This window comes from Solanum stenotomum, chromosome 2 (genome assembly GCF_019186545.1).
Source record: "Solanum stenotomum isolate F172 chromosome 2, ASM1918654v1, whole genome shotgun sequence".
Classification (NCBI taxonomy): Eukaryota; Viridiplantae; Streptophyta; class Magnoliopsida; order Solanales; family Solanaceae; genus Solanum; species Solanum stenotomum.
This window is the reverse complement of record NC_064283.1, coordinates 68,652,634-68,711,617: the sequence shown is the minus strand read 5'-3', so window position 1 is coordinate 68,711,617 and position 58,984 is coordinate 68,652,634. Positions and strand designations below refer to the sequence as shown.

General features: G+C 34.7%; 5 protein-coding genes across 10 annotated transcripts in view; 2 read left to right on the top strand and 3 right to left on the bottom strand.

Annotated features, from left to right (window-relative positions):
* The window catches only part of LOC125854610 (uncharacterized), a 15,487-nt gene extending 11,947 nt beyond the window's left edge, over positions 1-3,540 (bottom strand). Inside the window, exons 1-3 of one of the 2 annotated variants that reach the window (XM_049534193.1) lie at positions 2,423-3,540; positions 2,197-2,296; positions 1,965-2,021 (exon numbers count right to left, since the gene is read on the bottom strand). In XM_049534193.1, coding sequence (XP_049390150.1) covers positions 1,965-2,021; positions 2,197-2,296; positions 2,423-2,769 — 504 coding nt within the window. In that variant the 5' untranslated portion in view covers positions 2,770-3,540. The remainder of the gene's footprint in view (positions 1-1,964; positions 2,022-2,196; positions 2,297-2,422) is intronic. The other variant, XM_049534194.1, reaches the window with a different exon arrangement.
* A 10,219-nt stretch (positions 3,541-13,759) lies between these two features.
* LOC125854598 (pre-mRNA-processing protein 40C) lies at positions 13,760-37,240 on the top strand. 4 transcript variants are annotated; one of them, XM_049534176.1, is made up of 17 exons: positions 13,760-13,902; positions 18,511-18,754; positions 18,838-18,990; positions 20,788-20,988; positions 21,175-21,808; positions 21,915-22,078; positions 22,989-23,026; positions 24,708-24,786; positions 25,548-26,018; positions 27,265-27,348; positions 30,017-30,157; positions 30,997-31,103; positions 32,406-32,529; positions 33,551-33,694; positions 34,908-35,054; positions 35,507-35,629; positions 36,875-37,240. In XM_049534176.1, the coding sequence occupies exons 2-17, from the start codon at positions 18,515-18,517 to the stop codon at positions 37,145-37,147; spliced, it is 3,123 nt and encodes a 1,040-aa protein (XP_049390133.1). In that variant the 5' UTR covers positions 13,760-13,902; positions 18,511-18,514; the 3' UTR covers positions 37,148-37,240. The 4 variants fall into 4 exon arrangements, with proteins under 4 accessions (XP_049390133.1, XP_049390135.1, XP_049390136.1 ...); XM_049534178.1 differs by having other exon boundaries at positions 18,508-18,754; XM_049534179.1 differs by having other exon boundaries at positions 13,764-13,902; positions 18,422-18,754; positions 21,181-21,808.
* Positions 37,241-37,988: 748 nt separating this feature from the next.
* Positions 37,989-40,246, bottom strand: LOC125854614 (uncharacterized). Its single transcript, XM_049534199.1, has 2 exons — positions 39,930-40,246; positions 37,989-38,452 (listed from the first exon to the last, which is right to left on the bottom strand). Exons 1-2 carry the CDS (start codon positions 40,203-40,205, stop codon positions 38,237-38,239), a joined length of 492 nt encoding a protein of 163 aa, XP_049390156.1. The 5' UTR covers positions 40,206-40,246; the 3' UTR covers positions 37,989-38,236.
* A 3,156-nt stretch (positions 40,247-43,402) lies between these two features.
* On the top strand, positions 43,403-52,267 carry LOC125854599 (katanin p80 WD40 repeat-containing subunit B1 homolog KTN80.4-like). 2 transcript variants are annotated; one of them, XM_049534181.1, is made up of 19 exons: positions 43,403-43,616; positions 43,710-43,835; positions 44,264-44,394; positions 44,739-44,856; positions 44,956-45,182; positions 45,716-45,818; positions 46,999-47,069; positions 47,201-47,275; positions 47,367-47,510; positions 47,610-47,838; positions 48,037-48,561; positions 49,360-49,419; positions 49,493-49,611; positions 50,500-50,664; positions 50,961-51,035; positions 51,123-51,235; positions 51,331-51,447; positions 51,539-51,607; positions 51,711-52,267. In XM_049534181.1, exons 2-19 carry the CDS (start codon positions 43,805-43,807, stop codon positions 51,769-51,771), a joined length of 2,433 nt encoding a protein of 810 aa, XP_049390138.1. In that variant the 5' UTR covers positions 43,403-43,616; positions 43,710-43,804; the 3' UTR covers positions 51,772-52,267. The 2 variants fall into 2 exon arrangements, with proteins under 2 accessions (XP_049390138.1, XP_049390137.1); XM_049534180.1 differs by having other exon boundaries at positions 51,708-52,267.
* A 592-nt stretch (positions 52,268-52,859) lies between these two features.
* On the bottom strand, positions 52,860-57,110 carry LOC125854607 (alpha-galactosidase 1-like). Its single transcript, XM_049534190.1, has 15 exons — positions 56,865-57,110; positions 56,050-56,108; positions 55,906-55,962; positions 55,651-55,685; positions 55,476-55,579; positions 55,322-55,397; positions 55,173-55,231; positions 55,022-55,087; positions 54,845-54,928; positions 54,580-54,644; positions 54,332-54,414; positions 54,127-54,217; positions 53,988-54,037; positions 53,757-53,897; positions 52,860-53,097 (listed from the first exon to the last, which is right to left on the bottom strand). Exons 1-15 carry the CDS (start codon positions 57,041-57,043, stop codon positions 53,005-53,007), a joined length of 1,242 nt encoding a protein of 413 aa, XP_049390147.1. The 5' UTR covers positions 57,044-57,110; the 3' UTR covers positions 52,860-53,004.
* Positions 57,111-58,984: the final 1,874 nt, after the last annotated feature.

Below are 58,984 nucleotides of genomic sequence, written 5' to 3'. Positions count from 1 at the left end.
TAAATGGATCACAAAACCAAAAGACAAGGCATGAGCATTTTTTCCCAAAAACACTGAAAACCTTAGTCATAAGCAAGACCGAAAGAACTTTCTTTGGTCCAGCAACAGTAGTATGATTATAATACTTAAGAAGTTCTTTTTGGTTAAATGATTGAGTTCTCTAACATTGAATCACACTCTACAAATACAGGGAGGAGGTCATTTCTTTTTCAAAATTGATCGAAGTAGGTGTTGTCAATAGCCATTGATTTCAGGTAATAAAGATTGCACCCTCTTCCTCTTTATTAACAAGTTTAGTTACCTTTCGAGAAAGAAAGTTAAATACTTAATAGTTGGGTGTGAGTGAGTAACTATACTGACTCAACAGTTAGATAAAATACCTCGACAAGGATATTTAACAGATGATAAGACACCTATCAAGTGGATTTCATTTTAGACAGAATTTATTCATTAACAGCCAGCACCAAGTAGGCGATGAAAATTTACAGTTGCAAAAACTCACTCCCAATTAATCTAAAAAGGGGCTGGAAAACCTATAAGAATATCTAATTCATCAGTTTTTAACAAGTTACACCAAAAGGCCAAATGAGTATAGGCATTTGTACTTAAGTTTTTCTACTGATTCAGGTTAGTCTTCAAATAACTCTCTTTTCTCTCCTTCCAAATCACCCAAAAAAAGGGCAAGCTAGTATGTTAATAATACATGCTCCTGCTTTGTTTTCACAGCTCGTTTCCTGTATAGATTTAAGAAAGCCTCCTTCAGTACTAGGCACCCAATATCACTCATCTTTTTAAACTATCAGCCCATCAACGTTCAGAAACAAACTCCATAGCAACAACCTGTGTAGCAACAGATGGCATGTACCTTCACCATAAATCTCACACTTATAGCACCTACTACACATTAAAATCTTATCTTCTACAGAGTCGATTGTGTCAAACAACCATCAAATGTAACAATCCAACAAAACCCAACCACCTTACGATGTGCTTTATTCCTCCAGATAATCATCCAAATAAATTGAGGAGATGTTTGATGAAGAGATAACCTTATACCATACTCTGTGCTTCAACGAACTTCCCATCCTTTTGGTGTTTCCACCTCAGTCTCCGTCCCTTCTGGTAGAACATTTGCGCCTTCCAGTTTCCAGGAAGCTGGACCATCTTCTCAACTTCCTGATCCTCACAATTCCATCTGAAAATCATCTCCTAGCATGATCTGTTTTGTACTATGCAATGCTAGCATTAGTTTTCCCGGTAAAACTGAACAGTTGTGGAAATTCAACTTTAAGGCGAATATGTCCTATCCATAATTCCATATAGCATGCCAGAACTTTAGTTGAAACAATTCCTCTTCCTCCCGCAGCATCTGCACATTCTTCCATAATACAACTCCATGTGAATATTACTGGTTACTGCACGAAGGATCAGCTTTACATATTTAACTGGGATCACCTGTTCCTAAAGTTCATTGGAACCTGGCAATATCTTCACAACCAGTAATACAATTGATGTTGCTTCGGACTATCAAACTTTTATCCATAACTGCCCTCCTTTGTCTTAGTTACTTTGTTCCATTTCGCTACATGGAAAGCCTTATCCTCTATCTTCTTCACATAAAAATTCTCTCCTAATACTATCAAACCGTCTCTTTGCTTAGCTGGACCAAAGATGTCAAATTTAGGTAGATAAGCTAGTACATGGTCAGAATAGTAAAATCACATTTGAAAGCATGCGCATTTCTTTAAACTACCATGACTAAAGAAGTTTCAAACATAAAAGTTACAGTCAACAGTTTCTAGAAACTCCCAGATTCAGAAATTGGATAAATAAATAACTCACTGTGTCTGATCAGTCTAGACTTTGAGGAATCAGATAAGCAAATCAAAGTAATTTGTAATACCATATGAGATAAAGGGAACGTAGGAAAAGGATAAAAGGAAGTAAAGTAGATGATGGCAAACCTTCCTATCTTTCACTTTCTTCCCCAAACTATAGTCTTCAGGTTTCCTTCGCTTTCTCTTACAAACAATAAATAAAGATGTAAGCAAGCCTTCTCATCAAGCATCAGCTATGACAAGAAATGCTTCAGACTAATAAAAGGAGTCATCAGAAATAGCTTCTAAAAAAGAGATGAAGGATAGAGATAGATACAGTCAAGTGATTGAGAGATATTAAACAGCCTAGGTAGCTCACCGTGATCCACCTACATCTCAGTGCAACATCACGGACATTTTTATCGCGGAGTGATGCTGCAATCTTAATGTATTTCATTATACGTGGTTCATTGGCATACCTATTATCCAAAAAATTTGAAGGTCAGATACATACTTAAGGGTATATATTTTTGTCACAAACATGGATTGACATAAAAAATCTCAGTATCGACATTCAGTCAGAAACCCAAAATAAATCTACTTACTTGATAAGTCCTTCCTCCAGTTTGTACAACTCCTCGACCGTCCATTCAACAGCGAGGCCCGTATCATGCTTGAGCCCTGGCACTGTATCTATAAGAAAAGAATCTGAACAACTTCCATACTGACTAGTTCTTGGACTATTGCTACTAGAGCTATTGGTTGTCATCATTGTTGGATTCCCTGAATACAACATCCCTCCTCCTACACCACTATTATTTACATCGAAATTCACTCCAAGATGACTGTAGTAATCACTCATCAACATCATCTGAGATGATGAGCTACCAATTGCCCCTGATTGAAATGATAAAGCTTGCTGATGAAACCCTGTATTAGAATCTGCAGCCATTACTTCACTAAAGCATTTAACTTTATTCAAGTACTTCCAAGAAAATTCACTTAACTCCTGAATCCACCCAGAGCTACATAACAATAGGAAAAAGCAGCAGCTTCAAAAACCCAAAATTCATTTGGGGTTCATCACTGTTCCAGGAGATTAAAAGGGGTTGCAATACACAAAACTATACAGCACCAAGACAGTTCACTAAACTCTTCAATCCACCAAGAGCTACACAACAACAGAAGAAAAAAAAAGTAAAACAGCAGTACAATCAGAGCTTCAGAAACCCAAACAAGAAAAAACCCAAAATCTATCTGGGGTCCATCACTGTTCCAGGAGAGCAAAATTATACAATACCAAAACAATTCACTTTACTCCTGAATCCACCCAGAGCTACACAACAATAGAAAAAAACCAAAAACAACAATTAAAACATCAAAAAGACTCAAACTTTATCTTGGGATTCATTGATTTTCCCCAGTAGAGTAAAAGGGGTTTGCAACAAAACACAAAATACAGTACCAAGACAATACATTTCACCAAGATTCCTTAACCAAGGTGAAAATCCCCTTCAATACTAAAACCCCACTTGGGAATTAGTTTATTAAATTACATTGCTTCACAAGATTACCCATGAAATGAAACTCGGATATTTGGTGAAAGAATAAAAACCCAACATCAAAGAATCAAGAAATAGTACTTCATGTATGTATTAGTGGAGGTACAGAGTGAGAGAAATGACAGAAAAAAAGAAAAAAAAGGAGAAATCTTGTTGAAGTTTTTTTCTTTATCTAGTCTTAGCTTTTTCTTTTATGCTAAAAAAAAATAATAATAAAAATAAATTGAAGATTTTGGACCAATGATTTTACGTATATTATAAAGTTGAGACCTAGGATTAGACCTTTTATCTATTATCAGGACAGGAAATAAAATGTCGACATACTTTAGGTCTAATCTGAAAAGAAAAAAAAAAACTAATTTACAACCAATCTGAAAAAAAATAAAAATTGCAGTTTTTGCAACAAAAAATTCTGAAAAATGAAAAAAGAAAAATATTTTAAAATATATTTAATAAATAAAAGAAAAAAAAACATTCTAAAAAAAATCGTGTAAGAATTAAGAATTTCTCTTCCAAATGGTATCAGAATATATGAAAGAACTTGGGAAACTACACTTATTCTCGAAATAGTGTTAGAGGTGGAGATGATATGATAGATATCAAATCAAATTTGTTGACAACATAGTTTCAATTTTATAGTATTTGATATATATTCGATAGTTATAAGAAGATATCAAAAATATCAAATATCGTATTGAAGTATATATATATATATATATATATATCCTAGTATTAATACGAAACGAATGTTTAGACCATGAAACTTTCATTATTCTATCGGTCTATCTTGATTAAAAATCAAAATGTCTTTTTTATGTAATTAATTAATAAGAAAATTGTTTATATTTTCTTTTGAATATATATATATATATATAAAAGGATAAGCTATTAGTTCAAAAAATTGAAGTCATAATTCTCTATTATATGTGTAAATATAGGTCGCAGTTGAAAAAACTATTATTATCAATTTATCATATCCTAAAATATCAAAATAAAATTTAAAAATACCAAATAGTACAAAATTAATTTAATATAGTAGTAGTACAATATTTTAAAAATCAAAATACCTAACTATAAAAACAAGACTAAAAAATTATATTTTACCTAAGAATCTTAGGCTAAGATAAAAAATTATTGAATAGAATTTTTTTTAGATTAAAGTGAAAAGGGCGTTATACAGAGAAAAATATTTTGTTTTCAAGATCTAATGAATAACTTTCATATTTACTCGACCTTTCATTGGCATGGAAGGGTAGTCTTAATTAATTCATCAACGAACGATAAATATCTAAAATTAAAATAATGAGAAAAAAAATCAACGAGGCGAGTGTTCATTTTCCTTAATCAACCTCCACAAAATTAAAGGAATGATAGTGTACATGAAAACAAAAGTGAGAGACAACAAGTGTATAATTAAAGGCAAACAAGTTGCAGGTAAGAGAAGACAAGAAATGCCCTCTTGTTCTGAAAAATAAAATGATTATGCATAAAATTTGATTTTTTGTTTCTTTTTTACGCGCATGTTTGATGTGAAAATCAGATAAATTATTAAGTCAACAAAAGGAGTCAAACTAGTACACTCGGAGTCCTATTAGAGGTGTTCAAGAAAAGATTTAGTCGGAATGTCTAAGAGAAATTCAGTGTCAACTTTCAGGTGTCTCTATATATGTCATACAATGATAACTATATCGAGTCTCAAATAAATTGTATAAAATTGTGTTTCATCATTAAAGCTCACATTACTGTATCGTGAGGGTTTATCATGAATATATAAATTTTATGTTGATTGACGGTCTATCATGATTCTCCACGTCAAAAGAAAATGAATTCAAATGAAGCTCCCTCTCAACTCAAAGCTTTGACAATGTCACAATGGCATGTACTTATACATAATATTTTTCTCACTTAATTAGGTTAACTAATATTATTTTATTTTATCTTATTAAATAATTTAATTGTTACTAGTTAATATAATTTAGTGAATTTCTACCAACAAATACTATGCTCAACGCTCAAGGTAAAATCTAATAGATTTTTTAATATAAATATACTTAGAGAAAAATAAAGGTTAGAATGCAAGAATACATCTATAATTATGAAATTCATAAGAAAAAAAAATCGGAATCTATATATTTATCTTGATATAATGAAATTTCTATAATAATAATAATAGTAATTATTATTATTATAATATAAATGATCAAATTTTAATAAAGTTATTTTTACTTTAGAATGGAGCAGAAGTTAGAGTCAAATAATTTAAATTATAAGATATTGTTCTAAAACACATAGATCATAAGGGCCCGTTTGGTTTGTTGAATAAGCTAATATAATAATGTACATGCATTAATATTTGTTTATTTGTTTTTGTTGTTTTCATAAACTCTTCATTAGTTATTATAGAACTAGATACAAAGGTCCGGACAAGTCCGGGCTCAATATATATTACTTAATTTATTTAAATTTTATAATTTTGTTGTCACTTTTTTTAATAATATTTTTCAAACGTAATTTTTAAATAATATATGTGACACATGTGATATTTTGAAAGTCCTAATTTATAAGCAGCTATAATAAATTTAAAATGACTAAATTATCTTCAAACTTAATAGATATTTTCGAAAAGCACACATCGATCGAGACGTGTGTGCCTATTCCCTCTTATATATTATTAGTACATATGTGTGATCACTTTTTTTGGTTGTTTTGTGTATCGGCCTTAATTTAAATTTGAAATAAGAACATAAAAATAAGTAATACATAAATAAAGTTATTAAAGGACAAAAATAACCCCTATATATATGGTAATAATAATTATATCTCAGTCCCAAATAAATTGAAGTCCACTATATAATTATTTTATATTAAAACTTAAAAATATATTTTAGAATAAAGGTATTAAGTTTGAATTCTTATAATAAATGAAAAAGTTCTAATAAACATTCCACTCTATAATAAACTCTATACAATACGAGTTTAAATTAATCAAGACAATATAATTATCTAGTACCAAAGAGTCGTATGATGTGAGATATACAGAGTAAAATAATTTTAGGATAAAATGTAGGATTATTTTATTTCACATTTGATTGGATGTATTAGACAATTCTTGAATTATTAATCCCACAATTTTAGCCATAGTAATGAAACAAGTTATCACATAACTTATCTTAAAGTAAGTAGTTTCTAAAAAACTTATCTCAAAATAACTCGTTCCCAACAAAACGACATACTATACCACATTTTTGCCTTGTGGGGTTTGAAGGTCTTTTTGGTTCTACTGTTGCTAGCTGGCTCTCCACCAATAAGATAAAAGAATAAGATGAGCAATGGGAAGTGTGCAAACAAAATAAAATAAAATAATTAGAAGATACTTTTTATATTTTGTTGTATTGTGGGTAAATCTTGAATTGCAGCAACACAAAGTGGGAGTCCCAATAAGCAGGTTGATCCAATAATTGTTGGCAATTTTTTTATTTTATTTTTTGCTCTTTGTGATTTTTTTCTATTTTTCACTTTTGTTGTTGTTTGAGGAATAAATAGTAATTTTACAATTATAGAGTAATGTAGCTAACATGTTCATGGGGAAACTAAATTAAAGTCGATTTGAATTAGCTTATTTTAAGTGTTTGTAAACTAAAATAGGTTTTAAGTAATTTTATAGTGTTTAAATAAAAATGTTAGGTTGTCGGGGCGTAGGCAAAGGAGTGCAAAGTTGTTAAAATGATTATTTATACATGTATTTTACTAAACTATCCCATATTATATGATGTAAAGTGATTTGAAAAATAAGTATTTAATACTGAGGGTAAAACTTGAAAAAACAAATTATAGTCTTTTCTTGATATGTCAAAAGTGATAAGTAAAAATGAAAATCTATTTTAGGAATAAGTGACAAGTAAACTGTAAAAGTGAACACACATGGTATTAATTATAACAATAATAGCTTATTTAATGTGATTTTATAGAAAAGTTATCTCCGATAAACTCTCAACTCAAAAAAGTAATTTAAAAAAAAACACAGATTTTAAAATACAAGAGTGAAACAAGCTAAGATGAAAATACTAAAAAAAAAAATAAAAAAAAATATCAATAGCACAAGAAAATCGTTTAAAAAATTATATATGTATACAACTATACATATGTTGAAGCTCTTTGCCTAAGAAACTATAAATATTTTTGAATTCTCTTATTTGAATTTTTTAATCTCACTATTAAATTCTTTAGACCGGTGAAACAATATAGTTATGCTATATAGCAAATTAATCATAAGACGTGTGGTGAAATAGTTAGAATTATTTAATTTTTAAATAGATATTTTGAATTCGGATCATGTAAAATAGAATATTCTCTAAATCTTTTTATCTTTTCGTTCAACATGAATTTAATTAATTGAACAAGTTGAGTTCAATAATGGAGAGGTGAATATAGAAAATATATACATTTCACATGATAAAGTTTATTTCTTTTTTAAATTTAAAAGGTAATATAAGTCTGACCACTTTTATAGTACAAAATTTCTTATATTTTAGTTTTTTTAAAAATTAACAAGTATGAATCCATTCAAATTAAGGTTATTCTTGTAATTTTGTAGTACTAAGTCAGGTTATTGTGCAACATGTTCTTTTCACCCATAATTCTTTACTTGTAGTCTGGACGGGCATTTGGCATTTGGCATTTGGTTCGGAATTGATAGTTAAAAGTAAATATCAAATACTAAATTTTTAAATTTCGATTTGATAGTTCGGTAATCAGTAAATCAAACTTCGATTTGGTGTGATATTCGATAATACCATATTGAATTTGTAGACGATTGTATTACAAAGTTAATATTATTGCTCCAATTATATCTATTTTTCTATGTAGATGCACGATATAATAGAAAATCAACGAGTAAGTAGACATCAAAAAAATTAAATTGATGCAATTAAAAGACATATGTATTTGGGTTGTTTATGTTTACTATTTAACTTTTTCTACGAACTTGTACTAATGAGTTATGAACTTGTTGATATACGACCTTCATTAAGTAAATAATTCGGTATTCGGGAAATACTGAATACCAAATGATTCTAATGTCTCATACCAAACCCAAATCCAAATACCGTAATTCTAAAATTTTACTCCTGAATACCATACCAAATATCAAATTACCAAAAAATTGATTTAATTCGGTAATTTGATTTTTAGTATTTTATGCCCGACCCTACCGGTAGTGGCATAATGCCATGGACATTAATATAATAACTTGTTTAGTGTGAGGTTATGTGCGCTTAGATTCTTTATTTTTATTTAATTAAGGTTTGAATCATTCAAATTTTCTTATTAAGTATATCTATTTATTTTTTTATTTTTTTTAAAAACTCATATATTAGCTTTTAATAGATTAAAAACATTCATACTTTATACAAAATATAATCTCATTAAAATGTTCACTTAAAATTTTAAGTAAATATAATACTTATCACTATTTTATTTGTTATTATTATCAAGCATCTCATAACTATCACGGACAATTACTATAAAAATCACTAAGCATCTATCAATACCAATCACCTCTATCATTAGTCAGAACTGTATAATCACATTATACAATTGTCCTCAAATCATTAAATCCAACCAACAACAACGATGTTATTTCTATAGTCTCCACCACAATCAACACCATTACTATTCCCACTTCATGCCACTACAGAACGAAAATTATTAGCATCGTCCATCAATCATGGACACCATTTCACAAGTATTAGTGAAGAAATTTCCTATTTATATGAGTAAAAATAAAAAGCATTTCATCCCCAAATTGATATTTATGTACTTATCGTAATTCTTTAAGTTATATTTCATATTGAGTGGACATGTAAAATTAGGACATATTTGGCTGTAAAAAGTAGTTATTATTTTTAAAATAACATTTTATTTTAATTAAAAATTAGTGTTTGCTTATTAAAATTTCAAATTCAACTTGAAATTGTATTCAAATGAAAATAATTTATAACTTATTTTTCAACTCACTTTTTATTTTTTTTAAACTGTATTCAAGTACATTCAAATATAAATATTGTTTTACAAAAAAATATAATCAAATCAAACTAATGCTTTCCACAAGAAGCAATATAATGGTGGGCTAATAGAATTACAAACTCACTTTGAAAATAAAACATATGGAGATTAATCTTTTTGGTAATTAGCACCCTTCTACTGCTCAATGGACTATTGGCCAATTTCAAAGATGGAAAATTCTTTATAGTATCAAAAATAATAGATAATAACATATTGTAAAATATTGATCCAAGTATTAATTGTATCTGACACAGATGAGTTCTTTCCAGATTTCTTTTATTACTTAAAAAATAATACACAATAACCTGTCTATAAAACAAAAAGTGACAAAAATACTATATTTTTTTAGATTTATGAAATTTAAGATGCAATAAAGCATTAGACCTTTCTTTCATAAAAGTTAAAACCAAAATGGCATCATTGCTTTAAAGGTGGGAAAAAACAAAAAAAAAAAAGCCTCTTAGCTAGGCTTGAACTCGCAATGATGTGATATAATGCCACAACTTTAACGTGTACACTTAAATAAGTTGTGATTATAAAGTATATCATTATATATAATCCTTTATTAGACTATTTATACATATATACATTTTTTTAAAAAGATTACTGGGTGCACATGTATCCTCACGCAATCAGGTGGGTCCGCTTCTGTCAGTGAGTGACTATAACTATTCACATACTACAAAATCAAAAGACGTTTGTCACGCTCCAAGCCTACACCCTGAGCGGGACTGGCACTGGAAGATCATTGATGGCCCCAAGCGAACCCTTGGCCTGGTTTACTTAACTCAGCGGAAGACTCAAACTCAACAAAGATAAGTTCATATAATAAACTGAAATGTTATAAAGGAACACTCAACTGGCCATTAAGGCAAACTCAAGTCTCAACATGGAATAATGACAATGAAAAGACTAAAGGACTAACATCTGACTGTCTATAAAGCCTCTAATAATAACTGAGATGGATGTTGGGACAAACCCCACAACATCCTAATGAGCTAAACTAGAAAACAATGAAATGGATCCTCCGTAATGCAAGGAGGCTCACCAACAGACTCTGAACTGCTCACTGGATCAACAATGCGCCGGAATGCCGATCCTAGTTACCTGTGTCTACATCATAAGACGAAGCAGGCCAACTGGCATCAATACATTGAATGTACGAGTATGCGAGTTGGAATGCTAAAACAACATAGGCTTAAAATGGAATCTGAAAGAAACACTTACCTTGACTCTTCTCAACTCATGAATACTTAACTGAACTCATTTCAATATAAAACAGTTTAAAACAAGTGCAATATAAAGAAAAGTTGTTTAAAAACATGATGTCAACTCTGTGTATATACAAGGATACAACATAACTCTGAAATGTATGTAAAAATACAATAACTGATGTATATAAAAATACAATAATTGTTGTGGGTGTTTCTCTAACCGACAACGATCACATAAGAGCTATAGTAATGATACAACAATCCACCTCACGCTGCCAGCGCATCCTATACTCGACCAAAGGTATATGACCTGAATTACTAAGTGGATCCACTAGTTTATTGTGAAAAGGGTTCATCCAAAAAGTATGACCCTTTTCTACCCATGGTGGCTACATGGTTTATGGGGGCTGTGAGTTGTCTGAACTCTCCCTCATATCGGTGCTCAATACTATTCCCAAAATATATTAGCTCTTTATGTTTTAAAAACATACTTCTTCTGTGATTTGAGATTAGTGCTCAAAAACTTAGCTCAAAGGTTTATCCTAGAAATCTCAGTTTCCCTGCTTGCTTCATTTAGAAAGCTATTACTCTTTTCTGAAAGCTAGCCCGAAGGCTCTTTGAAAATCTCAGTTTCCTCTCTTATTTAAAATGTGAAAACATTTTAAAATCTTTTTGGGAATACATAGTCCCCATATACTTCTTTGAAGAAAAGAACTTCAACTTTACTCTTTACTGAACTCAAACTTAAGTTTTAAAACAAAGTTCAAACATTTGTGAAAGACTTTTGTAAACTTTAAGAACTTATCTTAACTTGACTCCTGACTTCTCTTGACTTTGACCTTAACTGCTCTTGACTTGACTTTTAACTGATCCTTGAATTGAATTATGGATTCAAGGATTAAGATTTATGATTGGAAAGATCACATGATGTTTAGGAATGATTCTAGATAGTTAAACATGAAAAAAGATCAAAAATCAATATTTGAAGGTGGGTCCGCGACGCGGAGACATAATTTAATTTTGGTTCCGAAAACGTCTTTTGAGGCAGAACACCTCGTGTTAGCTCTGCGACGCGAAGCTGAAATTTTAATTCTGGGAACAGGTTGCGCGACGCGCCATGTTTAGATTTCGCCCTTCAAAATTTCCTCTTCGTTTTTCTTCCCCAATCCACCCAAACTCGATTCTTTTTCTTAAATCACTTTTAGATACAGATACCCAGCAATGTACCTAAAAACCTAACTCGAAACGACCCTATAATGCGACGTAACGAACTCAGAAACTTCCCAACTCAGTCAAATTCAAGAACAATATATGAACTCAAGAATAGGTTTCAAGATCATCAATATTCAAATGCTTTTAGGACGAATCCAAACTGAAATAAATATGTTTTGCACGTGGGAGACTGATCCCAACGTTTTGAAAGCCTCACATACCTGATAGAAGTAAATACTTGGCGAAACTCTAAGTTCTTTGATCGATCTTGATGAATTTGCCCTTTTCTCCTTCTTCTTTTCTCTCCTCCTTTCTCTTTAGCCCTAGCGTGAAATCCCAAGTTCTAAAACTGACTAAGTTCTGAATTGACCCATATTAAACTCCTAAAATCGGATTAAAATAACAGGGCAGTGAAAAGACTAAAATACCCCTTATATTTCCAAATTGGACATTTTCTTAATCCAACATCCCAACTTCTAAAAGGCATAACTTGCTCATACGAATTCGGAATCGCGCAAACTTGGCGGCGTTGGAAAGATCATTCCAAGAGCTTCCCAACCATATCTGAAACTACACCTAACTCATCCCGAGCTAGTAGTTATGGCCATCTGAAGTTGACCAAAAACTCAACTTTAACTTGCTTACAATTTTCCAAATTTCCTTATACTTTCCAAAAATAACTATTTCCAGATTTTTAAACTTCTTTCTAGTTGCGAGATGTTACAACGTTCTCTTACAAAGTGAAAAAAATTGATACCTTTACAAGAGTACAAAAGTAAATAAAATCAAAATACAAGATATTGAGAAATTTACTTTGTGATCAAATATTTTAATTCTAACATTAGGCCAAAACCTAGACAAATGAAAGCTAAACACAGTAAAATCCAATTCGATCAAACCCAAAATATGATAAGATTATATCAATAAACAAGATCAAATAAAAGTAGATAAAGTAATAAATACATAAAATTACAATTATATCAGACGACTACATTTGGAGAGGATATAGAATTATAAGACCCACACATACTAAATTTGATAGATAATTACTTTGAATTATACGTTTTTAGCAAGAAAAAGAACTGTATAAGCATATTCACGAAAGTTAGTTTGTATTTCGATTAACATTCCTTAGTTTTTGTAATAAGAATAAGGGAAAATAGAAACATAAAATAAAACAACATTTTTCTTTAACTTTGTTTGATTTGATTTGGTTTTAATTTTAAAATAAAAAGTGACATATTGTATTTGACACCGTTTAAAAAAATTAAATCAATCCAAATAAATATTAATTTACAGATTTTAAGTTCTCTTGAGTTTGCATGTAAATTAATATAGATACTTGAACCATGCCATATTTCAACTGAACATCTGAATACAATATCGAGTATTTTTTCATTAGATACTTTCGACTTAAATTGTAAAAAAAATTCTCCATGTATCCTTAAATGCTACATAAAATATATCACATTATTTAATTGTACACATCAACATCAATTACAATAAGCTTTAGGTTTACAGTTTGGGCTAACACATATAATCAAGGAGATAATATATTTTAGGTGATAAATTTATTTACGTAATAAACTCTTGAGAACACACACAATCTCTTCCTTTTCAAAATTCATAAGTCCAAAGTGTTTAATAGCAATACATTATCATATATAAACATTCATTTAACTTGAAGTCAATTAATATCTTTGTCTTTCAACTTTAGCAATGCACAAGTATGCACTCGTTTTTTCCTGATAATTGCTATATCTGCACAATCAAATTGAAGGACCTAAATGTCAATTGAAATCAAATCTATCGTAACATACTATAATTTAAGTGTCTAATTAAAATTTATCACAATTTCAACCTAATTTTTAAAAATTAAGTGTATATTCATGTTGCTTTGCCCCAATTCTTCTGCAAAAAGCCCTGATCCTTCACATTTCGTCTCCTCACTCGCACAGCGGGCCGTATCTCTGCATGCCATTTCTCCGTCAATTCAACCAATCGCTCAGTTCCTCTCACTCTCCGTGTTCACAGGTACCCTTTCTCGCTCTATGTTTTTGCTTATAGTTTTCTTTCTCTAAGCATTTCCGTGCCTGAGCTTGAACAGCAACAGATATGCATTCGTCATATGGCTGTAGTTTTTTTTTTTTTTTTTGGTGCAACTACTAGTATAACCCTAGCTATGGGACTTGAAATGGGTGTCGGTGAAATTGTGTAAAGCTCTTTAATTTGTAGTGTTTGTTAGGAGACTTGGTATGCCCTACCGAATGAGAACGATGTGTGAGATTTCGGTAACCCCGTTAATTTGGCAGTGTTGGAAAGAAATAAGCTCGAGTGAAACTGAATGGATATGTAGAACTTCAACTAGTTCGAGATGAGGTGTGGTTGATTAATTGATGAGCTTCGGTTAAAAAGCCTCAATTAGTACCCTTTCTCATTCTCTGTATCTTGCTCTTTGTTTCCACTTATAGTTCCGTCTCTAAATATCTTCGTGCTTGAGCTTGAATAGCAACAGATATGCATTCGTCATATGGCTGTATTTTTTTTTAAGTGTAACTAATAGTATAACCCTGGCTATGGGACTTGAAATGTGTGTTGGTGAAATTGTGTAAAGCTCTTTAATTTGTAGTGTTTGTTATTGGAAGTGTTGAAAGAAATATGCTCAAGTGAAACTGAATGGATGTGTAGGACTTCAACTAGTTCGAGATGAGGTGTGGTTGATTTATTGATGAGCTACGGTTAGAAAGGCTCAATTAGTACCCTTTCTCATTCTCTCTATCATGCTTTATGGTTCCTCTTGTAGTTTTTTCTCTCTATTCAGTGCCCAACATCTCCAAGCTTGAATTTGAATGGCAACATATATGCATTCGTCATATGCCCCTTGCTTTTTTTTTAGTATAACTACTATAACCCTAGCTATGGGACTTGAAATGGGTGTTGGTGAAATTGTGTAAAGCTCTTTAATTTGTAGTGTTTGTTAGGAGACCTGGTACCGAATGAGAATGATGTGTAAGATTTTGGAAACCCCCTTAATTTGCCAGTGTTGGAAAGAAATATGCTTGAGTGAAGTTGAATGGACATGTAGGACTCCAACTAGTTTGAGATGAGGGGTAGATTGATTGATTGATGAGCTACCGTAAAAAAGTCTCAATTAGTACCCTTTTCCTCACTCTCCCTACTTGCTCTATGTTTCCAATTATAGTTCTGTCTCTAAACATCTCCATGCTTGAGCTTGAATAGCAACAGATATGCATTCGTCATATGGCCATAGTTTTTTTTAGTATAAGTACTATAACCCTAGCTATGGGACTTGAAATAGGTGTTGGTGAAATTAGGTAAAGCTCTTTAATTCGTTGTGTTTGTTAGGCCTTGGTATGCCCTACCAAATGAGAATGATGTGAAAAGATTTTGGCAACCCCCTTAATTGCCAGTGTTGGAAGAAATAAGCTCGAATGAAACGGAATGGACCTGTAGGACTCCAACTAGTTCGAGATGAAGCGTAGTTGATTGATTGATGAGCTATGGTAAAAAAAGCTCAATTAGTTTCTTCTCATATCCACATAAAAGATTTAAGTTCACTTACTTAGCACTGTTAATGTAACATGACAGTAGTAATTGATTTGCTTGAGCTGAGGGTCTTCCCGAAATAGCCTCTCTACCTCAGAGAGGTAGTGGTAAGGCCTGCGTACACTCTACCCTTCCCAGACCTCATTTTGTGGGATTTCATTAGGTTTGTTGTTGTTGTATAATATAAGAATAAACTGGAATAGAGCGGAAGGACTCATGTTGCCGACCTGAACTAATTTGGTGTCGAGGAATAAAATCTTTTGTATGGAAATTTATATTTAAATTCACAGCATATTTTGAATTGATGTAGAGAAAAAAGAGGGATTGAAGAATTAAATATCAGATGTGGAGGTTTTTTTTGTATTTCACTTGCTTAGTACTGTTAATTTCTATGCCGTTTAACTGGACTAAAACGGCGCCCTAACCACATCTCTTTTTGTTATATGTTACATGCTTTATGTTGCATGTCTAAGCCATATTCCTTTATGGATCTCAAAGCTATATGTATGCTATTAATGAAAGCGATACAAGTAATTTCAAATTGTTCAGTAATGGAACAAAATGATCCCCAATACACCTATGGTGTGACCTAGTTGTCAATAAAGTGGGTGCAAACCTGGGAGACCATGGTTCAAGTCTCAATAGAGACAAACACCGCTATTGATTTCTTCCCATTTGCCTAAGCTTCCGTCGACAGAGTTACCAATACTTGTGTTGGTGGAGGTAACATCTACGTGATATAATAGTCGATGTGCATGCAAGCTAACCCGGACATCATCATTATGAAATATGGGTCCAAATAGAAGGAATTGACATAGAGAACTGGTACAGTTGACCTCATCTAGTGCAAAGTTGAGGCTCAGTTATTTTTTTGGTGAATTAATTAAATTATATTAGAACATCAAGGAGATGCAATGGTTACAACTAAGATCAAAGTTGCTTCAAACATGAAAATAACATGAAGCTAACTGTGCAAAAACCTGTAAAGCAGCCAAAAAGATAAACCCCCTTAAACTCTACTGTGCTAGAGTGAGGGAGCTAACAAAATCCAAAAAAATTATCCATAGTTTTTACAGGGGAGAGAAGGTGCCAATTATAAAGCCGAACTAAACACCTAATCTTAATGGTTCTTAAGGGATTGATATTCCATCAAAGCATTTGCAGTTTGGGGCTCAGTTAATTGATCGACTCGTATGCATATAATATACAATAACAACATCATACCCAATGAAATTCCACAAGTGAGGTCTAGGGAGGGTAGAGTCTACACAAACCTTACCCCTACCTCATAGAGGTAGAGAGGCTGTTTTCGGAGGACCCTCGGCTCAAGTACAACAAATCAAAGTGGGTATGAAATGGAAAAAGACAGTGAAAAAAAACCTAACAACTAATAATATGCATATAATATAAAGATAATATTAGACACAGAACATTATAATTGATAAATTGAATTTGAGAGAAAGGAAAAAGAGGGGGTGGGGGGGAGGGAGGAAGTAAACTTCTGACTCTAAACAACAAAGTTAAACTTTTGTTATGCTTGTGCAGAAAATAGTGAAATGAAACCCTTGAGAAAATATTTTCCCACTCTGCTAAGTGAAATTTCTTTCCCTCCTTCCCTTCCTAAAAGAGAATTCTCATTGTATTCTCCAATTTGTAATAACTCTTGCAGGCATACAAAAGAGAAATGTAAAATATGTGGTAATGTGGAAATTTGAGGGGATCAACTTAAGTTGTGTAGGATTCCGAAACTGCAATCTTAAACTATGTACATGTGAAATATGTACCCTAAATGTTGTACATTGTGGGGTCGTTTGGTAGGATGTATTACAGAAAATAATACATGTATTAGCTTTGATATAACTAATCCCTTGTTTGGTATACTTTTTTAACATATGTATATTTAATACAAGTATTAGTTTGTATTAGTTATACTTCCTAGTTGGTATTATCCTATGTATAACTAATACACATCAAGCCATGTTACTGGTGGGAGGTGACATGTATCCTGTGGAATTAGTCGAGGTGCGCAAAAGCTGTCCAGGACACCATGGTCATAAAAAAAAATCTTAGCTTAACTAATCCCTACATTACTAATTCTTGGATTTCTAAGACACTCTCTTCAGTACTATTCTCATACACACTAGCAAACAACCCCCATGTGATGTAAGATGTTTGTGCCTACATTAAAAAAGGATTTTTTTCCTTTGATCAATTTTAACCAGATTTAGAAATGTAGATGGAAACACGTCAGGAAGAATGTTTATTTTGTCCGCACGAAGATAAGTTGATCAAGATGAATAAAGAAAGTTCAAAATTAGTTGCAAAACATAATTACATGTAATTTTTCTTCTTTTATTTTGGCTATGACTGCCTCCCTCCTTCTCTAATTGTCTCTTCGAACTGTAACTAGTGTTTCCCTTTTACACAGAATGTTTACCCATATACTTTTCACTTGTATGATTGATAGCGGAATCCTGTCAAAAAAAAGTTGATTATGACAAGCATTTCATCTTCACAATTGTCAATAGTTACCATTAAATTGAGTAAAAGATAATGAGATATTGTTGAGTCGTATGTCAATGGGAATCCCTTTGTTCCCATTTTAATTTATGTTTTTTCACTTTTCAAGGGTCAATTTGGCCAATATTCTGTGTGAGTCACATCTAATTTTTCTTTGAGAATATGCTTTTAGAGACTTGTAAACTTCATGGAAACTATTATAAGTCGCATACTGTTGCATTTCAAAATGTTTTGTGAAATAGTATGAATCAGTTTAACTCTGGGAAATCGAAAGTAACCATCACCCTGCAGCAGAGAGAATGTCTTCTTAAGTGGATTTGTATTTACTTTGTTGTTGCATTCCATTATTATAGAAGACCTTCTTAATCTTTTCCTGGAACTTCTCTCTCTCTTAAATTTGAAATAAAACATTTTCTTTTTATACCAAAAAACTACAAGTACATAAATTTGAAATAAAATATGACAGGCCAACCAAATAGATGAAAGCAAAATAATTATCTCAAAGAAGCAGCACTAGAGGATCACTGTTTTTATTTCTTCAAGTAATTTTAGCAGTGAAATGGCATCCCCAGCTTGGCTCCCCCAGGAAACGCAGTCTTCAAGCTCACAGACATCTGTTATGAGTTCAGCCACTGGAGAACCAACTACAAGCTCTTCAACTCCAAATGCAGATTCAACTCAGGAAGCTGCCCAAGGGAAATTTATCTCCCCTCCTGGATATAGTGTTTGTCGGGCTTCTTTCTCTTATATGAATGCTAATGTCCCTTCTGGAAGCTCTCAACAGTTATCTTCAAGTCCTGTTAGTCAATCTTTGCATTTTATGTTTTTGGAGATACAGTGGTTCATCTGGAGAGACTTCGAGTGACTTGGCTTTTGTTGCAGGTCATTCCATCAACTTCTGCAGGTTCTTCAGCATTGCTCCAACCTCCCATTCCTGGCCAGTCTGCAAATGTTGGCTCTTCATTTTCATACAACATTTCACAAACTGATAACAATTTCTCCAGTGGCCTACAGTTCTCGTCTAGCACCTTGAGGGTTAGTTTCCTTTGATTGATGAAAGTAATATTACATCATACATTTTGGCTGACATGTATTAATAGAATGGGTTACATGTATTCAGTGTTTACTTTGGGGATGTTTCCACATCTAGATGTCATACGAAGACTACTGTTTTCTATTGCGTAGCCGTGCCAATTATAGTGGCCAGTTTATGTAACATATGGTATATTAGATCAGGTAAATGTACAATGGGAAAACTAACATTGGATCTGCTCGTGAGAAGCCTGAAGCTGAAGTGGAATCTTTCACCCTGTAGGTTTGCAATTATCAGAGTTGAAGTAAGTGAAGTTGGCTAAAATCATAGTGTGTAGGATTGTGAAGAACATGCTGTGCACTTTAGGATGTGTAGTCTAAGTCCATACAGGAGAACAATATTTGGAAGGTATGCTAGGGCTGGAACAGTGGCAAATACTGGATAGGAGGTCTTTTCCTTTTTTTTTTTAAAAAGGGAAATGAGTAACTGACATGTTTTAGGAATTTCTCCTAGACACCCTTTGCATTGTACCTGGGGTTTCATTTGGTTAGAATTGCATCCTACAATTCAGGAAGAACATAACTGTTGTCTACGGTGGTCAGTTTGGAAGAAAAGGAATGGTAGATGTTTTGAAAATAGATCCAATTCCATTCACAAGGTCAAATGGAATTGTATAGAGGCCCTTCAAAGTTGGGAAGAAGTTGGGGTTCTGGCAAGAAGCAGATGTAGATGGAGAATCATACCGGCCAGCATATGGTGGACAATCTGGAAGGAGAGAAATTCTAGGTGTTTTGAGAACATAGCAAATAGTATAGAACAAATCAAATTGAATTGTATCTTGATTCTTATGTTTTTGGTGTAATCAGATTCGGTCTAATGATCCTGTATCTATTATTGATGTGTTAGATTCATTATAGATATGGGATCATAGCATCTGGATTTACTTGTAAATATGGCCCTAGTACAGCCCATGCATTGATCTGTTTCTATCAATAGACACAAAGTTACCAGTTTCAAAAAAAAAATGGAATTGTATAGTATCCTTACTTTTTTGGTGTAAACAGTTGTGTATAGTTGATACAGACCAGATTGTAGATTTGATAGGAAGCTTGTAACTGACACTTTTGGTGGTGACCAGCAAGCCCTTAATGCTGAAGAATACAATCTTACCAGTTTCAAAAAAATATATCAAATTACATAGAAACTTTACAAGGACATTTGCAGATTTCTAATCTACTTAAAAGGTACCTATTGGTTTTGCATTTTAATTTGTACATCGCTTAAGAAGATAAGAGTTAACAAATCCAAAATGCTAGAAGTCCTTGTTTGCTTTATGCTTTTACCGTTCTGGTGCTATAATTTAGTAAGTTCATTTCTGTAATATATCCTATGAAGCTATGTCTATAGGTGTGATTTAGCTTTTAAAGCAGTTGGCAGCTCTGTTCAATCAACTCTAAAGACAATATGTTGCTTTCTTTCGGAATGCCCTTTGTGTTGTGTTCTATGAAGGGCTGCTTTGAAATATCTGTTACTCTTTGCTCCCTTCATCCGCTACTGTTGGCAAGTGTGAGGGCTGCACTGTTCTATTTGGAATATTGCTTTGTTGAAGTCTTAATCTTGTTTAGGAAGTCTGAGTCATCATTTGTGGTGATTGACCTTTGCACTAATTATGAAAATTGTATTCATGGATTTTCTTAGGATTCTCCCTTGTCTTTGAGAGAGTGCTATTTTTTTTAAAAAAAAGTTCTCTTTTTGCTGGCGTTGGTGCGTGTCTGACAAGACCTATCTGTTTGTGGCAGCCTGCTGCTCCTGATCATTCTGTGGATGTAAAGAATGCATCTCCTGCAGCATCATTACAGCCTCCTCTTCCTCTGGTGTCCACAAGGTTGAGCTCATTCATGCCTGGAACTGCAGCAGCTGCAGGCCCCTTGATAAGTGGTTCAAACTTGTCTTTCAATGGAGGTCCTCAGATGATGCAGACAGATCAAACAATGAAACCTGTATGTGTTACACTGTGTCTCTTGAAGTTTAAAGCATTACTTATGCCTGTTGAAGACTGGTCTAATATATATAAACTGAATGCAGAGCATTTTCTATTTTGAGCAATTGAAACAATTGATCATGACTTCATTTATTTCAAAAAAAACAATTGATCATGACTTCATAACTGATTGGTCTTATTCTAGTTGCAGAATAGACGGGTAGATGTTGCACAGGAAACAGGAGGAATGACTTCTGCAACTTTTGTTATGCATTCTGTTTCACAGGCTGTTCATATGAGTTCTGGTTCTTCGACAGCTGCATTTCCAACTTCTCATATGGGCTCTCCAAATATAATTAGAATGCCCCACGCACCTCAATTTCAGGTTCCAGCAGGAGTTCCTAGAAGTCCTGTTACTCCTGGTCTTGGTCCAGCTATACCTTCATCTTCCAATCTTACTGCTACAGCCTCACCCGGAGGTCCTTCTCTACCCTTGAGACCCAATGCGTCTCCTGTTCATGTTCTGGCCAATCCATCTGTTCAGCAACAAACATATTCTCCCTATTTTTCTCCAACTCCTATTGCTCCATCTCACCAGGGACCTTGGTTGCAGCCCCCACCAGTCACTACCATGCTAAGACCACCATTTCCATCATATCCTGCAGGTTTTGCTGTTCCCTTTCCTTTGTCAGCTACTGGTGCACCACTCTCTTCAGTGACATTGCCTGATACTAGACCTCCTGGTGTTGCCCCAGTGGCAGCTCCACCTGGAGTGCCGACTACTGCTAGCCAGTCAACCCATGCTTCAGGGTTGCAGCCAGAGTTACCTCCTGGAGTTGGTATGCATATAGTCCTTGTTAAGAAAATTCTTTTCTTTCAATATGCTTGCTATTTTTCCATTTTTTAGTTCACAGCATATGACATTATTTTTTTCCTCCCCTTCAGACAGCGGTGAGCATGTAAATGATGCTGACACAAAACAAGGAGCTTCAACTAGTGAACAACTGGAGACCTGGACTGCTCACCGGACTGAAACTGGAGCCATATACTACTATAATTCTTTGACAGGAGAATCTACTTACGAAAAACCTGCTGGGTTCAGGGGAGAGGTAGGTATATCACTTCTCTGTCTTTGAGCTTTAAGCAGTTGCATAATTTATAGGTGTCGTCTTCATTTCAATATGGGTAATGGCAATCTAGTACTGCAATTCTCACAAGATAATAGGTCAGGGCTATGTCTAAATGCTTTCACTAGCACACAGTACTTCATTTTTAATTTTTTATTGAAGAGCCCGCAGCTCTTCTAGATCTTCTCTGTCTCATGAACAGGTGACCTACTTCTTGTCCTTATCTTTTGCACATGAAGCACTAACTAACACATGAAATTTTCCTCTTCCTCAAATTCTGACCCCTAAGAATTACCCCCTCGCTGCTAGCCAGCTTAAGACACGCCTTCCTAGGTAACCCAGGAATCCATACCGAGAGATGAGGAAAGTTCGCCTCCTCCCCAGTTAGTAGCTTATCATAATAAGACTTTACAATGAAGACACCACTATTACCCTCCACCTACCTCCAATCATCAAGGTTTAACTGTGAGATATTTTTTTTGTGGGGCAACTTCATCAAACTCTGGAACTCTGCAATCTCTTAGTCTTGCAAGTTCCTCCTAAACCTCAAATTTTAATGAACTTCTCCATCCACAGTTTATTGACTTCTTTGGTGATGACTATCGTAGTTTAGAGTAAGCAAGAGTTGGAACTTTTGCTGAGATGATCATTTTTTGGCTTGGATATGGTTAATTTGGCTACAGGGTTGTGCTAGAAATTTTAATTGCATTTTGTATAGTAACATTGCTAGCAAAATTTAACTACAATGATCTGTCTGTGACATAGTTTGCCACTATTTCCCCCCTCTATCTATTAAAGCTTATTGTCTTCATTATTCACACACTTTACTTATCCATGCATGTCAATTATCTTTCATAGCACATGACAATGATGTTTTCCCCTTCTGGTGCAGCCTGGCAAAGTAGCTGCACAGCCAACTCCTGTTTCATGGTAAATTTTGATAGTATAATAACTTTTTGACTTGTACTATTGTATTTTGTGCTTCTAAATAAATTCATTATATTATATTAAATGAAGTAGCATGGTGAGTGAAGATTCATATAGTATAGCTGACCACAACTTGTTTGGGACTGAGGGTAGTTGTTTATTCATGTGAATGCACCCTCAGATCTAGTGGCTTATTTTACATGGCCTGACTGCTTACGTAAATATTTGCATACATGTGGTGTTCTTCAAGTGCACAAGCAAAAATGGTGATCTATTGGAGCACACATATTGATAATATAAATATTTTACCAGAAGTTTATATGCTAATGCTGGGAGGTTCATTGAATTGTCCCTTTTTAATTTGTTTATGTTGGTGAACACTTTTGAGCTTGGTCGATAATACTGGATCCATAGCCTTTGTAGCCTATAGAAAAAGACTACCCATTAACTGTAAATGAATGATAGTGGATAATATACATACAAGAATCTGTTCATGAGCTCAATGTACCATTGTGTTCCAGAGAAAATGTGCTACTTCTTGCATTCTCAGATTTTTAGGTTCCATGATTTATGAGGTTCTGTTCATGATGCTTCTCCTTTGTTTCTTTCCCATGCCATACATAAAGTACGCATTCTAGTTCAGCGGAGACAAAAAACACTAGGCGATTCTTCCCATCTTTCATAGCTTTGGTGGACAAAGTTACCTGATACCTATTGTTGGTGGGAGGTGGCAGGTATCCTTTGGAATTAGTCGAGGTTCGTGAAAGCTGGTCTGGATACCACGCTCATAAAAAAAGAAGTAAGCATTCTAGTTTCAGAATGAACATTTTAACTTGAAATCCAATGGAATAAAATTAAAATAAAGGACCATTCAGCCTGGATACGACTATGCAAAGAAAATGCTCAGCAGAAAGACAATCTTATCAAAATCAAAGAATGTTCAGCAAAAGGGTAAAATACAAGCCTCTTAGAACAACTAGTTATAACTGACTTTTATCCTTGTTATTCAAAGCACAATGTTAAGCTTCATAGTTCTGTAAGATCCCTGAGCAAGTCTTAATCAAGTGTACCTCTTGAACTGAGATTTGGCTTTTATCTGTTCTTCTCTTAGATCGACGCCAGTAATTAGCTGATACGTCAAACTTCATTACTTGCCTTTGTAATTATGTGAACAACAATATGCAAGAGAGATATCCCTTTATAATTGGATATAAAGTTAGTTTCTTCATCTACTCAATACTGGTATGGGTGTCTCTACAGAGGTTAGAAGGATGGATTACATTGAGTTGAATTCTCTCCGAGTCTCTGTCATAGAACTGATTAACAGTGGCACTGTCAAGAAGATTTGGTTGATAGTGTAGCCTAGGTTCTCGTGAAGGGGTCAGAAAATTTTGGATATGACATCTGTAAGGAGTATACTTCTCTTGGGTCATTCATGCCTGCCTGGTGTCAGAATACTACCTTGCTCTTGTCAGAGTAGAGTTGCTCCTTAGGAGCTTCAACGCTCATGTTTCATTGTGTAAATCTATTGCATGATAAGTTTATGTCGGTTTGTGTTGGATGGAAGCTTCTCTTCAAGCAAATGTTGGTTGATCTGTGTTGGTTCTTATTTGCAAGCGTCTTTAATACTGAAGGAAGCTTTACCAGCTCAACTAACTATTCTAACTTCTTCATTTACAATCAGGGAAAGGTTGGCTGGTACAGATTGGGCATTGGTTGCTACTAATGATGGACAAAAATACTACTACAACACAAAAACAAAGGTACGGTCAATCAGCTTATTCTTTTTCCTATAAAAATCTTTTGTTTTATTAGAGGTTTACACTCATTCATTTGTTTCATTTGTCATGCATTTTTATTTTTTTTTGCGTAGAATGGTCTGAGGTCTAAATTAGTCTATCAAATCATGTTAAGTGTTCTTTTTTCCCTTACCAGAAGTATTATCTATAACATTATCTTTGCAAACATAGTCTTAGATAAAATCTATTTGTTTGTTTCAAATAAATTCAAACCATGTATTTCTTACTTCAAATGATATAAGAAAGTAGCCCCTGCGCTTTGATGTAATGGTAAAAGCACATGATGTGTGGATTGGCTGCACATCACAAGTTTAAACCCTGCAATAATAGCCTTGTATTTAAGTGCAGAGGGGTAGAGGGATGGACATGGATTTCTCTGTTATAAAAGAGCTTTTGAAGGGATGAAGAATGACTATTTATATTTGAGGAATGACCTCCCATTCCTAGTTTATTTTTGGTGCACTAATGAAGGTTCAGTTTGTAGGGATTGGCTGTCGCACATAGAAAATCGTATTATGTTATAGATTTTCTGATATACTGCGAGATTTCCTATTATTAATAGAACTGTTTACTTTAAATAAAAAAAGTAAAAAATATATAGGTCCTTACTGATTAACGTGAGTTGTTCATTCTAGCACTGATTACATGGTGAATTAGTTCAAAGATTGTCTATGTAGCAGCTACTTTTTCTAATGTCTTTTCTCCTTGTATGCCTTTGTACCCAGTTAAGCAGCTGGCAAATTCCCAGTGAGGTGACAGAGTTGAAAAAGAAGCATGATGCTGATGCTTTGCAGGCTCAATCGCAATCAATCTTGAATGTTAACGAGTCTACTGAAAAAGGATCTGCTCCTATTAGTTTAAGCATACCTGCTGTTAGTACTGGTGGTCGTGATGCGACATCTCTAAGACCTTCATTAGTTCCAGGATCTTCTGCACTGGATCTTGTAAAAAAGAAGTTAATGGATTTTGGTGCTCCACTTGCTGTTTCTTCACCAGTCCCAGCCTCGTCAGGAGTAATATCATCTGAAGTAAATGGATCAAAAGCACTTGAATCTACAACCAGAGTTCCACAAAAAGAAAATAGCAAAGAGAAGTCAAAAGAAGCTAATGACAATGGCAATTTGTCCGAGTCCTCTTCAGATTCAGAGGACGATGAGAATGTACCAACCAAAGAAGACTGTATCATCCAATTCAAGGTCTTTTTTGAAGATTTTGTTACTTCATAAGCAAGTCTAGTTTTCTTTTTTCTTTTTCATGATTTTATGGCCTACATAAGTTTTATGCATACACAAGTACATTCATCTGTTTACTTTGGTTCTGTTTATATTTGTAGTTTATTTTTATTTTTTGTGCAAACAATTTATTTTGATACTAGTATGTTCTAGGTACTGGTTTCTAACTTGCTGTTGGGAAGAAAGTAAGACTTGGCCCATGCCTTTTCACCTACATCCTGGTGCTAGCACTAAAACCCTTTTCTTCTAAAACTTTTTCCATGACCCCTGTATCAATGTTCCTTCCAACACATGATTTGCCATGGTGTGGAAGCGATTAAATTTACACCTCCTTTTAGATATAGCGATTAAATGTTCACTATGTGTGGAGAGTGGAGACACATGTCCAACAAGAGAGACTGATAATTGATAAGATGGGAGTGCTGGACTGTATCTTATGAGAGATTGGTGATTAAGAAATCTGAATTTTAATTTTAAACCTAGCTCTACTTGGAAAATGGAGATCTCATAGGGAGGAGAATAGAATTATAGAGTGTAAATTTGGTGTGCGCTGACTTAGCTACATCATATGGGTCTTAGTGCACTGGCCTTTGTCCTCCCTGCGCATGGCGGGAGGTTATGCATTGAACTGCCCTTTTTAGACTTTGAATGGGGATGCAATGTGGTGGTGCAGTGTGAGAAACATCTAGGAAGTGGTGAGAGAAATTCCGTGTTTTCATATCTTGACGGTAGGAGATGGAACTAACTATTTGTTTTGGGAAGACACTTGGCAGGTGGAAAGGCTTCCAATGGCTTCCAATCTGATACAAAATAAACTTTTTACTGTCATGAATATGTTTGTGTTTTATGATTGTAAAAGTAGCTGTACTTCACTCTTTAGGGGGTTTGCACAAGCTGGAAATTGTCTCAGTTATATCCTTCTGTGGTTCTCCTTTCTATTTTTTTTTTTTGGGGGGGGGGGGGGATAAGTATTATCCTTCTGTATTATTTTTGATTCATATATCCTTCTGTAGTTCATTATACTTGGGCTTGTCTTTGAACACTATCCAGTGGCTCCTTTATTGTTGTTCAGTTAGCTTCTTTGCTGTAAGTACTCTAACAATGGTGTTTGGGCATACCATCATTTTGTCCCTTGCATTCAGTTGAATCTTTGCTTGATGAGTCTTGCTCTTTTTGGTCTAAATGTATCCCATGCGTGTGAAATTTCCAGGAGATGCTGAAGGAGCGTGGAGTAGCACCATTCTCAAAGTGGGAGAAGGAATTACCAAAGATAGTATTTGATCCGCGCTTTAAGGTTTGTTGAAACTAAAGACTTTATGTGAGACTTAGTGGCCTTTTCTTCACCTCCTAAAAGACAGGTTTATCTCTATAAATCGTACATCTCCTAGACTGCAATTTATGAGCTCCATCCTCTTAAGGAATGCAGTGCTTGTTTGGGTTGTATGTGGGAATTGTAATGGGAATCCAATGCTTAGGTACTGGGTGGTTCAGACTTTGGTTTATCATCCATTTAACTAAGGTCCTCTTTTTTTTTTGTCAAAAGCTATTTGTCATTCAAAGTAGGCAGAAATTGAAAGATACAAACCAAATTTTAAAAGTGAGATTAGAAGAGTTGTATATGTGGAGGACACCCTATCTCTAGGAAGCAGCAAGTTACACGAAAAGGTAATTTCATGTTTTGGAGCAGTGAAGAGTCTATTACAGAAGTTCTTATCATTGAGCCTTTCAAGCACTTCAAATGGCCCGTCTCCTATAGGCATCAACTTGGTCTTCCTCTTGTTCGGGAACCTCTCTTTTCGGAAGTCTAACGCACATCTCAAATGATCAACATGCTCATCCATATCTTTACTATACACTAAGATGTCATCTAAGTAAACTACCACAAACTTGCCAATAAAAAGTTCCATAACATGATTCATCAAACGCTTGAAAGAACTATGAGTGTTAGTGAGACCAAAAAGCATCACCAACCATTCATATAGACCAAATTTGGTCTTGACTGCCCTTTTTCCGCTCATCTCTGGGTTTCATCCAGATTTGATGGTAACCACTCCAAAGATCTATCTTAGAAAAGATATATGAACCACTCAACTCATCAAGCATGTCATCTAAAGGGGATTAGCGATATTTTACCGTAATCTTGTTGATGGCACGACGATCATCACACAAATGCCAAGTCCCATCCTTGTTGGGAACTAGTATGACCGGAACCACACTTGGGCTCATGTTTTCTCTCACAGCTCCTTTGTCAAGGAGCACCTCAACTTGTCTTTGAAGTTTCTGTATACTTGGGTTGCTTCTATAAGTCGCCTTGTTTGGTAATTGAGAACCCGGTACAAAGTCAATTTGGTGTTCAATCCCCCTAAGGGATGGCAATCCCTGTGGGAGCTTCTCGAGGGAACACATCCTCATAATCCTGCAAAAGATAAGAAAAAGGCCTAGGAAAAGAAGATGTTAATTCATTAGTATGGAAAGAGTAGTCCTTATGCATGATAAGAACCACCGGACCTTGCTCCTCAAATCTCCTTCCTAACCTCCTTTTAGCTTGATAAGAGGACCACCTTATCCCTCTCCTTAGGCTCCCTCTTTCTCTCACTCCCTCCTTAGGACTCTTCTCAGTTCTCACTATTTCCTACTTCCACAACATTGCCTTTCTCCCTTAGCTCCTTCATCTTTCGATATCCCTCACTAACTCAGCTCTGATACCAATTTGATCCAAGCAAAAAATAACAACGAAACCCTAAACTAAGAACAAGACAACAAATATAGATAGATTGACACAAGAATGAAAATAATTTGAAAAGCATAGCTCTTTGATAGCTAAAACATTCAATTAATGGAATCCAAAGAAGCACCTAAAGAAAATCTCAAGGGAATTGAATTCACCTCTCAAACAAGTAATAACAAGATACCTACGTGTTAAACAATGAGAACAATATCAATAATCATCAAAACATAGGTCTAAATGAGCTATTCTTGGCTATTTATAGTTGAGGCTAACTATTACATGAATATCCAGAAGTGGCACTTCAAAAATTGCTAAAATACCCCAAAAGGCATGACTTGTGGTGGACATATGGTCATATGTGACCATTTGCGGTCCGCACGTCGCTTGTTGCATAGGTGGTTGCACATTCAGGCCTGAATATGACAGTTTCCTGCTTCTGAGATACGACCTGATGTTCGGCCATATGTGTATTATGTGGCCCGTATGACTCCTCTGCTCCTGCCGTATCCTGAGTTATGGTGAATATACACCCTGTATGTTGATTATGTGAACCGTCCTCTGCTCCTCATGTTGAATCAGAACTCCTTCCTTCATCCATTTTGTCTTCCGAGGTGATCTTCATGATGTGGAATCCCTGGGATGGCATCAAAATGTGTTCAAGTGCCTCCATCTTCATGAGCAGTCCTTGCAGTGCTTGGAGATCCCAAGCTTGACTCCTTGTGAACGGCCTTGAGGCAACTTGACTTGCATCATTCCCCTTGATTGATATGGCTGATGAGCTTTTTGGTTCATAGATAAAGGAGATCACCACCCATACCTTCTACTAATGTAGAACAACCCAACATTGGATAAGCTAAGAACAGGATGTGACATGCTTTGACACAGTGATACCATGTTAAGAAAATGGACATTGGGTTCAAACTCAAAAGCTAGCTCATAAAATGAGGGTTGTCAATACCACATAGGGAGACCACAACCCATACCCCCAACCTATGTGGGTCATTCTAACAAAAACTACATTGTTGACATTGATTATCTGCAAGCTAATAACTCTGAGATCACTTCAAACTAGATGGTCTATTCATGAGAAATTATAGTAATATGTATATCCTCTTCCAGGTCCAGAGCTACCATATAAGCATTTATGCATAATCATGTTACCAGTTGTTTTTATAATCTCTTATTTGTGGTGCTTTCTTCATTACCTTCCTAAATAGTGGGTCTCCCTGTCCAGGCTATTCCGAGTTACAGTGCTAGAAAAGCTCTGTTTGAGCATTATGTCAAGACACGTGCAGATGAAGAAAGAAAGGAAAAGCGTGCAGCGCAGAAGGCTGCAGTTGAGGGCTTCAAGCAATTACTAGAAGAAGCAAAGGAGGTTTATCTTGTTACTAAGCTCTCTTTAGTTCTTTTCAGATGTAATCTCACAATATTCTTCTTCTAGTTTCAGTTTCAAAAAAATATTTTTCTACTGGTTCTTCCGTCACAGTGGAATATCTAATTTTTACTTGGTATGATTAAAATTTAATTTGCTTAAGATAGTTAAATGTCTAATTTATACGTGGCAAAAGTAGGGGGGGGGGGGGTTTGGTTTAAAGACAAGTTACTTTTGGGATTAGTTATGCTAGCATTAGTTATCCTGATATTATTTTTTTATTGACTGTTTGGTTTGTTGTATTAAAGATAACATTCATTGCACAAATTCTAAGAAGTTTGTCTTCTCAAAAAAAATTCTAAGAAGTTTGTTTACATAAATACTCTCCATTTTATTTAGTAGAAAAAGGGTTTGAGGGATCTCATGGGTATTTGTGTCATTTCATTGTTTTATTTTGGGATAATTAATCCTGGTACTATTATTCCATCCCCTGGCAAAGATAACTTAACCCAGTATGTATTACTAATTCTAACTTATCCTAGGGTTAGTAACCAAACAAGGGATAAGGCAGGACTTAATTTTTATCCCAAGACTATCTATGCTTGTCCAGCATACCAAACGACCCGTAGTAGTTTAAGGTTAAATGGGGAATTGGGATGAAACGAGTATATTTTGAAAGCATTATAAACAGTTTGGTATAAAGTAATATATGATATACCTTTCCTTGGAAAATAAGCATTCACTTCAGGGCAAAGGGAATAAATTGTTTCCAATTAAAGTTGAACTTTTTATTTGAACATGAAAATTTTAGGGCTTACACTGCTTGCTGAACTTATGTCCAGGATATCAACGAGGATACTGATTATCAATCATTCAAAAAGAAATGGGGTCATGATCCACGCTTCGAGTCCTTAGATCGAAAGGAGAGGGAAGTACTTCTGAATGAGAGGTATTAGTCAACTGGTTCAATCTTTGTTTAAGTTTCACTTGCTCTCTGTCGCTTATTTCCTAATATTTTTCTCATCTTAGCCTTAATAAATGACTTGATTTTTTATTTTTGACGCACTATTTTTGTACTCCCCTCCCCCTAGTTTAAAAAAACTTGACTTACATTCCTTTTTTGTCAAATCCTAGAATACTTAAATCTAACTTGTTAAATGGACGTCTTCCATAGGATAAACTAATACTACATTATATTATTGTAATTATTATGTGAGTCCTTAGTAGCTTTAAATGTCCAGACAGAACTTAATTTTCCTGCCATCTTCCACTTGAAGTGCAGAATTTGAAAGAACAGAATCCCATATGAACCCCTGATATATTACCAAATGCCATGGGAACTCTGGAAATATGGAATTGTAGTCCAGGGATTGAGAAAGTCATATGTTTTACTAGCAATTACAATTTTCCACAATGTTTCTACCTCTTGATCGAATCTCCAAAGCCACTTATGCAATAAACTAGTCCTATGAATCTTCAAGTGCTTGACACCAAGCCCCCCTGAATTCCTGTCTAAGGAAACAGTTTCCCACTTCACTTGGTTGAAGGATTTCTGTTCTCCATTCCTTGCCACAAGAAGTTCCTTTGATGCTTACCCAACCTCTTAGCCACTGATACAGGTAAGGCAAGAGGCTCATTGTATAAATAGGTATGGAACCAAACACACTATTGATGAACGAGAAGAATGAAAGTGATTGACACATGAGTTCCTAGAAGTGTAGCATTCAGGTTGCTTCGCCTAGAAGCACAGAAGCTTGTATTGCTCTCCCACAACCCCATTTTCACGGTTTAGGCTGCTCCCATTTTGCTCGCCGCTACTACGGGAATCACTTTTGTTTTCTTTTCTCCTAGCTACTAAGATGTTTCAGTTCGCCAGGTTGTCTCTTGCCTGCCCATGATTTTTATTTTTTTGGAAGGGGATGCGGTGGGGTGGGGTGGGGGGTTTGCACCATCTTTGTGAGTGTTCCACCTTTTTTTAGTTGATGATCTAAGAATTTGTAATGGTAACGTCTACCAAAAGAGATTTCGACAAGAAGAGACCTTTATTTTTGCTTTTGCAAGTTTGTGTTGCGACTATGCTAAGTTGCTGGAGGACTAATCAACGTAGTTAACATTCTCTGATCTTATTCTTTTGCTGGTCTGGATTTGTTTTTCTGCTTTTGGTTCGTGGCAATTCTAGTATGATTTTATGTATTTCCATTTTTCTTTATAATGATCCGGTTGTTTAGGCAAGATTGTATGTACTGTGTAGGGTTCTTCAGCTTAGGAAAGCAGCTCAAGAAAAAGCTCATGCTGTACGTGCTGCTGTTATATCTCAATTCAAGTCCATGCTTCGAGAACAAGGAGATATTACTTTAAATACACGGTGGTCAAAGGTAGGTTTATATGTTGAGATGTTATGATAAGAAAATATCAATATAAGTAGTTGTCTTGGAGATATTTTTACTTGCTTGCAAATTGATTACTTACTCTGCATTGGCATGCCTAGTTAAGATTGAAACTTGTAATGTTTATTGCTTAATTCTATATAGAGTAGTATGTGGCACCTGCAACTTCTTAGTTTTCTTGAGTTCTGTTACATTTTAACTTCCTTTTAATTATCTCAACAAACCTCCTTTCATGTTCTTAATACGGTGGAACATTCTGCATAACTCATGCCATGTTGAACTCCAATTCGTCTTTAAATCTACAATGCATCAAATTTATCAATAATTCCTTAACTTTGTGAAGTAAAACAAGAAGCCCATTTAAAGTTACCATTCTCAAAACAAAAAAAACAAAAAAAAAAACAAGAAGCCCATTACTTTAAAGTAAGTGGCACAGGTTTATGCTGGGTAGTGTCAAAATAATTTTGACTTCCCTAAGACAGAATATCTCATCATTTGTTTTATGAAATAATAAGTTTAGTGGATCGCACTCCGAGATCAATGTTTTTTACCTTAGAAAGTAAAAATAAAGGTAGCATCAACTTGAAAGAAAGGGCGTAGCGGAATAATAGAATTAAAAATCTTGCTCTCTGGAACGTTACCATTTTAAAAAAAAAATAATTTGAAAATCTTGCTCTCTGGAACTAAAATAATAGTCAAACATCAATTTGTATCCATTTGAATTAGATGATGAGTATCATGTCTGCAAATCAACAAGATAAAAATAATTTGTTCTTTGTTTCATTGTTTTATTTTCTCAATCAGTCCCCTATCATCTCTTCTTAAAACCAATGGAAGTTATGCTCGGGTTTCCAATATTCATATGGTTCTTGCAGTTTTGCCCATTTCTTGAAATGCTCATGGGGGGACAAAAACTACTTGCCCTTGTTTTGGTTTTGATGAATATTCTATATAAAGTTTAGTTTAAGTTTTTCTTTTCCCCTAAGTTGCAATTTTCTGCTGATATTAGGTGAAGGATAGCTTAAGAAGTGATCCTCGTTATAAGTCTGTTAAGCATGAAGACAGAGAGACTTTATTCAATGAGTATCTATCGGAACTGAAGGCTGCTGAACAGGAAGTTGCACGAATTGCAAAAGCAAAACATGATGAAGAGGTGAGTTCTTTTCCAACGAATACAACATTGCCATTCTACAAAAAAAGCTCTTCTTTTCCAATTTTTGGCACCTTGGTTTTCTTTGTTTATGCATTTCTTCTTTCGACTTGCTTTTTGTTATATTATTGTATGAAATATTGATTAGGATAATCCTAGTGTATTATCATATTATATCATTTTGGGTTTGTGTTCTCTCTCTCTCATATATATATGCACATGGTTTTCCTTTTTCGGTGGGGGAGTTTGATATCTCTTAACTGTCTTTCTAAAATATGGTTTTTAAATTTTTTCCTATTTACCTGTAACTAGTTATATACTGTAAATCTTAATGCGGAACTTAAGTGTACAGATAACACCTACGATTTGACTCTAACATGCAGCTAATTCCTTATCACCTCTCTCTTATTTACTTATCACGTAACCAGTTATGTCGTAAATCTTAATTTGGCACTTAAAACATACAGATAACACCTACATTTTGACTCTTAGAGCCCATTTGGATTGGCTTAAAAAAGTAGTTTTTAGAAAGCAACTCTTTAAAGTCAAACTTAAATGACTTTTAAGTCAAAAAATAAAAAGTAGGGAGAGTCGTACTTTTGACTTTTAAGTTATTTTAAATTTGCCAAACACTCCCAAAAGCTAAAAATGACCTAAAAATAAGTTTGACCAATTCCTAAGCGAATCCTAACAGGCTCTGAACATGTGGCTAATTCCTTGTCACACACCCCAACCTACCCCGTCCTCTCTCTCTTTTGACACATGCACACATATCATATATAGGGGTTAGAACTTTTAATGGCCGTTTGTAGAGAGGACAAACACTTAAAACCCTATATTCTTAGTTCTCTCTATCTCTCTTTGTCTTATGTTATTTCCCATGAATCCAAATGCACCTAGTTCCTCGAAGAAAATGCTGGAATCCAATTTGAACCTATCATTGAAAGAAAATGAATTTGCGCCTAACTCAATTCCAAAAGCTAGCTCATTGAGGTGAGAATTGCTCAAAACCGTACAAGGAGACAACTCATACGACCAAGATGAAACTCTTAACACCTCTTAACGTGCTGCGTAGGTCACCCCTTTCGGTAGTTTATTCATTTGTCTTTATTCAATGGTTGGCTTTTATCTCTGTCGATTCTGAAGTTTTGGAAAAATTTGAATGTAGTACACGAGGTTCTAAAAGATGTTAATGGTTATCTGCCTGACTTTTTAGGATAAATTGAAGGAAAGAGAACGGGCTTTGCGAAAACGTAAAGAAAGAGAAGAACAAGAAGTGGAGAGGGTGCGGTCGAAAGCTCGTAGAAAAGAAGCTGTTGAATCTTATCAAGCCTTGCTGGTTGAAATAATTAAGGATCCTCAGGTATTATCTTGTATAGACCCCAAAACTGTTACAAGGAAATATCTTAGAACGTATGTCACGGATCATATCCCGTTACTCGATTAGACTGTTTGTCTGGATAGTCAAGAACCTTGAAACATAACTTCTGCTTCATCTTAATAAGCTCATCAGCAGTTTACCTGCCTTCATCTTAATTAAGAAACAAAATTCAAAAGAACTTTGTTTGTTGCAAAGTCCATCCATTTTTACACGGGTGGTTTGCCTTCCTAAATTTAACTGTGTTGTAAATAGCGTTGCTCCTTGGTGCTCATCATTTATGTAGTTATAATTCTTGAGTTTTGGCTTTACTTCTACTAATGAAGTCTGGAAGAATTGTGTTTACTATGTGGTTAACTGTTGAAAAGGTCATTCCATTCTATTCTCTAGATGTCTATTTTCAAATTTTTGAGATATCCTTCTGCCTTGCACCCAAGGCTTCTTGGACAGAGTCAAAACCTAAATTAGAGAAGGATCCCCAAGGACGTGCAGCTAATCCTCATTTGGATCAGTCTGACTTGGAAAAGCTTTTCCGGGAACATGTGAAGGTGTTGTATGAGGTAAGATGCCTATTGTCTTTCTTTTTTAAGTTAATGTTATCCTTGTTATCTGCTTTTTAGGGGGAGTTGATACTTGCAAGAGTTGCTAATATTATCTAATCCGAGTTACTTGCATAACGTTGTGCAATTTCATAGAATTTGTTGTTCTATTTTTCCTGTATCTCATAGGATCAAGAAGCTCTTTTTTGTTCATATGAGATCGCAGAAAAAAAATAAGGTATATTTTTTTTATGACAAGAGAAGCCCGCAACCGCTACCCTTTGGGTGCGCATAGGATAAAACCTCCGCTCCTATGCAATAGCTCGCAAACCACATAGGAGAGGTAACCCGCACTAGACAAGCCCGGTGTGACGAGCTCAACCCAAAAGGCAAACCGCTTGCTTTCACTGGCAAGGGATTTCAAACTTGAGACCTCCAACATGGAAGTCCCAAGCCCAAACCACTGGGCCACCCCGAAGGATTTAAAAAAAAAGAAGGATCTTCCCTTCATCAATAATATCTTTTTTTTAGTTTGATAAAAATAAGATATTATTGATGAAGGGAAAAAACAACGGCAGTAGAAGAAGTGTACCAGAAAGTAGGAAAATTGGTTTTCGACAAAAGTCACCTGTCTTTTATACAAACAAGAATCGTGTGGGTGCACTAAGAAGCGATGAGGGGGGCAATAAGCTATTCCTCTAGTGTAAAAATCATTCTCTACTCAAAAGTTCTCCTTTTTCTCTCCCTGTAAATTTTCCACACAAGGGCTAGAAAAGCCACATCCAATGCCCATCATCTTCTTTTCGGACTTCTGAATGTCCAACTGAACATAACTTTCTTTACCTTGCATGATATCATCGAAGACTGAAACATCCCAGTATCAATCAGATATGATCACACACATGAAATTTTTTACTTCCCTCTGTCTTTCAAAATTGAAGATAGTACTAATTAATTCTTTGTTGAGTTTCTAAATTACAAGTGGTTTAAAATATTTTAAAGTATTGATAAGCTCTCCTCATAAGTTACTTAAAAATAATAAAGCTGTAATTGACGTGTGTAAGTACAGCATTTTCCTTTCATATCTGATTGTATGTGTTGTGTATCCCCCTTTATTGCTTGAAAATTATTAGCAGTTCGCATTATTCAAACTGACATGTGTATGGTTGTTTGCTTTAGTCCCTGTCATGCAGTTTATTTGTTTCATTGTTTATCAAGAAAATGTTATTCTTCTTTATTCTCATACTATATATTTTGGTTTACTAGCGGTGTGCACAAGAGTTTAAAGTTTTGTTAGCCGAGGTTATAACTGTTGAAGCTTGTTCACGAGAGACAGAAGATGGTAAAACAGTTGCAAATTCTTGGTCAACAGCCAGACAACTACTCAAAGGTGATCTCAGGTATTCAAAAATGGCAAGAAAAGATAGGGAAACCTTATGGCGCAGATATGTTGAGGATATTTATCGGAGGCAAAAGTCAACACTCGATGAAGCAGATAAGGCAAGAAGTAAAGGATCTTCTGATTCAAGGAGAAGGTGAAGCAAGCATTAATCCTCAACTATTTCGACCTTTCTCAGCCTTACGTCTAAAAGATCAAGAGTAGTAATCCTCAAGCATTTTAGCTTGATCTCAGAAAGCNAAACCTTATGGCGCAGATATGTTGAGGATATTTATCGGAGGCAAAAGTCAACACTCGATGAAGCAGATAAGGCAAGAAGTAAAGGATCTTCTGATTCAAGGAGAAGGTGAAGCAAGCATTAATCCTCAACTATTTCGACCTTTCTCGTCAAGAGTAGTAATCCTCAAGCATTTTTGCTTGATATCAGAACGCTGAGAGAAGATAGATTTGACAGGACATTCGTCTTTTAAGAGTGGCTAGGAAGCTTTCGCGGAGTACTTTTTGCCAGTTTATTTATCAATTCTAAGCCAGTGTTCAGAACTTTGTCAAAACTGATCATTCCTTGTAACCTTTTCATACCTAGGTGGTCATGTTGTAGATTTGATTTCTTCTAATTCCATGTATGTTGGAATTTGAGATCACAGCCAATTCTCTTTCGTAGTATTGCCTGATAAGATATGGAATACATGTTTGAATAGAATCAATCTGTTTTTCATTTGCCTTGAATGCTTGTGAGATCTTTGATTCCATAGAATTGAGTATTGTACTTCTCCTATTGAGGCCCAAAGAAGAGAAAAAGAAAAATATCTTTTGGTAGAAGTATCTCACTTGAAATGCAAGCGGAACTTGGTCACACCCAATCTTGACAAGCATCCATGGTTGATTTCATAGTTTTTCGCGGCAGACTCCTCTCCAACGAGTGGTAAGAACTCCTCGTGCCATCAACACAATGTACAATATCGATAAGTGCTAATGTACATATGATGCAACTAGTAGGCTAAGAGTAGTAAACATGACTCTTGTTGAAACAAAACATTACATCACACTACTGATTTGTCTCGAGAGTATGACTGTATTACAAAAATTTCAATTCGAGAACTCTTCACGCGATTAATTCTATCTAGAACGTGACCCAGGGGTCAATGTATATAAGCCGCAACAACTAAGCTAGCAATAGCAAACGCGAGTCTACCTTGTTGTGTTGTTGGAATAAAATCATCAGATTGGCGCTACTGCTCAGGTTTAATTGGATTGTCTTTTTCAGGGTCTTTCTCTTCTTCCTTCTCTTTCTCTTCCTCTTCATCTCCCTCTTCCTCTTTCTTTTCTTCTTCTTCCTCCTCCTCTTCTGGAGGATCACCCGGCATAGGAGGTGGCAAGGGAGTTTTCATGGGACTGAATTGAGGAAAGATATCTGGTCTTCGTCCGGGCTTGGGTCTTTCCCATTCCTGCCAATAAACATGTTTCATCAAAATGCCTAGCAGCTATGATGGCATTATTCTAGAAAGCAAAATGCAGTATCGGCTCAAATTTTTACACTTCCTATAGTACACAATGCAAAAAGGTTATTGATTAGGACATCGAAATTTCGAGAATGACATTGCCAAGGACTTTTAGAAGCTCCTAGAAATTAACACTAAATGAAAGGATCAACATGGTATTGCATCTTTATATCTTTGGTACCAGATTCCTGACATACTAAGGTTAGCTACTTGGAAGAGACGGTACACCTCTTGATTGGAATATGAATAACTACGATCAATTCCTGTCTCCCCTCTCTCCCAAGACAGCTAAAACTTTACTCATTGGATATCATTCCACGTACTGGAGCTGGAAAGAGGGGAGGCCCAAACTACGACCAATAATTAACTTTCTGCGAGGTTTCATAGAGCAATGGTCACTGCTTATGGACCCAAACCTGGGTGATCTATCCATGGCTATAAAAAATTATCCCTTTTTTCCAGCACTTTCTGCGCCTTCAATGATAAGATTTCAAAAGACGATTCTTTCTCCACTACTTTCTGATGAATGATTGACAGGAAAAGATCGTCTTGGCTTCAAAAGTTGGTTATGTAGGCCGACAATCTTTCTTCTAGGTTGTTTCAACAGGCCAAATAGCAGATAAATACTATGCCTGAGATTGCATGAAGAACCACTCCTCTTAAAAGCTGACCAATCAAACAAAGGGACTAACTTTATTATGAGGATAGAAAATTTGGTTTCACTCCGGATACAATTTCAGAAATTTCATTCTCTTTTTGACCATATAAAATCGAAATTGGTAACTTGATAGTTTTGAGTGTAGTGCACAATTTAATTCATCAAAACAGCAACAATCATTCACACTTAAATAACCATTAACTGTAAATACCCCTACCTTGTGGAGGTAGAGGGATTGGTTTCAGAGGACCCTCGGCTCAATTGCAACAAATCAAAGTAGGTATAGAAAGAAAAAACGACAGTGAAGAAAACATAGCAACTAATAAGTAAATAGTAATAACAACAAAATAGTGCGATAATCGAAACACAACAAACAAGCAAATGATGATAGAAAGACACTACAAGTAAAATACTAATACTACGCCAGACACCACCCAGCTTAAACCCATCGAAAAGCAAGACAACGCCCCACTACTAATCTGCTAAGTTGAAGTTGCACCATAGGTTTTAACAGTACACACTGCAATTTCCTATGCTATTTTCTGATCAGATTTGGCACAATTCAAATCATCCAAATAGCAAACAACAGCTCCAACTTAAACAACCAAAAACCATATCTAGATTAAACAAGCTATCATTACAACTTCTACATAATACATTTTACTCTTAGCACACACTAAGCTGCAGTTCAGAATAGCTAATAGAAGAATACATCTACAATTAAAGTTAAATAACCAGAAACAAAAACGAGTTTTCGAAGCTTACGATAGGGAAGTCGAGAGGTGAGCGTTGAGTCTTCTTCTCTTCTTCCGGTGCCATACGCACTATTTGTGAACTCCTTCTAGAATAACACAGAGATGTCGGTCTCAAAAACGGCATAAAAGCAACGGTGAGTGGAGGCTGAGAGAATGAGCAAGTGAAACGAACACTACACGAAGGTGACGACGACGATGCTGAGGATAAAGAACCGGAGCGGTTTAACATCGCCACCGTACATGGCGGCGGAGAAGATAACGCCGGCACGAAAGACGATAACGCCATTGGAGTTGCGGCAGAGAGAGGCTTTTTTCGCTTCTTCAGCTACTTTGGGATATTGGCGGTTGAAACGTATTGGGCTTTTTGAGGCCTTTAGAATTCATTTACACTCTAGGCCCACAAAGCTTTAGGATAGTTTAACCTTCGGAGATCGGTTTTTTTAACGTCAACAATTTAAAAATATAAAATCGATCTTTAGAGTTAAAATTGACGTTGCTTCGCTAGAGATCCCATGCACATACAATTTTTAAAAATGCATATATTGGTTTCAATTGTTCACGTAAATATTTAATGACTTCATATACATATACATACAATTGATCAGGGGCGAGGATATAGGTCACTGAATGTGGGTTGCGAGAATGCAATAACGTTTGCACGAATCATGATTTGTATTGAAAAATCTAATAAATATATACGAAGAATGATTTGGGAACTCTATAATAGTTTGCGTTGTTTGGTTTAGTTGAAAGAAAAAAAAACTTTCAAGCTTCACTCAAGGGTTCAATCTCTTGGTCATCGTGTAGGCCTTTATTTTGTTTATTTTTATTATTTAATTTAAGTTGAGCCATAAATGTCGAAATCTAAATTTGTCTTTAAGTTGATCACACATACATTAAGCTTCTACTTTGAGAATACACACTTACAGTCAGATATTGTATTGTGTATTCGATTAGAGTGATTTTTTTAATGGGCGTAAATAGTATTTTTCTGATTTATAAAATAAAAATGTTGCTACATTTTTTAAGGAAAAAAAAAAGGTTTTCGCTATATTTAATGAAGACAAGTACAAACATAGCTACTTAGCTCATCATTTATTTCAATTCTCAACCTAAAAAAATTGACTTGTCTTTGTCTATATTTATTTTTATTCTTAAAAACATGATAAGTTTTGTGCAAATGATTATCTTTTTATGCTTTGTTTTTAGTGGAATTATTTAGATTCTTAATTAAACATCAATCAAATCACTACCTCAATTAGTTCAATGGTTAATTCGTTGAGATGACCAAGAATTCAATCAATATATAAAAAAGAATATAGAAAGATTCTTATTATTCTTAAGAAACTTATGAAGAGAGCTTATCAATAATTAAAATATTTTAAACCGCTTGTAATTTAGAAACCCAATAAAAAAACTAATTAGTAATATCTTCAATTTTGTAGGATGGATGGTGGTAATGTTGAAAAAATAAATCAAAACTTTATCATATTTTCTTCCATTCATTTGTCAAAGATCAAAATAAGAATTGAATGCAATAAATGTAACAAATAAATTGATTATAATATTTTTCCTTTTTATATAAACAATTATTCCTTACATCTAATAATCTATTATAATCAAAATAATTTAGAACGATATCAATTCACAATACTTTTAGAATTTTATATTACTATTAAAAAATAACTCTTAGAAAATACTCCTTTAAAAAAACTATTTTTTTTCAAAAGATTCTCAATACTCTCATTTGATTTGTTTTCCCTCTAAACAACTTTGACACATTCTTTATTCCTTTATTTTCCTTTTAAACTTCAAATGGTTGATGCATCACAAAGTTTAATTTGAAACAAAGAAATTATATAAGTATTTTTTGGATTTTTTACACGTGGTTAATATCTGTATTGAAATTTTATTTAATTCAAATATGTATTGCATAATACATAATATTTATTTTTTTTAAAAAAAATTGTACTATGAATTATTTTCTATTTAAGACTCAAATTTGAAATTTTTGATAATGAGTTAGAGAGAGATTTTATGAATTAAATATATTTACACTTTGCCCTTTTCTTCTGTAGAAAGAAGAAAAACAAATAATTACACTGAACTTCCTTTTCAAAATTGTGATACAAAACTAATGAATTTAATCAATTAAATAGATGATTAAACTTCACCTTTTTTCTTTCTAGAAAAGTAATAAAAAATAAAATGATTACATAGAATGACCTACTTTTCATTTCAAATTTGACTAGAAAAAGTTACTATAAAATATTTTTAAAAATTATAATTAGAAACCAAATATGTTAGATGTCAGCCGTTGGATGAGTGCTCGATTAGTGATCGACGGTTGAAATTGGTAGAACTTCCGTTGCCGTGATTTTATAGAGAAAATGACAAAATGGTCCTTTATATTTGAAGGTAGATTCTAAATAGTTCGTTAAATATGCATCGATAAGGTTTAATCTGGTGTAACTTTTTAAGGTGTAATTTTTGCTATTTCCTATATCATCTCGGTGTTTAGTGCAATTTCCTATGTTGCATTTTTAAAAAGCTTGTAGATACTTAAATAGATGCGTGAATATAGTAGAAGAGACAAGGTTAGATGAGGATATATGGGATAATATGAGAGTGACATCTATGATGGACAAGATGCAGAAAATGAGATTGAAATGATTTGGACTTAAAAAAGAGGAGGAACATAGATGCTATAATGAAAAGGTGTGTGAGTTTGATGGTGATAGGCCTATGAAAAATTGAGAGGAGATTATTAGACAAGACGTTACTCTCCTCTCAATGATATTCTCAAATATCATGAACTTAGTCGATACAAAACTTTATGAAAATACCCAAATTTTTTGAGTCCGACATTGTAGAGGCATGATGACTTGACGTCATCCTCTCCTTCCTCTGACATATCAGCGACAATATATTCAGGATTCCAAATTCAATATACGAGAATTGCACTCGTTCAATTTTAACCCAATACCTTACTATATGTGCTAATAGTAGATCATTAAGTTCAAACAAGTAGAAAGTTATTAGGTAGAGAATCGATTTCTTTGCTTTCAATGAGACAAAAATGCTTCTAGTTTAAAGCACCTTATTTGTTCCTCTTCACCTTATTAATTTATCCACAATCCACATTATCTTACTCTTCAATTTTAACAGTATTGTTGTTTTCGTTACATTGATTACTTTTACTAATTTTATTCTTCATATCATGATATTTTCACCATATCTTCTTTACTATAATTTCCAACCTCTTGAGATCCACTTATAAAATCACACTAAATACATAGTTTTAATCACTTCTTAAACTTTCTTATTCTTTTTTTTTAACTATTTTTATCAAGTTTAGTGAAAAATTATTAAACATAAACTATTCACAAGATATTTAAGAAACAAATTTAATTTTTGAACCCACCTATCAAAAAACATAAAAGGACCATTTTTGTCATTCTCTCGTGATTTTGAAAACGCCATTTCTCCTTCTTCTTTACCTTCTCAAAATTTCCCCTTTTCGCCATTGTTTTCATTCCTCAACGTGAAGAAAAATCATCGCAAAAATTGCGTTTTTTTTTCATTGAATTTGAGTTGAAAGAAGCCATTGTTTGTTGAATATACTTCATTTTTTAAAATTATTTTTTTCCCGAGTTTTTCATCTATTAATCGCCAAAATTGACAGCGTTTATGCAATGTAAGTTTTTTAACCGAATCATATAATTTTTTTTTGTGTTTTGTGTAATGTATTTCACTTCGAAGTTCGAAGACTTACTTTAAATCCTTGCAGGAAGGACGGAGAACAAAGGATTTATTGATTTGTTGCGTAATGTGCTGTGAATCGAGAAGTGGGTTTTGTTTGATTTGGTGGTTTTGACTCTCTCGATGACAACTACCAAACGTGCTTATAAGCTACGTATCCTTTTTTTGTTTTTTTTGGTTTGTATTGTTACTTTAGTTGCTTAATTTTGTTGTTTGGCTTGTAATTTATCATATAGGGTAACAATTTCTTCATAAAAATTGAAAATTGTGCAATGTGGTGAATGATGAACTTTGAGTGGGCTGGATATAGAGACAAATGATGGTAGGGAAGATCAATAGTTTTGACTAGGTTCTTAATGGTTTTTGTTTATATTGGGAAATAGGGGGAAAGAAATGAATGTGAGCTGAGGTGTACCTGTCGTAGTCTCTCTACCTCACAATGGTAGGAGTAAGGTCTGTGTAGATCCTACCTCCCCCAGACCTCAGTTGTGAGATCAGAACTGGGTATGTTGTTGTAGAAATGAATGGTAAATTAGAGAACTCACACTATGATTTGAAGACCTTGACAATGCTTTGTAATAGAGGAATTTGTAGCACATTCTTTAAGTGTGAACTGCTTAAAGATTGGGAGAAAATCATCCAGGGTTCTTGTAACTGGGGGAGAAGATCACAAGGTTAATCTCTGGTCCATTGGCAAGCCTGATGCCATATTGGTTAGTATCTCTTATTAGTTTCTCTTTTCATTATAATTTCATTTCGTTTGTTATGTATGTGTGCATTGAGATCAAAATATCTTTTGCCTCTAACCAAAAAGGAAGGTATATGAGTACAAAGGGTGAGCGCTTACATCATTAAGTTTGATTTACACTTTCAAGCAGATTAATCTGTATTCTGTAGTCCCTTTTCGGATGACCACAATGGAATGTTCTCCCTGATCGAGGCCGTTGTTTGGGACTTAACCTTTCCGTTATCATTTTCTCTGTTTGCAAAGATGCAATCTTAGCGGCAACATTGTTTGTTTTTTAACACATTGTCTTGTATCTGTATTCTTGTGTAGAGCTTATCAGGTCATTCAAGCGGAATCGATTCAGTTAGCTTTGATTCTTCAGAAGTTCTGGTAGCTGCAGGAGCAGCCAGTGGTACTATCAAGCTTTGGGATCTAGAGGAAGCCAAAAGTAGGCTTTTTATAACTTTATTCTTTGTGAAAATTCATTTTTTTGTTGTTTATCGTGAACTTTACAAATTCTATCTCTTTATTGATCTATATTTCTCAGTTGTTCGAACTCTCACTGGACATAGATCCAATTGTATATCATTGGACTTCCATCCCTTTGGTGAGTTCTTTGCATCTGGGTCTCTGGACACAAATCTAAAGATATGGGATATTAGACGCAAAGGGTGCATTCACACATACAAAGGTCACACTCGAGGTGTCAATACCATCAGGTTCACGCCAGATGGTCGCTGGGTTGTATCTGGTGGAGAAGACAGTAGTGTAAAGGTCGGACTCCTCTTCTTCATTTCTTTCCTTGTTCAGTAATATATTTGGGAACTAACACATTGAAGTGCCTTCTAATGGTTGGCTGAGCCATATCAGACTGTACTTGCTAATATTTCGGATGATATCTAAACGACATGGCTCAAAATGAAAGAAGACTGATGATTATTTACATACATCAACTCAATGAAACATTCACTTATGATGATGCCTTTAAACTTGCTGCATCTTACAGAAGCTACTTTGTTATAGATCAGTCCATTGGTACGCTAAATATGGTCGTGAGATGATGGAATGACGGATATTTTAATCTTGGTACTTAGCACATTCTTATGACCATGATGAAAACCACTATCATTAAAAGCAATCGCGCCGTACATAAAGTGACAGCGACGCAAAACTACTGTTTTAAGTAGTTTCTTTTTTCCACGTGCATCTTTCTAGGATATTATTGTTTGCTTGATATCAAGTAGCTGTATCAGCCTGTAAGCTCTTTAAGTCTAGTTATCCTGATAATAGATTCAGTGTTGTGGCAGATATGGGATTTGACTGCAGGAAAGCTTTTACATGATTTCAAATGTCATGAAGGAAAAATTCAGTGCATAGACTTTCATCCTCATGAGTTCTTACTGGCTACAGGTTAGAAAAAGCTTTGACTTAGTGCTACAATGTTCTTCTTAAGTGGAGGTCATCTTTCTTGTGGTCTTGTAAATCCTCCTGTAACTTTTGTTGTATTTCTGAGATGAGTTCGCTGATGCATTCTATGATCTATGTAGAACTTGAATCTAGTGGCAACCTAAAACTTTCTCATGATGATATTCTTAGTAAAGATAAGGATAACCAAACATTTGGATCAAGAAACGACAAATTGAGAAGAGTATACTCATTATCTGAACTTATGACCAGATTTGATAAGTTTTGCTATTGATTAATAACTTTCCGCCATTATTATTTTCAAGCTTATTTTCATATTTTTTGTTCTTATCTCCAGTTTAAGTGCTTTCCTCTCCAATCAGATCTGTGACTTCTATCTTGGGGATCTATAGAACTGCTTTGTCTACTTATATAAGAATCTGTTTTTTCATGTAAGTACTTACATAAAAAGTATATAGAAATGCTGTCTCATTGTGGTGCATGTTTTTAGGGGAGTTGGTACCTGATGAATAAGGTTTTCATATAAACATTGCATGCTCCATGAAACAATACTCTCTTGTTTCCTCATAGTCGAGCTTTCCTTCTCTAACCAAAATAAAGGAAATACAAACATCAGTGCCCTGTTCCCTAGTATGAAAACTAGTGATTAGTGTTAATCTAGCTTTGGGATTTCCTGCAGCGTTTCTTGTGAAAATATACCAGGAACCCCATATTAAAAGTGATGTATATTTTTGTGTCGAATTGTTGGGAATTAAGTTTTAGCTTTCTTTTTCCGTGATTCAAATTTGCAGTTGGGAAAGAGGGAGGGGGAACCAAAATAGGAGGGCACTGTATTTAGGTTTTGAGAAAGTATAAGGTTCTAACTAATTGAAGCCTGCATCTTCAGGTTGCTAATGCTGATTACACAACCGAATTCAGGGAGTGTTGGGGGCTAGTGTGTGTGAGGATCTAAGAAAGGGATCAAATTAATTATTAAAGAAAGGTCACCTAGAGCTGGGCTGCAGGCCCTTACGGCTTTATTTATGTATAATAGATGAAAATTAGCTAGTTGTATATAGAAATAGCCAGATCGTTTGAAGCATGAACAGAATCACCTTTGTTCTTGTGTCTTATCACGAAAGCTGTCAGATGCCTTACAATTTGTTCTTGGTTTTTGCATTACCAGGTTCTGCTGACAAGACAGTTAAATTCTGGGACCTTGAATCTTTTGAACTCATAGGTTCTGCTGGACCTGAGGTTCGTTGGGTTCTTCTCTTTGATTTCCCTTTTCTCATTGCAGTACACACTGCTGAGTGTTTCTCATGTATTTTGGCAACTGTATGAATTGTCAGTATAGTAAAAAAGAACTGTTTTTATCTGAAATCTAGACAACAGGAGTGCGTTCCATGGCCTTTAATACTGATGGAAGAACCCTTCTTTGTGGTTTACATGAGAATTTGAAGGTAGACATGCATTTTCTGTTTTGAGAAATAGTTTTGTTTAATATATTTGGCGCTTAGTTCATCTCCTAAAGAAAGTAGTCCTTCTTTGTAGGTTTTCTCATGGGAACCAATTAGGTATCATGATACAGTAGATGTTGGATGGTCTACATTGTCTGATCTTAGTATTCATGAAGGAAAACTTCTGGGATGTTCTTATAATCAAAGTTGTGTTGGAGTGTGGGTTGTCGATATTTCGGTAATAGTCACCTTTTTTCATTGAAGTTGTCTCTTTGATGTCTTGCTTCTTCCGGGATTTTTAAGTAATGTCACACTTCATCATGCTTGCCTCTTGCAGTGTCTTGAACCATACACAATGGATAGTTCTACACCATCAAATGGTCACTCAGCAGCAAAATCCAATTTAAGAGTGAATCTATCCACTTCGGCTGAGGATGCTAGAGATGCAAGTTGTGGGGGACAATTAATTTCACAAAACTCCGATCTTGTGAAAGAGTCTAAGTCGTTCAGAAGACTTTCTTTGTCACAAAACATGGTTCTTCAGAGGGATTCTGCTGCTCTTACTAGTATGCTTCTCCTCCGTTTTTAATGTTTCCCTTGCCTTAGCATTATTAGCTTGGCACCTTATCTTAAGTTCTTACTCTGCTTCTTTAATTCCCCATTTACTACTAATTCTTTTAGCTCCTAGCCTTTGATTAGCTTCTTTTGTTTAAGTTTTATTGCCAGAATACTTTCTTACATTCGCACTTATCTTCTGAATGAAGCTATCACAGATACTCCTGGCACCACACAAAAAGTAAATCTCAGTACTGGTCCAAAAGCACCTCCATTCAGCTCAAGAGCAGTTCCTAATACAACGGGTGTAAAGAGGAATTCAGCAAAAACCCAGTCAACAGAAAATGGCTCTATTGTCAATAAGTCAGAGATTATACCTGTTCTTGTCCCAAGAAATAATGAAAGAACAGAGCTCGCATCTGAATGCAGGAAAGGAGGAGTTGCAGGAAGGGAAATGCCACAAAGATTGCAGCCAAAAGTATCTGATTGGAAGTCTCCTACTACCAACGAAGACCTCGGGATGCCAACTTCTGCAGCACAGTCTGAAGTTGAAGTACCTAAGGCTATTGAAAATAGTAGCCCTGCAGACAGGAACACTTTTCCTTCTGTTAAATGCTCAATATTTGAAACTGCTGCAACTGATAGAAGTGTGAATGATGACAAGAATTTAGTTTCCACAAAACTTGATATCAATACAGCACATGAGCCACTTTCCAGACACCAAATTGAAAATTGTGCGTATTCATTCACTTGTGTCCTATTTTTTTATATTGTCTTTACCTTTTCTGTTTCTATGCTTTTGTGTGTTGTGGGTTATTTTTAGACGTTGTGAGGTATGATTTTTGATCAAGAAATGTTTTTAAGGTATATTATGCCGGGCAGTATCAATTATGTATGTGCTCTCTAATTAGATCTAGAATTTTAGCACCATTTTTGTGTGTTAAGTTGCATAGATATACTTCTAAGCTGGATGCTATGTTTCATTTGTAAAAAAGGAAGCCCGATGTTTCTCCTCCTGTTTGGTTCTCAGTGGTTAAGTGAAGTGATTGTATACCAGTAAATTTCATCAACTTATGGAGCCAAAGGAATAGTATAAGGGGTGTAGAGGAAACTAATATCTTTTATGGTGCATGTATGGATATATCTACTGATGTGTGTGTGTGTGTGTGTGTCTTGCCTTTTCGTGTAATAATTTTTTTGCCTTGAATTTATTCATACTTTTATACTTATGTTTTGAGGAAGTACTTAACTATCTTTGCCAATCACTTCAATAACCTTCCTTGAGCTTTGTTTGGATTTCTTATTTGCTCACTAGTTCAACTGATCATCACCATAATTGCCGTGGAAGGGAAATAGCTTATTTGTTTAATCCGTAGCTTTATTCATTTCTGTACTTCTCCCATAAATTATCAGTCTTCTACTCAGTACAATTTCTTAATAGACCTGTTCTGTGGTTAACTGTATCTGTATTTTGCCTTGTCTTTAGAATAATATGAACTAACTGTATTATTAACACTTACCCTTTGTACCAGATGAAGCCCGTGGAAATATTCTTAATAGGAAACCTTATTCCATGCTAGGCCAACAAAGAGGTAGAACTCTTTTTACTGCTATTGGTGCACTTCTAAATTATGGTTGTCTCATGCATTGAATTTGGAAAATTAGGTAGGACACGATCTACTATTGCAAACTGGGAAAAGAGAGATAAAGTTCCTGGTTATGAGGGTCTTGCTCCCTGCACTGTTGGGGCGGTACCTGCTCCGGATGTGGTTCCCACCAATGTGGTATGAGTCAAATCTGCGTTTTTTCCTTATTTGTAATTCCAACTGTTACTGCCTATTGAGATTTTCCCATTTAACAATATTAACCATTTGTTGCTAATTTTAATGATGGTTATTTAAGGAATGTGGAAGCATTTCAGTATTTTCAGTGTGTGATTTAAGACCACATACTTTTAGCAAATTGTGGGATTTTTTCAAGTTAAATTAGCACTTTACAATCATGGAAAAGGAGTGCAAAAGCAGGGGAGAATGGGGTTTCTGTTGACAGTTAGGGGTGCACATAAGTCTATCCGAGTCAAAACACTGCCAGGTTTGGCAAAGATTATTCTCGACTCAACATAAAACTTGAAGGTTCCCAGTGATAAAGTCACAAAATAAACTAGGCTGCAAAACAACCAACCTAACTTTCAATCATCAGAAACCCGATTTCTGATTTATCTAACCCAAACAGGAAAAAGTTAGAAGTGATGGCATGTTCATTCAAACAGGAATCATAAGGCCGTGTGGGGCAGCTAGAATGCCATCATTGAGAGAAAAAGGAAAAGGAAACTAAATTCATCATTGGAACTTTGTTTCTTATGTTCTGTTTGATCTCTATCATCAATTTGGTTGGCAGACCAATTGCTGACAAATTTTCTAATTATTAGAAGTAGAATCTTGGACATGAACTGCAATGTAATTCATTATTGTAGTAGTATAGCGACTTCATAAATAGACATTCACTTCTATGGTAGTCAACGCATTAGGACACGTGATTGCTGGAACATTGAACTGTTAATAACTAAAATAGTTTTCACATAATCTCATGAATTTTGTTGTTTCTTCCATGAATATGATAGGATAAAAGTCATTTATGTGAAAGTTGTATAATTTCTGTCTTCCCTGACACAGAATTTAACTCATCGTAATTCAAAAATCGTACATGAAAAGAGAGAAGACCTTTTATCAGCTGTAAGTGAGGCGGTTTCTCCTGACGATGAGGATATCATTGCTGACTTGATGGAACAGCACAAAGAATTTGTTGGCTCGATGCAATCTCGTTTGGCTAAATTACAGGTAGCAATTTTGGAGAACTTGCTAATGGTTATTTGATTCTCTAACTTGGCAACATTAAGCTTTTGCAGTCCTTGCAACTCATTTATGTGTTAAGACTTTTAGTCCCTTATAACTGATTTGCATTATCATAAGATGATGACCTACTTGGAATGTTTAGCCTACTCTTTTGCAGATTTTCTTGCTAATCGGTAAGATATGCTGATGGGGTGGGGAGAGATTTATTCAGTTGATCTCTACCATGTGATATTGCTGTTCAAGATTTTGCTTAATTATATCGAGTTTTTGACCTTTTGTAGGTTGTCTACCAGTACTGGAAAAGACATGATATTAAAGGGGCAGTAAGTGTAATGGAGAAGATGGCAGATCATGCTGTAAGTCTCTTGTTTTTTGTGCCCTATTTTTAATATTAATATGTACCTTTTTAACACCATATGGTTTCCATTTGCCGGCTTACACAGGTACTTTCTGAGTTAGTGAGTTTCTTGGCAGAGAAAAATGACATTATCACATTAGAAATTTGCACATGCCTTTTACCACTTCTCACGGGGCTGCTTGAGAGCAAGTTGGATAGGTAGAACAAATTGAGCTTTGTTTTCCTTTTCTTTGCTGACCTTGTTGAAAATTTTCCATGACTGACATGTTTTCTTCTTGGTGGACTTCTTTTAGACATCAAGATATTTCATTGAGTATGCTGCTCAAGCTTGTTAAAGTATTTGGTTCACTGATTTATACTTCGTTGTCTACTCCAACATCAGTTGGTGTTGATATTGAGGCAGAGAAAAGGTTTTATTACATGTTTTCTTTTACTTCTTATTAATTATTATGTCTTTTTAGTTCAAGTTTGAACGGTTTTATTGCTTATTGTCAACAAAAGGATGGAGCGCTACAATCTCTGCTTTATTGAGCTTGAAAAAGTCAAGAGTTGTCTGCCTGCTCTTTCGAGGTATGCGAAAGCACCTAAGCGACCATCTTTTGGTCCGTGAAGAATATATATTGCTAACATTTCTCCATTTCTCCATCTTTTTTTTTTTTTTGTCATTTAGAAGAGGAGGATCAATTGCCAAAACTGCTCAGGAGCTGAATCTAGCACTACACGAAGTTTCATGAGTTTAGTATTATTGCATGGAATATCGAAAGTAATGATGGTGTTGCTGAACTTGAGTGACTTTTGTAGATGCCTGCACTGCATGCTTTTGTACCTTGCAGAGCTAGTATCCTCTATGCAGATGCAACACTGACTACTAATTTCTTCACATTTACACTTATATCATCGATAGTTATGGACAAACATGGTCACTGATGATTCATATAGTCGATCCCAACTTGTTTGGGACTAAGGTGTGTTGTTGTATTGAAAGTTAAGGACAACATGCTTTAAAGATGCTGCTAATGAACCTGCTTGTTGGAGAAGGATCCATCATACTAATTCTCACCTAACCCCAATACATATTAATTATTCTTTGTAATTGTAGGTTTTGTTGTGTGAATTCATGTATCAATTGTGGTAATCAACATACTATGCAAGGGTGTTTAAAACTATAGCTGACTCAATTAGTTTGAGATTGAGACAGTGTTGAGTGATATATTTTATTTTGTGTCTTAACTTGTCAAAGTAAGAAATGATACTGGCTTCATAAAAAAGAAAGAGGTTCAAAGGTTTCATGTTCGAGTCCACGGAATGAAAAAAATTATGATTGGAGAGAGCTTATGGTTTACTGCTTATTTTTTGGCATAATACTTAAATATGCCTTTTAACTGACATTTATGTCCTTCAACTTTTAGTGTGTACAAGTAGACACTTAAATTTGTCTAAACTTGAACAACTAGATACGCGTGTCCTACCTGACATAATACATGTAGAACACAAAATTGCCATGTAGGATGTCATGTGACTATTTGTTCAATTTTATATTAGTGTAAGTGTCTACTTGTGCACATCCAAAGTTAGAGGGTATAGATGTCAATTGAAGCCAAGTTATAAGACACTATGCATTACTTTTTCTAACCAGTATACATAGATTATTCACTCATTATACATGATCATACCCACAAGCCACAATATTCATGGATTATACTTATACATACATCCATCGGCTATTTTTAGTTTAATCGGTTTGGTGGATGACTATTTAGACTAAGTCTTCAAAAAGTTAAACTTATAGGATGTGAAATTGAGGACCAAAAATCAGAAAGCTAAAAACTCATACATGACATCTTATTAATGATGTTTAATTCTTTGTATACATTTGACACAAATGACAAGTTCATTTTTTTATAGTTAAAACATAACAAGTTGAGTGGAAAACACAGAAGTCTGGTGCAGACCATTCTACATGATCTTCAAGCAATAGGCTTCAATACATACATCTTGCATGCATGAGAGTTCACTGTAGCTGTCAAATTCCCTATAAATCTCGTCTCCAATGTCTTGTGCTGCATCAGAATATGCCAAATCATTTCCATTATGAGTAAAATGGATAACAATCACTTCAATTAATACTGGTAAAGACTTTTATTTTCGTAACTTCTTAAAATGATGAATGATAGACTACTTTATCAATCTAGCTGAGTATAACGTAGATTACTTTATGGATCTGTATGAGTATTACATAGAGGTAGGTATCTATTTCCCAGATTTATTAGATTTCTATCATTACTTGTTGTTTCAGTATCTTATTCACATGTTTCTATTTGTTGCTATTGCCTCTTTTCACTGTTTCACTCGACTAAGGCTCTCTCGGAAACAACCTCTCTACCTTCTCAAAAGATAAGGCTACCCTTCCCAGACCCCACTTGTGGAAACACACTGGGTTTTTTTGTTGTTTAAAGTATCACTATGAAGTACTTATATCCAAGTTATATGTATGTTTTGGACATGGTGAGTCTATAGCCAAATATAAACGTTTAACAAGTATCAGTTCTTTTTGATAACCAAGAAATCCCTGAGGGTTGTGGCCACGAGGTTTGAACCTATGACGTGTGTCTAACTCACACATCAATGTTGCACTCTTACTACTACACCAAAGCCTGGGAGCTCATTCTTCATGGAATATTTCGAAAAAATAGAATATGAATTGTTAGCATAGACATACCTCCCAAAGGTCTCTTGCTATTACAACGCTGTTAGGAGGGATTCCGATATCATCCCAGTTTGCTGTTATTTCGTATCTCTGAGGACCGCGGTTGAGAAGCACTAAAGCTACTCTATAGCCTGATAGAGGTCCTGCCCAGATCTGTTTGTAATAGAATGTGCACAGATTATCGTCTGCAATCTGCATTACGAGCAGGGAAAAAAAGTTCTACTTTGTATAGATTTTTGTTACCTCAAGATCGCCTTCCATTCTAACCTTTTTGCCCTGGACACCTAACTCATCTGTTCAACATAACGAATGAGTCTTGGTGATCGCGTATAAATTATAACAAAATGACTAGTTGCAGTTGACGTTTTGTGGAGTTTAGTACCTTGATCTACTGCGATCACTTCCTTGTTGGCTAGAATCTCCATTGTATCATGTGATAAATTTCTCACATCACAACCAATGATAAGGGGAGCCTAGAATTAGCATACAGAATGTATCATACATTCTGGCATTCGTACCAAGGAGCAGAAATAGTGTTGATATAAAAGTGAAATATACATTTACGAATGATGTTGCTGTTGTTGTACCTTTGAAATCGCCCAGATACTAAAATGAACGATGTATTCATCCTTTGTCATCCCTCCATTTCCAACCTCAAGCATGTCGGGATCTGTTTGGAATGTGTGAAGACAATATAACTAAGTAATTGGAAGTGTCCTCTATAATAAGTGAACGTTTAGATAATATGGTCACACATTCTAACATCGTATCATTCCATGAAAAATGATCAGGCCCACACGTGAAAAGGCGTGTTGAGACACATCTAAATACTAACCATTCCAGCCACCAGGCCTTGCATAATCTGCATAAACTTCATTCTGGTCTGCTCTAGAAATCATGCTGTCAAAAGAAGAAGATGAATACAAGATCAAGTCATGAAATCTATGAATTAAAAGATGTATTAAACTACTCCCTCCGTTTCAATTTATTTCCTTTAACTTTCCATATGACATGTTTAAAACCACAGGACTAAACGACATTTTGGTACATTCTACATATATTTAGTTTTAAGACAGACATTGAAACGGACAGAGTATTACCTTTCCCATGTATCAGTGATATCGTTCGTAGTTCTCCAGCTGTTACCTAATTTACCACCCCACAATGCCGGATGCAAATCACCCCTATTCGAGAGAAATAGGTGCATATCATCAACAATACTGTGAAAATGAGAGCAGGAAACAACAAAAAGGGCTTATCAAGGAAGACATTGTCACCATTCACAAAGATTAAAGAAGATAGGTCTTCCAACTTTCATTAGAGCTCTCGTCATAACAGGGTATCTGCAGAAGAAAGGGATCCCCGTCAAGAAAAGAAGTTCGATAGACAACTAGTGGAATCTGTTACACATGATTTCGCGATACATACCTGACAGTTGGCTTTGTTCCATCGTGGTTGCAGTTATCGTACTTCAAATAATCAATACCCTGAATGAAAATGTCGTTATCAACAACTATATTCGAATTGTTCTACAATTCATAGTCAAGAGTAATCATGATACTTATACTTATACTTACCCATGCTGCAAAAGTTGTTGCATCTTGTTCCTCATGACCAAGTGAACCGGGCATTTTCTTGCTGCAAGTATAATACCTGCAGAATCCTTAAATGTTGAATTTCAATATCATCGATATCTTTTCAAAACGAATGTCATGTGCAAGTTCAAGTTACCCTGCATCCGAGTAGATTCCTAGCTTAAGACCTTTACTATGAACATAGTCAGCTAAAGCTTTCATTCCAGAAGGAAATGTCGAGTTCTTAGGTGCAAAATTTCCCTAGAATTTGAAGATCAAATTAGCAAGGAAGATAGTTCATAAAAAACGATTTCCAGTTGAGACAAAAGTACCTGATCATCGCGTTGAGGTTCAGCCCAGCAATCATCTAAAAAGTGTCAAACACATGATCTTAGTAACTATATCAGTTTCTGTAACATCATAATCAAATGCAGATATGGATCGAGCTTATAAGCCGTGGGTGCTAGCTAGTGTACATTCTCATCTACGTATAGAAGATCTAAAAACAAAATCTTAGAAGTTGCGTCTATCATAAGAGATTCACACACGATCACTAAATTCTACATCGATTTTAGTCAAAGACGTACCTATATTAACATACTTATATCCGAGCTTATCAAGACCAGTTGAAACCAACGCATCGGCTGTCAATCAAAAGAAACGTTCAATAATATACAGATGATGAGATGCATATGAATTGTGTGATTGTTAAACAAAACAAATACAGTTACCAGTTTCTCTTATGACTTTCTCATCAATGTTGCAGGCAAAATGATTCCAACTACTCCACCTGAAACACAAATTTGCTATTGTTAGTTAAAATCGCCGAAGTCTAAACAAATTAATTGACCGTGCAACAATAACATATTCAGTGTAATTCCACAAGTGCGGTCTGAGGAAGTTAGTGTGTATGCAGACCACTCCTACCTAGTGGGGTAGAGAGGTTGTTTCCGATCAGCCTTCAACTCAAGGATAGCAATTTAAAGTACAACAGATATTAACATAAATGAAAGAACTACGAGAATAATACTAATACTACTAGTATGAAATGAGAAACACACACGGTGCTCCAAACTACTTGCATATCAATCTCATATGAAAGTGTCAACGCTCAACTACCTACTAATCATCTATCTTAATCTACGACCTCCACGTTCCCTATCTAAGGTCATGTCATCGATAATCTACACAAATCAATTAGAGCAAAATCCATCACAATAAAGAACAAAAACAAGATGGATCTAGGATTTTCTCCAAATGAATGCAAATCACCACCACGCCCTCTACTACGCGTTCAACTGAATCTAGCATTTTTAGACACGAAACATATATAGAAGCTTAAACAATTACTAAAATTTCAAAAATAAATCATTTTAAGTGTCAAATCCATCAAATTTAAAATTTAAATATTAGATCCGTCTCTAATCAAACCAAAAAATTACATGCCACGTCATCATACAACATAATTAAAAATGAAAATCAAATATTAAAACATAAAAATGACAAAATCTAAATAATGAAATTCAGTTACACATAACAAATTTACCCCATAGGAGGAGTCGAACCGAGTCCATTATTGAGCAAACTACGTCGTTTTACAAGTAAATCCTCCTTCCGTTCCGGCCACCGCATTCCCGCCGTCCTCCGGTGGGAGTAACCGCCACACATGGCGGAGATCAGTAGACATAATGCAAGTATTAGCTTAGTACCTACTCTTATCTCCATTGACACACACAAAATGCAAGTTCAGTCCCCAGTCACTATAGTTATTTATAGGATTTGCGTATACTTTACTTTCTTCGAAAATCAGTTAAATTTCATTGTAAATTTTAATTTGTGTATGATATTTGTATTATTACAATTGGGTTCTTACAAGTGTTGAGTAGCAATTGATAGAGACAATGATGACCAAATTCACGTTCAAAGAAAATATCTTGTCTTTATGCCTAAATGATTGTTCTAGTCATTTAATATGTGTAGCTGGAAATAATAATAATAAATTATTATTAAATGGTGATGTGGCATTATCGGATTGGACCAGTTTCAAGCAAAGATGTTACATATTTATACATAAATATAAAGGATAACTTGTAGAAATTTCACTAGTTTGAGAGTTAATTACTTAAATTTTAGTTTGTAATACTAAGAATCTTATCAGATTTTGAACTTCAGACATGCACCTGACATGTTCATGGGATCAAAATTAGATGTAAGTTATTTTAGATACATTATATTCAAGTGAATTAGCATGTATTTGATTCTCTCACTCGCTTTTCTCCAATCTCATTCACCACTCTCCTATCTTGCTCGGCTCTCTGCTTGTATCTAGTATCTAAGGTATATGTATAGGATCTCGCTTGCCTCTCTCCCTACTTTAGTGTATCTAGTAGCGAATATACATATATCTAACTTGAAATCTGGAATGAAATTATTAATTAGTGAGACAATAATCTGGTATGCAACAACCATCCAAACAAGTCACAAGACAAATCAAGTGAGTAATATTTTTCCGGCTTAAGCCATTTATACCCACTTAAAGTTGTCCGCATATTTCATTTAAACACCTTATTTTAGGCTTGTTCCAATTGAACACCTTTTTAGTAAAAAAAAAAAGTACCTATTGAATATATTTTGACAATCAACTAAAAGTAAAGATAGTGTGTCATACACTCGCGACTGACGTGACATAGTAGCTAATAAAAAAGAGACATGTGACATTGGGCCCATAAAAAACAGTTAAAAATAAATTAAAAAATAAAATAAACAAAAACTATGTTTTCAGTAAAAAAAAATAATTAAAAAAAAACAACATTTCTTTCCCCTTTTCTTCTTCGCAGAACACCCCATCCAACCCCCCTGACGTCTGTTCCACATTTTCTTTACCAAAAGACACAAAATCGAAGCACATTCCGATAGCCATTTCACTTCGGCTTTTTTCCTATTAATTTGAAATTATATGAGTTTTTTTTTCGGCCCACCCACCTACCCCTCTCCTTGAATCTGATTCAATATTGGAAATGGTATTTCTCTCAATCTCACTATTTTCTTAAACATTAATTAAGATTTGTTGATACTTATTTTTCTTCTATGTTGTGAGTTCTTTAGGATTTAAATTTTGTAACGATTTTGAAGAAAATAACTTCAGATTCGTCGAAAAAAATGGAGTTCTGTCAAAATTATTTTTGATGCAATTTGATTCTATTTTTGACGACAATAGATTTGGATATTGGTGGTATCGGTGGTGGGTGGTGAAAGAAGGGGAATAAAACGATGTCTTGAAAAATAAAAGAGGAAGAAGATGACCGGAGAAAAAATGGAAAGTAGAAGTGTGGATATGATGACAACAAATCTGGTAAAAAATAAGATTGCGTGGAGAAGAAGAACGATTGGACCTTAAGAAAGAATGTGAATTAGCTTTAATGTTGGTGATCACTGCGATTGGGATGGTGGAAAGTTGGTAGTAATGATGGTTGAGTTGAGTCAAAGAAGAAGACATTAATTTAATTTTTTTTAAATCTTTTTTTTTTATGTAAAGATGTCTTCCACGCTCCTCTGGTGTGTGTATTACACACATGCTGCCATGTCAGCAAAAAATATTTAATAGGTACAAATTTATTATAGTATAGGTGTTCAATAAGTAAAAGGTTGATTTGAAGTGGCTAAATG

Coding starts and splice junctions, on each gene's coding strand:
- LOC125854598 (XM_049534176.1), top strand. CDS start 18,515: ATGGCATCCCCAGCTTGGCTCCCCCAGGAAACGCAGTCTTCAAGCTCA. Junction 32,530..33,550: donor TAAATACACGGTGGTCAAAG/GTAGGTTTATAT, acceptor TGCTGATATTAG/GTGAAGGATAGCTTAAGAAG. Junction 33,695..34,907: donor AAGCAAAACATGATGAAGAG/GTGAGTTCTTTT, acceptor CTGACTTTTTAG/GATAAATTGAAGGAAAGAGA.
- LOC125854614 (XM_049534199.1), bottom strand. CDS start 40,205: ATGGCGTTATCGTCTTTCGTGCCGGCGTTATCTTCTCCGCCGCCATGT. Junction 38,453..39,929: donor CACCTCTCGACTTCCCTATC/GTAAGCTTCGAA, acceptor GTTTATTGGCAG/GAATGGGAAAGACCCAAGCC.
- LOC125854599 (XM_049534180.1), top strand. CDS start 43,805: ATGACAACTACCAAACGTGCTTATAAGCTAC. Junction 45,819..46,998: donor TGAGTTCTTACTGGCTACAG/GTTAGAAAAAGC, acceptor TTGCATTACCAG/GTTCTGCTGACAAGACAGTT. Junction 47,511..47,609: donor TGTGGGTTGTCGATATTTCG/GTAATAGTCACC, acceptor TGCCTCTTGCAG/TGTCTTGAACCATACACAAT.
- LOC125854607 (XM_049534190.1), bottom strand. CDS start 57,043: ATGGAGATAAGAGTAGGTACTAAGCTAATACTTGCATTATGTCTACTG. Junction 55,963..56,049: donor GAAAGTCATAAGAGAAACTG/GTAACTGTATTT, acceptor TTTGATTGACAG/CCGATGCGTTGGTTTCAACT. Junction 55,580..55,650: donor AACCTCAACGCGATGATCAG/GTACTTTTGTCT, acceptor TTCAAATTCTAG/GGAAATTTTGCACCTAAGAA.